Genomic DNA, 60,948 nt, shown 5'->3' with positions numbered 1-60,948 from the left:
CCAATAAACAAACCACGATACAAAGGCAGTAGTACCACTCTGCCTTCCGCTCTTTACTGGTCCGGGGCTGACCCAGAATCTCCACAATAGGGCCAATAGATTCACCTTCGTTTATCTGACTCCATTTTAGAATAATAATTTAGATTAGTTATCCACATTTAGTGGATGTCTTATTTATAATTTTGACTTGATCGCTATAGGAATCCTGTACTGAGAAGAACTTGCTGAACAATCCTCTGCTGGTACCACCGCATGTCACATCGCGCGTAATGTGCACGTCTCACAAACTGACTAGCTATCTGTAGTCATTACAGAGGTCGCAGGAATAGCTACTCTCGGGTATATCTGTTTACAGCCTAGGGACCCAAGCAGACCAACATAGCTACGGCTGTGCTCGACATGAATGAACTATCAAGCGGAGGCGAGGGATTTACCAACATAGGTCTACGGGTGCTATACGCCGTGATACAGTAAGTGGAAATAATCATCCTCCCTAGACCAGTTCGAGGGGGTAAACCACGCATTCCCTGTGTAACATTAAGTGTCAGTAAGAAAAATCAAACAGATCAAGTTTTAACACTTTTATTTTACCAGGCAGGTTACATACACGTAATTGCATACTAGTTCCAAATAAAAACATTACAATGCAAACCAAATTACGGAGTCTTAAAAGTCATACCTGGTAATAAAAGCTACATACGGGAGTCTGGCTACAGACACCCTGTACGTAGAAACTACGTGCACGGAGTGCACGGGAGGCTGATTGCATTCTCCCAGATTGCTTAGTTTGCTGTCCTTAAATCCAAATTCTGGCCTTTGATGTTAACCCTAGAAATGAGTCACCCATCTGTAATTTGGAGCCACGCCTCCCCAGGAAGCGCAGGGGGGTTGAGGCACATGGCTTTCACTGGGGCAGAGCTTCACACAGTTTATCCCTGGTTCCTGGTTGATTATGATGTCCAGGGTTTGCTGTTGCAGAAATAAAACCATTGCACCAGTCGCACTGAAACAATCAGAATAATACCAAACATGAATATTATCTAAACTGACTTTGTCATGAAACATCCAATGCTGTACACATCATTTAGTGACTGAGTAAAGAGGGAGAGAGCAATAAAGGGGGGTTCAGGAGAAGGTCAGGGCCTAGCAGGAAGTATTTCCTCCCAACCTCTCTGTGCCGTAAAGAATGTTGCCCCATCATAACGAGTTTCACGGCTGGAGGCCTGAGTCTTCCCCCACAGGCTCCTGCCCGTATGGGTGCGGAGATAGTGGGGGTTAATGGTGCATGCTCCTGGGTTAAATTACTTTACAGCCACATATTCCACAATACCAGAGGAAGCCAGCAAGCTGACCAGCCCTGAGTGATAATGCCAGAATAATAATTTAATAATTAATAATAATGAATAATTTCCGCCTTACACCATTATTTAACAATTGTGAACACAATGTAGGATTAACTGCAGTTCTGGAGGGCCGGTGTGTATGCAGGACTAACTGTAGTTCGGGAGGGCCGGTGTGTATGCAGGATTTCTTTCCCCAGTTTACACCACCAGTTACCAAGGCGCATCTTTCTCAATTGCTAATTCACCCTACGAACCAGAACCAGTTCACTCGTGAATTAGACCACAATAAAATGCTACTCAACAAAAACATGAATCAGCTGCTGTTTATATCATGAAAGGTGGCTATAAATGGCAGGCAGCTGGCGAGCCCCGCACTGGGCAAACACAAGCGTGAGTGTGTCCTGTTCTGCCCAGTCCACACTGAGGTAATTGGTGCTGTGCCTTCTCCTCTCCACAGTGCGGCCCTGTTCCCCTGACCGGAGGATACAGAACCCCACAGCGTTCGACCATGGCGGTTCCCGACGGCAGGAAAGAGGAGCATTCCCTGCCTGGGGATTCTTTGCTTAGATTTTCATTTTGGGATGTGGACCCAGGAGAGGGTCTGATTGTGAGGACAGAGAGGAGTGAGTGTGGAGCACGGGGGGTACTGACCAGTGTGGGGTAGTGGGTTGAGGTGCAGTGTGTGGTAGTGGGTTGGGGTGCAGTGTGTGGTAGTGGGTTGAGGTGCAGTGTGTGGTAGTGGGTTGAGGTGTAGTGTGTGGTAGTGGGTTGAGGTGCAGTGTGTGGTAGTCGGTTGAGGTGCAGTGTGTGGTGGTGGGTTGAGGTGCAGTGTGTGGTAGTGGGTTGAAGTGCAGTGTGTGGTAGTGGGTTGGGGTGCAGTGTGTAGTAGTGGGTTGAGGTGCTGTGTTTGGTAGTGGGTTGAGCAGTGTGGGCTGGTGGGTTGAGGTGCAGTATGTGGTGGTGGGTTAGGGTGCAGTGTGTGGTAATGGGTTGAGGTGCAGTGTGTGGTAGTGGGTTGAGGTGCAGTGTGGTAGTGGGTTGAGGTGCAGTGTGTGGGAGTGGGTTGAGGTGCAGTGTGTGGTAGTGGGTTGAGGTGCAGTGTGTGGTAGTGGGTTGAGGTGCAGTGTGTAGTAGTGGGTTGAGGTGCAGTGTGTGGTAGTGGGTTGAGGTGCAGTGTGTGGTAATGTGTGCATGTATGAACTGTTTTTATTAAAAATTGTCATAAAGACTCAGCTTACTTCATCCCTGTGTCCTGGTTGTTTGTGGTGGCTTGATTCTGGTACCTGAGGAGGGGGTGTGGGAGAAAAATATAATGTAGTACATTGACATAGGATATATGTATCCAGATATGTACAATGCATATAGTTAGAAAACTGCTTAAAAGAATAAATTGTGCTTGTGACAGATAACCAGCAAAAATGTAAGGCAGGGTGAGTGCTCGGCCACAGCTTCAGGAGATGAGGCAGAACACTCAGGTGCTTGTTATGATAGAAAAGAATGAGCAGAAAGCACACCCAAGGTCGGATCCTCCTTAACCAGCTTAAGGAGGAAAAACGGATGATAAATGTAAGCTTTGTAGTTACTGTCGCAGTGTGTCAATTGCAAAACAAATTTTACATGACTTAAAGAGCAGATGTGGGCCCAGGAGTACAACGCGTGATGGAAAAGTACTGAGACACTGTATGAAGATGATTGGCTTTCACCGTAATAAAGATGATTGGCTTTCACCGGAATGTATTCATGTGATAACTTAGGATGTGTCATGGTATAAGAATAGACACCATGTCTGCTAAAATCTAGAGTGTATTCTCACATTGGTGTGATGCATTCTCTGTGCTTTGTTATAGGGTTAATAAAGTTCGTATTATTGAAACTCTCCTTGCTGTGAAAGAACTGGGTCGTCTCTCCTGGAAATTTCCCCTACAACCTTGATAGCTGTGGAGTCTTTCTGGAATTCCATAATGGATGATGAATTGGTCCAATAGGCATTTGGCAACGGTCCGGGCCTTTTGGTTCGAGGTGGGAATGGCTACTGCATATTTCGTAAAGTGGTCTGTGATGACCAAGATGTCTTCGGTGTTGCTGGAGTCTGGCTCCAAGGTGAGGAAGTCCATGCACACAAGCTCGAGAGGTTGTGTGGCTGTGATGTTCACAAGTGGGGCAGCTTTCTCTGGTGGGACTTTACGTAGTATACAGCGGTTGTAGGTTTTGATTTTAGCCTCCACCTCAACTGACATTTTGGGCCAATAGAATCGCTTCCAAACAAGGTCAAGTGTTCGCTCCACACCCATGTGGCCCATGTCATCATGAAGACTCTTCAAGACTAAGGGTCTCAGGTCTTCAGGCAGCACAAGCCGGTAGTGAGTTTGTGCACCCTCTTGTCGCTTTCAAGACATCATCCAAGACTCTGAGAGATGGTGGAGGTTTTTCTCCTGACTACATATGTTTAAGTACTTCACGAATGCAGGTATCAGCTCTTTGCTTGTTTCTCATTTCAGCTGGCGTGAGTAGGGGAATGACAGGTAAGCCACCGAGCTGATCCTCCTCTTCAAAGCTTTCGGGGATAGCCTTTGGATGGTGGGCAAGTGACACAACCAAGGTGGCGCTGGGCGATGTTTCCCCGGAATGATTATTGATCAGTTCATGAACTAAGTGCTTCTCGCAGATGGCTTTGATGGTGCTTTCGTTCAGATCTGCATGTTTAGATTCCAACAAGTGTCTTTTTGTTAACTATTGTTAGCAGTGAGTTGAGTGGCTTCACAATCTTTGAAAAATCTGTGACGAAACTACGGTAATAACCTCAGAATCCCAAGAAGGCTCTTAGCTCTTTCAGTTTATTTGGTTTTGGCCAGATTTTTAGTGCTGCTATCTTTTCAGGATCTGTTTCAATGCCCTTCTCTGACACAATGTGGCCTAGATACTTTACAGAGGTCTGGAAGAACCTGCACTTTTCAGGTGACAGTTTCAGGCCGTATTCTTTCAATCGGTTGAGCACTCGCATCAACCTTTCCTCATGCTCTTCCAGTGTTGAGGAGAAGACAATGAGGTCATCCAGGAAAACAAGGGCCTGCTTCAAGGTCAGCTCTCCTACACAGCACTCCATGAGCCTCTGGAATGTGCTAGGGCCATTTGTTATCCTTTGAGGCATCCTGTTGAACTCAAAGAATCCTAATGGGCAGACGAATGCAGTTTTATGCTTGTCCTTTTCCTCCATTTCAATCTGGTAGAAACCAGATTTGAGATCTAGCACTGAGAACCATTTGGATCCAGTCAACACCGAAAAGGATTCTTCCAGATTGGGTAAGGCATATGAATCCTTCAACGTTTGGAGGTTCAATTTCCTGTAATGTGGTGTTTTATTTTATCAGTGCGACCAAAGTCAAGATCATGCTGTGCAAACACTTCTGGCATGGAGTTCAATTTTTCAGTTATCCTCTCTTTCCACTCACCGGGTACTGGAGAGTTCCCAAAGTCAAACTTGAGTTTCGATTTGTAGTCAGGTTTTGTTGAGGGGTCTGAGCCAAGAGATCTGAGGGACTGAACACTCTTGATGGCATGTATCTCTGCTATCAGCTTTTGGGGACAGAGTGATATCATAGTCTGACTCATTCTTAAGAATGACTGGAATGCGGAGAGGTAGCTTAGGTAGCAGACTTGCTTGGCCATCTGTGACCAGTATGCCACCTGGTAAGGAAGCTGACTTTGGTGACTCTACCGTCACCCACTTCCCAGTGTTTGTAGTTCTGCAGCTCACTGATCCTTCAAGGACTTTGATTTGACCAGCAGCAATAGTCTCAGAGTCTCTGCTGTGCAGTTTCACTTCTCCCATACTGGAATCAACAGACTGTCTTTGTCTGACTCCAAGGGTTTTTAAGACAACTTTGTAGCCGTAAGGCAGAAACTGGTAGTTCTGAGGTGCAACGTCTACATACTGCTCAAGAAGAACATCCAAAGCGTTGGTGCCTATCAACACTGATGACAGAGAGGAGCGCATATCAGGCACGATCAGGGCTAGTGTGGGCACCTCAATGTCTACCCCGAATGTGCTCATAGAGAACTTGATGGTAGCTTCAACATAGCCAAGGTAAGGGACATCCTGACCATTAGCTCCCTCCACTTCAAGCAGGTTGTTCAATGAGTGGATAGGTAGATGAGACAGGTTCTCTTGGTAGAAGGAATTGGGGATTGTTGTGTCTTGAGAGCCTGGATCTAATAAGCAGCTGCAACCTTTGTCACCTATGGTCACTTGTGCAGTGCACCTAGCTCCAACTAGTCCTTTTGGCAGGGTTACTGACTGCTCTTTGGTGTGAGAGGCTGAAAACATATGGGAGGTGTGCCACTTCTGTTTGGGACATTTTGTCTGTGTTCCAGTCCCTGCTTGCCCCTCAGCAGGAACTGACTCTAGTTTAAATAGTCAGGCTTTGAGGTGCCGTTTTCAGTATCCCATGCTTGCTGCTTTTCTCTTAGCAGCTTCCTTTTTGAAGCTACCAGAGAGGGGTTTGGTTCACTGTCACACTGGGGTTTGATATGTCCATCTTCTCCACATCTGAAGCAATACCAGGGTTTTGGTCTATTGCTTGTGTTGCTCTTTACATCTCGGCCACGAGACTGCAGCTTTTGTGATGTGTCAGCTGAAGACTCGCTGACTTGGGAGCTTCTAGTTTGGCAGCTGGTTTGGTTAGACTCTTTCTGCTGCCTTTCTGTGTGATTTGTGTGAGCTGGGATTGTAAATCAGCTATTTGTCTTTTTAGATTTTGGATTTCAGATATGGAATCAGGAGTCGATTGTGATGGGGTGCATTCTTCACACTGCACGCAAATGCCTTGATAATGGGATGACACTTTCGGCTTTGAGGCATGGAGATACTGCTTCATGCGGGATGCTTTGGAGGTCTGCTTGTCTTCTGCTGTGCGGAGTAACAGGAGAAATTCTGCAAAGGTAGGTGGGTTCTGTTTTCTTTGTTCTAGCAGCAGTTCAGATATTAAGGTGTTGTCCCAGCAACAAACTGTCTTAAAAGTTGCCGGCAAAGGTCGCTTGTAGCCACGCCTGCCCTCCTGAAGGTGGTGTTCAGCATCACTTGCAGCCGTTGAAGGTAAGCTGAGGGTTTCTCACCGTTATCCTGCATTGTGTTAAGGTATTTTGCAAAGAGGTCATCTCCAACTTCGACAGTACTAAAAGCAGAATCCAGGATCTCCAAATACACATTTGGAGGGGATTCAGGTGTCAGGTGCTTCACCATGTCAATAGCGGGAGACGAAAGGCTTTCAAGGAGTTTCCGTGACTTGTGTAGATCTGACTGTTTTGTGTCTTTAAGAAGAAGTTCCACATTAGAACGCCATGTCTCATAATCCACTTCATTGTTGGGTCAGGGGCAATGCCCAGAGAAGGGTCTGAGTCTAAGGGATGCATATACATGCATAGCAGAGTCTTCATTTCTTACTATGTGCTCGACTATTACTTTCTGTACTTCAGGTGGATTGACATCGAAAAGTTTTAGAGCAGGCTGTGTCTTCTCTTTGCAGGGTGCTGGTGGTGGAGACCAGTTACACTCTGGCTGAACATGTTGCTCTGGTATATCAGGTGAGTTCACTCCCATGTCTTTGTTTGGGGTTTCAGAGTTATCCAGGTCGACAGCTTCACTGACGGGGAGAGTTCTCCTTTGAGGACAGTTGCAAGGTCCTCACCAGTCTGTTTTGCTATCTCCCTTACCTCGAAGAGGTAAGTCTGTGTAGCCGTTTTGCTAGCTACAGGTACGTAGGCACTGGCTAAGGCCCTAATGTGGTAACCGGTGTCAGTTTGAGTCTGAGTGTAAAGCTTGTAGGGCAACAAAGGTGAGAGTGCCTGTACAGCTGTACCATATTCATACTCTACGATCATTTCTCTGTCTGGCTCAGAGGTGTCTCCTGGGATTGTTCTTTGAATGGTGCCGTATCGCTTAAGGAAGTCATATAGTTCCTCATCAGCTTCAGCGCCAATTATACCACTAACTATAACTGAGTTAGGGATTTTTACACTGCTCGTCTGAACTACTTCCGTCTCTAGACACCATTCAAGGTCTCTGGTCTATATTGATCTGAACCACTCTTGGCTGGCTCGCCAAATTTATGCAGCACTTGTGACACTGTATAGACAGCTATAAGCCTCTGGACCAGTTCTAGGCGCGAAGGAGTAGTTGAGTCAATAAAATAGTAGACCAGGGACTAGAGATTTGGAATGAACAAGCCGGCAGTTTACTAAACAACAGAACTGATAATACAATACACATATACAAACATTCACAATAAGGCAGGCAAGTGACCTTTTCACCCTCCTTGTTTATCCCTTTCCTTACTTAGAATAGGTTATTTTAGGTTTTGTTCTCAAATTAGTTTCTATCAACTAGATAGTTTCTTAAGACCGGTCTATATTTACTTTGGTTAATAGCCTACATTTAACAGGTTAAACCCATTTATTTGAGCTATTTTAACTCTTTTCTTGGTTTCAGGTGAACAGGTAAGTATCCTTTAAATACCCCTTTTTAGGTTAATTGACCATTTAAAGTATTACCTTCATGGGAGAAATACAATCAAAATTCACCATTCAACTCAAATACTAATCTAGTACAACATCGCTAATTTAACTCTTCAATGCAATGTCACACTGAAGAACGATAATCGTTTTAGTTCAAGTTCAGTTCAGTATCTCAGTTCTATTTGTCCCACTCTGAGAATGAGAAAAATCCACAATTCTACTGCAACAGTGATTAGCAGTAGCTGTAAAGGACTCCTATGAAAGTCTGAGTAAAGTAGCAACTTCCTGTGTACTTTTATTTTGAAGCCCTCATTAAGCGGAAGTAGGTATCGCACTTCTATAAGACCACTTGATGGTCGAAACCAGACAGGTATATCTCCGGTACACTGCTCTAAAACTAAGGCTGGAAAATGTATAATTAAAACCAACATTGCTCGACAATAGAAGGTGTATGGTGATATTGAAGCACCTAACTGGACTGGGAAGGTATTGTGTGATTCGACTAGTTTTCATTGATATGTTATATGTGATGTGGTCTATGCTATCAAGTCACGCTAATATTAGCTTTGTTTAGTTTTGAGGTTTGTTTAGATGTCTGTGGCGTCACGGCAATGTGATGTTTCCTAGCCTTTCATGTTCTCATGCCACATTATATGTTAGTAAACATTTAGATTATTGCCCATATGTATTGTCGAGGACCCGGCCCTAGGCCCCCCTGATGAGAGATTGACGGGGATGGGTTAGGAAGGAATGCATTGTTAACCCCTCGCACACGCCATCGAGGTGGTAGTAAGAATGCCCGTAAGAAGAAAAATATGTGGTTCAGAGATAATGAGCAGCCATACTTGTCAGTGGAGGAGTCTGAAGTCGGGGACTTAGATTTAGGGTTTTAAGGAGCAAGGTTAAAGTTCTGACTGAGAATACCCCAACCCTACAGGGGAGGGGCACAATGCCTGGCTAAAGAAAAAAAATAAGGAAAACGGAAGGGATGTCAATACCGAAAGAAGATTAAGAGGCTTCAAGGGCCTTCCTGATTATAGCACAAATAATTTATCGGATAGATTCAAAGGACTGACTATAGAAGAGTTGGAGGATGATTTACACTCAGCTATTGGCTGGATGTCCTTTGTAGATCCCTTAAGGCGCCGCGGAGAGGGGCACCTGAAGAGTGTGTTGAGATGGTGGAGGGCACTAACTTCTGGCTTGCGTAAGATCAAGGTGTGGAGGAAGTCAAGGAGAGACTATGAAATTGAAACAGACACCAGTGATGAATAGGATCCTTAAAAAAATACAAAAAAGCTAGTGTTTTTCCACTCGTATATTAAGATGGTGGAAATTCCCAACCGGAGGGGCACATGAGATAAAGTATTGGGGAAATTTCTTTTGAGGTATGAGAAAATGACAGTGGGAAAAACAGAAGTGATGAATATGGTCACTAAAAAACAAGTTGCATAAGAGATAAATGTCTTCCCGCTTGAAATATTGGGGACATTTCTTATCAAAAAGGTACACTTTTGTATGCAAAAAAGATATATAAGGAATAAGCTTTTAGACCTTAGGGTAGGATCTTAGAATTTTGCTTCAGAAGATATCTATGGGCTGTTGAAGAGAGAGCAACGCAAGACAGCTCCCTCTGCGCGCCACTCCAGGATATGGATATGGAGAGAGGAGTGACGTACGCGGTGCGGACTCAGCCCAAGAGTTGTGGCAGCGGGACTGATGTCGAAGAGGTGTTCACGCGCATCCCTCATCATACAGAAAAGCTGGTGAAAGAGTTAAAGGGCTTTTACGACATGCTTGGAGCCGTGAACTGCACCTGGAGGCCAACAGACGGGACGCGGGGTTCCTCCACGCTACAGAACACCTTCCTGCTGGACCCACACAAGAACCTGAAGTCTCCCCCCCTAACCTCAGTGTCAGTGAGGAGAGGCATATGCTGCGGCTGCACTGCAAAACCCCCGACATGTTCGAAGACATACCAGTGCACATCCTATACAACAGGCAGGAGAAGTACGAAGTGCAAAGTCACGTCTTTCGAAAGTCTGGGTCCTGATCCTGCCCCAGACTCCCAAACCAATACAGCTGTTCAAAGAGCTCATCAACAGCAAGGCGGAGGGATCAAATCCCGTGGAAAACAAGATGGCTATATTTAGGGCATGGGTGGTAATTATAATCTATATTACTTGTAGAAGTAGGAAAAGTAAGACATAGAATATGTAATACATTATAAGTTTCCTTTTATTTTAATGTATTTTATTTCTCATTAAGGTACTATATAAGGTAGAAAAATGTAGAGAAGTTATTATAGTTAGATAAATATAATCTAGGAATAGTTTCTTTTAAACGTCCAGAAGGGGGAGCTATAGGATAAGGCTAAGGCCAAAGAGGATGGGTATTTGAGGGGTGTACCTTGATTTTTAAACATCATGGTGGAAAGGTAAATTAGAAAGAGCTAAAGGGGTATATGTAACTTGCATGTGATGAGCAAACTGAAAAGATGATATTTACACTGTAATCTGTATAACTCTATTCTTTTGATTGATTATAATAAAGTATATCTTACTATAATCATATGTGATAAAGATTCTTTAGAGGAATACATTGAATACAGGACATCGAAAACCAGATTTGCATCACACCCTTCACTTCTAGACTGGGCTGGAAGTTCAGTAGAACTTACCAGGGCTCCAGGACGTTCGGAGTACTTGAGTTCGTCCCCGAGACACCTCATGGTGAGGTACTGCTTGTGGGAACGTGAGGTCTGAGCTCGGCAAGGGGTCCGTGGCTCACGACAGTATGGTTAATATGTATCAAGTTAATTGTATTTAGTAGAAAGGTATTTGCGTTCGTTTGTAAGAGCTCATTTTATACGATTTATCTGTCCTGTAACTCTTACGGTGTTTAAAGGAGAAAAGGTGTAAGGAAGGAAGAGCGATTTGTGTTCAAAATAAGGATCAAGGCTGAACATAAATAAAGACTCTTGAAAACATCAGTAAGCTTCACCATTTGTCTGGCTGGGGTTCGCTACAGTAGCCTATTTTGGTAGGTCAAACCGTATGCAGGTGATCCGGTCACTGAGATATCTTTTCAATCCTTGTAGGTAAGAATTCCTTGGGTGAGGCTCGCAATCTGGTGTCCTGTGAGTGCGTGTCTTCCACAGCCACACACTGAACGAATAATCTTAGAATCTAACTCCACGTTAAAGTTCAACTTCCTGGGAAACTCTCCCGGGGGAAAAACTAGTAGTCTGTTACAACGATCACCAACTTCGATTTTGTTGGGATAGACCCTCAATTTAAATTACATTACATTAATGGCATTTGGCAGACACTCTTATCCAGAGCGACGTACAACAAAGTGCATACCCATAACCAGGGATAAGTGCGCTGAAAGACCCTAGAGGGAAGTACAATTTCAACTGCTACCTGTACAACAACGATAAGGACCAGGGCCTATTTGAATTTTTTTTTTTTAAACAAACAAATAAACAAACAAACAATAAAGCAAAAGTGACCAAACTTAACTAGCCAAACACTGCTTACCTAGCCAACTAAAAATACCGATAGACAAAAAAGTAAATCACAGAAAGACAACAATTAAGGTTCACAGGGAGGTAGGGAGGGACGGGGAGAGGTGCTGCTTGAAGAGGTGCGTCTTCAGTTTGCGCTTGAAGGTGGGGAGAGATTCAACAGTTCTGACCTCAACGGGGAGTTAATTCCACCACCGTGGAGCCAGAACAGACAGTAGTCGTGAGCGTGATGTGGAAGTTCAGAGAGGGGGAGGTGCCAAGCGGCCTGTGGAGGCTGACCGAAGAGGTCTGGCAGGGGTGTAGGGTCTGATTATTTTTTGTAGGTAAGCTGGGGAAGTGCTTGGAAGGCTAGCACCAATGTTTTGAATTTGATGCGAGCCATGACAGGCAGCCAGTGGAGGGAAGTAAGCAGGTGGGTGATGTGAGTATTTGGGAAGGTTGAAGACCAGACAAGCTGCTGCATTCTGGATAAGTTGGAGGGGCTAATTAATAAGCTAACAATTTGCTTTGTTAGCTTATTAATTATCAATGTGAACATTCTGATTGTACGCACCAATATTTATCTGCTTTTTCTCTCGGTTGTTGCTTGTCTCGTTCCACTGTAAGCTAAGCTAGCTGCAGCTGGGAGACGCACTCGCGAACAATTCTTACGAATTTCTAGTTCGTATTGCGTAAATAACGCTTCCGTTCAACAACTGTTTCCTCGCAAGACAGTTCGTTATCAATCCGGCATGGAATCGTCATTTTCATCCCCGTTTCTATTACTTCCCACTCTATCCAACCGTACAAAACTTCCTGCTCTCTACTCAGCCAGCTTTTTCTTCAGACTCGCGATACCTTAAAGGGGAAGTCAAGTTCAATTAAAAAGGGATTGTCAAACCTTTCCTAACCTCACTTAAAACGTGCATGAACCCAATAGCATAAGATTTCGGCATGTTTGGGGTGTCTCGGTGGCGCAGCCTGCAGAGCACTGACCGCATGCTTATTGTGAGCCGCGACGTCATTCTGACAATTTGTCGCATGTCTTTCCCTCTCTCTCGCCCCCATTCTTCCTGTCTCTATATACTGTCCAATGAAGCTGAAAAAGACCTAAAAAAAAAAAAGATTTCGCCATGTTTTAAGAAAGATTATTTATTACTATGAAGTATTGTTATTTAATTCACGATGACTATTAATTATTCTATTTGAACCCTGGGTTACAGTTGCTTTATCTATAAGCCCTTCTACACACTGACCTGCAGGTGGTATTATATTACTGTGTATCGTTCAATAATTAGAATAATTATTTAAACTAGGGTTTCTATCACTTTCATAATAATTTTACAGTGCTAGACTTCTGCTACCTTACTTACATGTCAGACAATTTACTGCTTATTTTTGTTTTTTATTTTAAACATGATGCTATTATTTAACAATTGTGAACACAATGTAGGATTAACTGCAGTTGTGGAGGGCTGGTGTGTATGCAGGATTAACTGCAGTTCTGGAGGGTCGGTGTGTATGCAGGATTAACTGCAGTTCTGGAGGGCCAGTGTGTATGCAGGATTTTTTTACCCAGCAACACCACCAGTTACCCAGGCTCAGCTTGCTCAACAGCTAATTGGCCCTCCGAACCAGGACCAGTTCACTCGTAAATTAGGAGGAGCATTCCCTGCCTGGAGTTTCTTTCTGTTTAGTTTTTCATTTTGGGATGTTGACACGTGTGCCACCCTTATATTTTTGTTGTGTGCAGTGTGTGAGTGTGTGGACTCCCCTCTCCCCGGTGCGTTGATCCCCCTGGGGTGGTGGAGTGTGGACAGGCTCAGGAGAGGGTCTGATTGTGAGCACAGAGTGGAGTGAGTGTGGAGCACGGGTGGGTACTTACCAGTGTGGGGTGGTGGGTTGAGGTGCAGTGTGTGGTAGGGGGTTGAGGTGCAGTGTGTGGTAGTGGGTTGAGGTGCAGTGTGTGGTAGTGGGTTGAGGTGCAGTGTGGGGTATTGGGTTGAGGTGCAGTGTGTGGTAGTGGGTTGAGGCGCAGTGTGTGGTAGTGTGTGCATGTATGAACCGTTTTTATTTAAAATTGTGAGAAAGACTCCGCTTACTTTATCCCTGTGTCCTGGTTGTTTGTGGGGGCTTGATTCTGGTCCCTGTGGAGGGGGGTAGCAGGGGAAGCTAGCGTGACTCCTGACCCCCCGACATACAGTACTGTGCAGAAGTCTTAGGCACCCTAGACCTTATTATGTATATCCTTATTTCTTATTTTTTGTGTGTGTTAGTATAAAATAACACATTTGAGATTTCCAAATATTCATTTTCCAAAAGATTTAATTTTACAGAGACAACTGTTTTCCAACATGCTTGGAACAACCTCCCTGCTGATTGTCTTAGCCAGCGCTGTCCTGCAGTTCTATATCTCAGAGAAGTGATGCAGTTTCCACGCCAAAGGGTGGTCACAAAAAATATTGATTTGATTCCGCTTTTAACTTGTTATGTTCCTGTGTTCCGTCCTGTGTTAGTTTATCATTGTTTATTATCATTTTATTATTTTTCATATTCATGTCTGATGTTCTTTTCATATTCATTAGTCTTTGCACTCGTCTTCCACTGTGATGTCTGAGTCTGAATGTTTACTAGCCAAGTCACTCACTTGTCTGCGTGCCCCACTATTCGGGTATTTACGGTAGTTCTGGGGTTCAATCTTCCTTCCAATCTTGCATTCCTTACTTCCTGCTTTCTCTCCATTTCATGTTTGTACATAGCACTAATAAACAAATCCCAATTAACATAAAATTTGTACAGTACTAATTATACTAACACACTAATATGTTTAACAAACTAACATTCACTAGTTTTGGGTATTTGTAATTTAAATCACTTAACTAACTTACTAATGCATCTCTAGTTTCAATTCTGTTCTGTAACTCCGCCTCCCTATTTTATCACTGATTACTTGCTTAGTTTCATCAAAGTATTCGCACCTGTCTCTCCGTATCTCTGCATCTCCTGATTCTCTGCAAATTGTCTACTCCCTAGTCCGGAGCCGATTGTATTACATATGTGTCTTTGTGAATCCAGTCCAGTCTGTTTATTTGTTAGACCGCCCTCACTCCCATGCCCCGCCTAGTTTGTCTCATTCCCCTGTGTATTTATACCTGTCCTTTTCAGTTGCACGCTGCTAGTTCATCTTGTCCTGTTTTCTTGTCCTGAGCCCTTTAGTCCTTCCCCCAGTTCTAGGCTCCTTGTTCCCTTGCCCTTGCCCTTGCCCTTGCCCATCTGGATTTCCGGTTTTGACCCCTGCCTGCTTCCCTGGACTCTTCTTTGGTTGTTGTGTATATCGGTACCTCTGCCTTGTTGGACTGACCCCCTGGTTTTTGACATTGGCCTGTTTTTTTACTCCGCTCTGTCTGCTCCTCCATTTGTAATTAAACCTGCCATTTTTTCTGCACCCCTGTCTGCTTTTGGTTCTTCTGTTCCCCCTGGCATAACATAGTACGTTCATTTAGGACCTTTCATTGAATTCTTTTTTTAAATAATCTAAACTGTACAGTGCAGTGGGTAGCACTGCCGCCTCACAGCAAGGAGGTCCTGGGTTCGAATCCCCGTCGGCCGGGGCCTCTCTGTGCGGAGTTTGCATGTTCTCCCCGTGTCTGCGTGGGTTTCCTCCGGATACTCCGGTTTCCTCCCACAGTCCAAAGACATGCACGTTAGGCTGATTGGAGAGTCTAAATTGCCCGTAGGTATGAGTGTGTGAGTGAATGGTGTGTGTGCCCTGAGATAGACTGGCGACCTGTCCAGGGTGTATTCCTGCCTTTCGCCCAATGTATGCTGGGATAGGCTCCAGCCCCCCTGCGACCCTGATCAGGATAAGCGGGTTCAGATAATGGATGGATGGATGGATAAACTGTACAGAATATTATATAGGTGCCTACGACTTTTGCACAGTACTGTAAATTATTGGGCTAATTAAGTAATGAGGAGCCGAAGTTGGTCTAAAATCCAGAAACAGATACGGGCCACCTTGTCCATCCCTGCATTAGACTAAAAGCTGAACAACATTTCATGGACTATGACTTGGAAAATGCCCATATAACTCAGCTGTGGATAAATTGCTTGGTCAGTGACCAAACACTCATCACCCTGTCGCATGCAGGCCTGTGTTTGTGTGATATTTATGAGTAAATCTCTACTCTGCTCTTGCTCTTCAGCCTGGCCTCCGTCCAGCTCCACACCTCCTGCAACTGTGAGCAGAACCAGGAAGTTACTCCCACTCTCTCTGTTACGCAATTTAGGACAAACAAAACTAAAGTGTCAGTCAGTGTGAGCAGTGAAATGGCTGAAGGTGGAATTTTACTGGATCATGACCAGTTCAGCTGTGCGATCTGTCTGGATCTGCTGAAGGATCCAGTGACGATTCCCTGTGGACACAGTTACTGTAGGGGCTGTATTAAGGGCTGCTGGAATCAAGATGATCATACTGGTGTCTACAGCTGTCCCCAGTGCAGAACGACCTTCACTCCGAGGCCTGTTCTTGGCAGAAACACTATGCTGGCTGACGTCGTGGAGAAACTGAAGAAAACAGGTCTCCAAGCTGCTCCTTCTGCTCTCTGTTACGCTGGACCTGGAGACGTGGCGTGTGATGTCTGCACTGGGAGAAAGCGCAAAGCCGTCAAGTCCTGTCTGGTTTGTCTGGCATCTTACTGTGAAACTCACCTGAAACTTCACAATGAACTCAACCCAGGAAACACACATAATATTGTCAATGCTATTGGACATCTGCAGGACAATATTTGCCCTCAACATAAAAAACTGTTGGAGATTTACTGTCGTACCGATCAGCAGTGCATCTGTCTGCTGTGTGTATTCGACGAACACAGAGGCCATGATAGTGTCTCAGTTGCAGTAGAAAGGACTGAGCAACAGGTAAGAACTGGATATAATGGCAGAGGTACTGAGTTAATTTGGAACAGTGGGATTGTTGTATATAAAAAGTTTAAAGTTAACGTTTATATCATGTAACAAAAGCAAAGTGCACAAGATGTAATGTCTCTGTATTTGTCCTGTATGTATTCATGTTTATTCTTGTGTGGTGCCTGGGGGTAAATCCTGAGGCCGTGGGTGGGCCCAGCTGAAATCCAAGACACAGGAGTCAGTAATCCAGAAAAAATTAGTCTTTTTATTTTTTCTGTTTTCTTTTTTTTTTTCGTTGGGGTATTGCTGATAGCGCCCCCCCTCAGGGCAAGGGTAGTAAAACGAGAGAAAATAAAAGGGCCGTTGAGGCAAAACTAAATTAGGTTCTTCCCAGACCGGGGTATTCTTCAGGGCCTCCTTCCTTCTTCCCTCCGGGGCCGCCGGGGCTGGGGGAAGCACACAGAGATAGGGTTAGGTAAGGGTGCTCAATTATCCTCACGTGTCCGTTGGTAATGGTGGGGCCTCCTTTTAGGTTTAATCCTCCAGGTCAGTACGGCAGAGGCTCTTTCCTCTGCTCTTCCTTCCTCAGCATAGGCGCCGACCGACTGTTTGCAGCCTCGACCACGCCTTAAATATCTTCCCCTGCTCATTAGGGAAAAGGGCTGCAGCTGAGTCAGTAGTTTTCCACCATGCTTACGTGCGCTGTCCGGGGTCCTGGACTGCAGGTAGAGGGTTCTCTCTCCATGGTGCTGATCTCTCCATCACTTCCCTAGGAAAATAGACCCCTTCGCATACCTCTCCCAATGCGTAACGGTTGCAGGGCTGCGTTGTGCGGGCCCTTCTGGGGTTCTCTACCCACGTGGCGCAACATGCAGGAGCAGGGGCGCCACACTTGTTAATTATTCATTTTTCATAGATCATTGGTTAGTGTTTTCCATTACAGTTCTCATTTGTCTTCCCCTGTTATGTCTGCGCCTGAATGTTTACCAGCCGAGTCACTCCCCTGTCTGCGTGCCCCACTATTCGGGTGTTTACGGTATTTTCAGGTTTTCAAGAAATATCTTCCCAACTTGCGATTCTTACTTCCTGCTTTTTCTTGGTAGTTAAATGTTGTAAAGCACGATTCTTACTAACTACTACTAATCTAGGTTTTGTACAGTACTTATCCGATTAATACACTTACTGTCTGTCTAACTAACTAACTAACAATCACTTTTATTGGGTAGTTTTGAAATATTCACGTAACTAACTCACTAACGCAATCTCTTAGTATTTCTGCACTGTTCTGTAACTCCGCCTCCCTATGCTATCCCTGATTACTTGTTTAGTTTCAGCGAAGTGTTCGCACCTGTCTCTAATTATCACTACGTCTTCAAGCTATGCAAATGTCTACTCCCTAACCCGGAGCCGTATGTTTTACATGTTGGTTACATGCATCCAGTCCTTGTTTTCGTCTCTCCTCTTTGATTATCTTACTACCCCATTATGTTTCCCCATCTGTTGTCTATTTGTTTAGCCCACCTTTTCCCCAGCCCCGCCTAGATTGTTACCTTCCCTCATGTATTTAAACCTCAGTCTCTGCATTGTTCCTTGTCAGAATGTTGTTCAGTCTTAGTTCCGAATAGGTCGTAAGCCGATTTCCGAGCCTGCCCTGCCTTGCCCTGCCTTGTTTTGTTTGCCTTTCTGCTTTTCTGGTTTTTTGACATTCTGCTTTGTTTTCTGATTTCGATTTTTTGCCTTCGCCCTTCTGGATTTTTGACCCCCTTGCCTGTTTTCGACTATTCTTTTGCCTTTCATTTTTGTCATGTTGTCAGTTGTCCCAAACTGCCATGTTTGCTAATGTTAGCAATATCTTAAAATTAGCAGGACACTATCTAAAGTGGAACAAGACACACTATTCTCTGTTCTAACAAGTGTTAACATTTTTAACTAGAAGAAGATTATTACAAAACATCAAGTTGATATGTTTTACTTTTCAATGTGAAAAATGGGAAATATGTGCTCACCTCACTTTACAGTGTGCTCTGGTTTTCCCAGAGAGGATATGGCCTCAGACCATATAGAGGCACAAAACTAGTATTACAATTTTAAGTAGCGCCCTCTGGTTGTGAAGATATTAACAGTGTGACAACTTACCCATGTGACAACAAGCCCCGGTCTCCCCTACAGTTACAGTGCAGTCCGCAAGTATCTGGACACTCGTACAATTCTTATTTGAATAGTTGTTACTTATTTGAATCTAGTTGTACATTTTGATAGAGGTTGATTGAAAAGGGTTGCTGTGCCTAGCAATTAATTAATGTCAACTTCAGCACCATCAGCATTGAACGTACAGGCATCAACAGTTAAAAGATTTCACTATAAATGTAAAATATATTTAGTGGATTTAATGTGATAATTATTTAAAAGGTATCATATATCAATTCAACCACTTCAACAAAAGTATTTTGCCTGTTAGAACTGCTGGATTGAGGAATCTCACATATTTCACATAGTTCTCATTTCCTCAACAAAGTCGACAATGATAAACTGGAAATTAAGGCAAGTCAGCTCTCTGTGACAGCTCTGTTCACACCCCACAGCCCCCTATTTTCTCCCTGAATGGGAATCAACATGTTTGGAGCCGCGACTTCACACAGTTGCTTTATCTATAAGCCCTTCTACACACTGACCTGCAGGTGGCATTATATTACTGCATATCATTCAAGATCACATAAATATTGAAACTATGCTTTCAATCACTTTCATTATTATTTTACAGTGAAAAACTTCTTCCAACTAACTTGCATGTCAAACAATTTCGTGCCTATTCTTTGTTTTTTGTTTTAAACATGATGCCATTATTTAACAGTTGTGAACGCAATATACAATGATGTGAGAAATCAATCTATCCACAGAAGCAGCTGGGGGCGACACAGAGTCAATTCCAGCAGAGACTCCAGGAGAGAGAGAAGGAGCTGCAGGATCTGAGACAGGCTGTGCAGTCACTCAAGGTGGGTACAGACCAGAGGAGAAGACAACAGCTGGCTGCTGGAAGAGCCATTTCAGGGCTCAGTCAGGGCTCTCCTCCAGTCAGCCAGTGAGGAGCCCAGTGTTGGGCCACTTTCCAGCCCTGTGGGGCTCAATCCCACTGAGCCACACTGTAGGAAACAGGCTGTCTGGAGTCCCAGAAAGTGAAGCTGAGTGAAAGGGCTTGTTAAAATGTACAGCCCTCCTCTCTCTGTGTCTCCTAACAGCACTCTGCACAGACAGTAGTGGAGGACAATGAGAGGATCTTTACTGAGATGATCCGCTCCATTGAGAGAAGGTGCTCTGAGATGAAAGAGCTGATCAGAGATCAGGAGAAGGCTGAAGTGAGTCGGGCTGAAGGACTCCTGGAGCGACTGGAGCAGGAGATTGCTGAGCTGAGGAGGAGAGACGCTGAGCTGGAGCAGCTTTCACACACAGAGGATCACATCCATTTCCTCCAGGTACCATCACTGGCTCTCTGACAGTCTGCACTGTGTACCCTGTGCACACATGGTGATGTGTGTTCTTACCTTACAAAGATCTGGTCCAGGCATCGACAGAGGAATCTGTATGAACTCTTTTCTCTGTGTGTATGTCTATTCCACAGAGCTGTCAGTCTTTCTGTGTCCCTCCTGAACTTGGAGACTTACCCAGCATCACTGTCAGTCCACACGTCTCTTTTGAGGCTGTGAGGAAATCTGTCTCTGGACTGAAAGATCGACTTGAGGACGTCTGCAAGGTGGAACTGGCCAACATTTCTGAATCAGGTTGTTAAATATTTTAAGGAGAATAATCTTTTTTTTCAGTTTGTATTCCACACAACAGCAATTTTCATTCACGCTGTCAGCACTTGGTAATATTTGAAATCCATCTAAGTCTAAACATAATCCTCCATCCTCTTTATCATTCTTCATTTCTGTGCTTTTCTCCCACTCTGTCTCTGCAGTGAAAGTAGCCCATACTGTAGAGTCCAGGACCAGAGAGGATTTCTTACAGTGTGAGTGCTCACTCTCAGCTGAGACACACATTCTCACACACACGCTCACTCACCCACACATTCTCACACTCACTCACACACACACACACACACACACACTCACACACAGACTCACACACACACACACACACACACACACAAGCACATACGAACACACACAGACACACACACTCACTCACACACACACACACACACACTCACACAAGCACATATGAACACACACACAGACACACACACTGGCTCATGCAAGCACACACACACACAGGCACACATGTACATGCACAGATTCTCTTTAGAAAGAAAGATTCTATTTTCATATTCCTCTCAAATATAAATACAAAAATAGAAAATTCCAAAAATATCGTTAAGGTTTCCTACTCAATGATTTTGTGTCTGTTTCCGTGGAAACAGTCAAAAACACGCATGCAAACAAACATATGGAAAAACTTAAATCACGCCGTATAATGTTGTAGAATGAATTACACCCAGACCTAAGATGGACTTTTCCTCATATTAAATCTTATCCGTCTCCTCCATCAGATTCCTGTCAGCTCACACTGGACCCCAACACAGCGAATAAATACCTCCATCTGTCTGAGGGGAACAGAGAGGTGACCCGTGTGAAAGAGAGCCAGTCATATCCTAATCATCCAGAGAGATTTGAGGGAAAAGCCCAAGTGCTGTGCAGAGAGGGTGTGTCTGGATGCAGTTACTGGGAGGCTGAGTGGAGTGGGGGTAATACAGTGTCAATAGCAGTGTCATATAAACACATCAGCAGGAAAGGAAATGATAATGACTGTATACTGGGAGGTAATGACAAGTCCTGGACACTGGCCTGCTTTCCCTCCGGGTACTCTTTCTGGCACAATAACAAGGACACTGAAATCCCTGTTCCACCCTCCTCCAGAATCGGAGTGTACCTGGATCACAGGGCAGGAACTCTGTCCTTCTACAGTGTCTCTGACACCATGACCCTCCTGCACAGATTCCAGACCACATTCACTCAGCCTCTCTATCCTGGGTTTGGGTTTTCTCCTGGAACCTCTTTAAAACTGTGTGATCTGGCATGAGGGGGAGAAATTCATATTCAGCAGTCATCAAATCAAAAAGGGAAATTCATACCAATACCATAAAAATAATGTAACAGAAATGTAATTTTATCATTCAAATTCATGAACTAAATAAAATGTAAGATCTTATATTCTTTCAGAAACATTAATTCTTTATCACAATGTAAAAAACAGAAGCAGACATTCTTAGGAGTTTGTAACGTGAAGAATTGATTAATTCCATTAATTTTGTCTCTTTTTTCTGTGAATTTCTTTGATTGTAGTTAGAATAGCACTGACTGGAGTTTTCCTTTATTTCTTTGATGTTTGCTGTGGAATGATGAATTGTTGGGTACAAAACATAACATTGCATTGAATTGAAAACTGTTTTTTAATCTGCTTCAACAGAACCATTGTAGGATTGTACTAAAATGTGATTGACTCTATTTAACTCAAACTGTGCAGTTGTGCATTACATTCATTCATGAAATAAAAATCAGTGGCATGCTCTAAAATGGATGGTTATGCTCTCAGACATGTGAAGAGAAAATGATTGATAATTCCTGAAGTATAAAGGCTAGATGAGCAACACACACACAATGCGGGAGTGTGCCTTCTACTAAAAGCACATGCTCCATGCACTTGTTTTTGACTTCAATCCTTTTTGTATGATTTGTCCTCCTGAATAACTGACAAATATTTTTGGTTTTTTATTTTAAACATGATGCTATTATTTTACAATTGTGAACACAATGTAGGATTAACTGCAGTTGTGGAGGGCTGGTGTGTATGCAGGATTAACTGCAGTTCTGGAGGGTCGGTGTGTAGGTAGGATTAAATGGTAAATGCTTGGCATTTATATAGCGCCTTTATCCAAGGTGCTTTACAGTGAGTGTGTCCTGTTCTGCCCAGTCCACACTGGGGTAATTGGTGCTGTGCCTTCTCCTCTCCACAGTGCGGCCCTGTTACCCTGACCGGGGGATACAGAACCCCACAGCGTTCAACCATGGTGGTTCCAGACGGCAGGAAAGAGGAGCATTCCCTGCCTGGGGTTTCTTTCTGTTTAGATTTTCTTTTTGGGATGTGAACCCGTGTGCCACCCTTGTATTTTTGTTTGTGTGCACGTGTGTGAGTGTGTGGACTCCTCTCTCCCCAGTGCGTTGATCCCCCAGGGGTGGTGGAGTGTGGGCAGGCTTAGGAGAGGGTCTGATTGTGAGGACAGAGAGGAGTGAGTGTGGAGCACGGGGGGGACTTACCAGTGTGTGGTAGTGGGTTGAGGTGCAGTGTGTGGTGGTGGGTTGAGGTGCAGTGTGTGGTAGTGGGTTGAGGTGCAGTGTGTGGTAGTGGGTTGAGGTGTAGTGTGTGGTAGTGGGTTGAGGTGCAGTGTGGGGTAGTGGGTTGAGGTTCAGTGTGTGGTAGTGGGTTGAGGTTCAGTGTGTGGTAGTGGGTTGAGGTGTAGTGTGTGGTAGTGGGTTGAGGTGCAGTGTGGGGTGGTGGGTTGAGGTGCAGTGTGTTGTGGTGGGTTGAGGTACAGTGTGTGGTAGTGGGTTGAGGTGCAGTGTGTTGTGGTGGGTTGGGGTGCAGTGTGTGGTAGTGGGTTGAGATGCAGTGTGTGGTAGTGGGTTGAGGTGCACTGTGTGGTAATGTGTGCATGTATGAACCGTTTTTATTTAAAATTGTGAGAAAGACTCAGCTTACTTTATCCCTGTGTCCTGGTTGTTTGTGGTGGCTTGATTCTGGTCCCTGTGGAGGGGGATAGCAGGGGAAGCTAGCGTGACTCCTGACCCCCCAACTTACAGTACTGTGCAGAAGTCTTAGGCACCCTAGACTTCATTATGTATCTTCTTTTTTTTTTTTTTGTGTGTTAGTATAGACGAGTTTACTCGCCCAAACCTAGGGCGCTGCCATGTTTGTTTTTTGTGTGGGAGGTGGGTATTTAACTTCCGGTTCCCATCACTTTGTTGATAAAAAGCCAACCAAAGAAAACCCATTCCCTGAACTGTGGTTGGGATACGACCGCCCTCCCCAGAGAAAGAGACGCAAACTGGAGCGAACCACCGGCTGCCAGATTGAGCTTGAATCAGAGGGTAAATTAAATTGAGCTAGCTGGCTAGATTTGTGGTTAAGTCATGTTAGTTTTGTGTTGAGCTAGCTGGCTAGATTTGTGGTTAAGTCATGTTAGTCATGTTATTTTTGTGTTGAGCTAGCTGGCTAGATTTGTGGTTAAGTCATGTTAGTTTTGTCATGTTAGTTTTGTGTTGAGCTAGCTGGCTAGTTTGGTGGTTAAGTCATGTTAGTCATGTTAGTTTTGTAACGTTGCCTGGTTTAATGCTGGTTACCTAGACAGTAGCTTCAACAGAGATGTTGTCTCTACTATCGTTACTACTAGCTACTATCGTTAGCCCAGCTGGCTGGCTATTGCCAGAAACCCTAGAGAATCAGGAACAACTCCAATGCCAGATAGCCTACTCGGAATTTGCTGTGGTCAGTTGGTGCATAACACTGCTGAATAGACAACTTGTCTATCCAGCAGTGTTATGCACCAACTGACCACAGCAAATTCCCAGTACGTGTAAAAACCTTCCTGCCAATTAACTTGATTCTGATATTCTGATTATGACCAACCTCATTGTGGCAGGCAGAGGGCGTTGTTAGCTGACTTAGATTAGACTGAGTGGGAATGAAGAAGTGGATATATGTTGCATGGCTGACGTGTCTCTTTGCTTCTGACTGACAGTAACTGACGGGCGGGAGCCGACGCGCGTCAGTGGACGGGGAGAACCGGGAAAGCAGCAGGAGAGGCAGGCAGAGAAACGGAGCGATCTGACTGAGACTGAAAAGCCCCGGGACTGTCTGCACGTTCAAAGACTCTTGTACTTAAATAAAATCTCCCATCAGTGTCTGACCAGAGCTGTCTGTGCCTTCTTCGGGGCTAATAATCCCCCTGTCACCCACACTTATACTAATCAATAACAGTATAGCCTAACGGTAGATAATTTGATTGTTAGCTACAGAAGTTGTAAAAATAAATAAATAAGACATAGCTAACTACCTTCCACAGGATCGCAGCTGCGTGGCTACATGATCGCCCTGGTCCAGCTACACAACTGCAGCCCGCAGTCTCCACGTCTCCTGCCTCCGTTACCACTACCCACGCATTGTGCCAGGAATTGTTGAGACACTGGCTGGGTTCGACATTTGCCTTCAAATACACAAAGCTGTCGTGTTTGTATGTTAGTACACAACCAACTTTGTTGCTGTGGAGATATTGGTAGGCTTCTGAGCTTTTTAGATTTTCCATAGCGTTGCCGTCTACCGCCATTGAGTCCACGGAGTAGGAACAAATCTTGCTGTATGTGATGTTGGGCCATTTAGACATATTATTCTCCCAAGTGTGTACTGTATACGGGTGTGGGATAGACACAGTCCCTTCCCTTGATAGAGAAGTAGGTGAATGTTCCCATTTCACTTGCATTTTAGTTATACAAACACCCAGGGAACCTCGTTTTTAAATTTTCTGATGATACCGCCATCCTCAGTCTACTGCACAAAGATTCCAGTACCTCAGCCTATTTTTCTGAAATAGAAAACTTTGTGCAATGGTGTGATGCTCACCACCTCACTCTGCATGTTAACAAAACAAAAGAGTTGGTCTTAGACCCGAGATCAGTAGGGGATCATAGCCCTGTCGTTATACACGACTCACCCATTGAGCAGGTCAGCTCTTATAAGTACCTTGGAGTTCACTTAGATGACACTTTTAGTTGGTATGTGCATGTTGATATCTTGTGTTCTCGTCTACAGCAGAGACTGTATTTTCTACGCAGACTGAGAGTATATGGGGTGGACAAAAGCATCATGTTTTTATTTTACCAGGCAGTGCTGGAAAGTTTAATCAGATATGGGATGTCATCCTGGTGTCGAGGATTGACGGGGGATGGGTTAGGAAGGAATGCATTGTTAACCCCTCGCACACGCCATCGAGGTGGTAGCAAGAACGCCCGTAAGAGGAAAAATATGTGGTTCAGAGATAATGAGCAGCCATACTTGTCAGTAGAGGAGTCTGAAGTCAGAGGACTTAGATTTAGGGTTTTAGAGAGCAAGGCTAAAGGTCTGACTGAGGCCATGCGTAGAATGTGTTCTAGCATGACCGTAGAAGATGCTCAACATGCTGAACGGGAAATTGGTTACCCAGGGAGTTTGGCGTTCAAGGAAACGGTAGATGTGATAACATACTTAGTTGACACATGTGGGCTTGCTCCTACAGGGGAGGAGCACAAGGCCTGGTTAAAGCAACAGGATGAGGAAAACAATTAAGATAATTGGGAGATCAAAGAGTATGAGGAGATGGAAAAATGTAGGAGAGATAAGGAAAACGGAAGGGACGTCAATACCGAAAGAATATTAAGAGGCTTTAAGGGCCTTCCTGATTATACCACAAATCATTTATCGGATAGATTCAAAGGACTAACAGTGGAGGAGTTAAATGATGAATTACACTCAGCTATTAGCTGGATTTCTTTTGTAGATCCCTTAAGGCGCCACAAAAAGGGGCACCTGAAGAGTGTATTGAGATGGTGGCCGGCACTAACTTCTGGCTTGCATGAGGTCAAGGTGTGGAGGAAGTCAAGGAGAGACTATGAAATTGAAACAGACACCAGTGATGAATGGGTTAATTAAAAAATTACATAAGAGCTAGTGTTTTTCCACTCGTATATTGAGATGGTGGAAACTCCCAACCGGAGGGGCACATGAGATAAAGTATTGGGGAAATTTCTTTTGAGGTATGAGAAAATGACAGTGGACAAACAGAAGTGATGAATATGGTCATTAAAAAGTTGCATAAGAGATAAATGCCTTCCCACTCGATATATTGGGGACATTTCTTATCAAAAAAAGGTACACTTTTATACGGAAAAAGGATATATAAGGAATAAGCTTTTAGACCTTAGGATAGCATCTTAGAATCTTGCTTCAGAAGATATCTATGGGCTGTTGAAGAGAGAGCAACGCAGGACAGCTGTAGTCAAGCTGGAGTGGCGCGCTCCCTCTGCGCGCCACTCCAGGATATGGATATGGAGAGAGGAGTGACGTACGCGGTGCGGACTGAGCCCAAGAGTTGTGGCAGCGGGACTGATGTCGAAGAGGTGTTCATGCGCATCCCTCATCATACAGAAAAGCTGGTGAAAGAGTTAAAGGGCTTTTACGACATGCTTGGAGCCGTAAACTGCACCTGGAGGCCAACAGACGGGACGCGGGGTTCCTCCACGCTACAGAACACCTTCCTGCTGGACCCACGCAAGAACCTGAAGCCTCCCCCCCTAACCTCAGTGTCAGTGAGGAGAGGCATATGCTGAGGCTGCACTGCAAAACCCCCGACGTGTTCGAAGACATACCAGCGCACATCCCATACAACAGGCAGGAGAAGTACGAAGTGCAAAGTCACGTCTTTCGAAAGTCTGGGTCCTGATCCTGCCCCAGATTCCCAAACCAATGCAGCTGTTCAAAGAGCTCATCAACAGCAAGGCGGAGGGATCGAATCCCGCAGAAAACGAGATGGCTATATTTAGGGCATGGGTGGTAATTATAATCTATATTACTTGTAAAAGTAGGAAAAGTAGTACATAGAAGCTCAACGTTATAAGTTTCCTTTCATTTTTATGTCTTTTATTTTTTAGTAAGATACTATATACAATATAAATAAGTAGTAGACTTTAGTGTGAAGGGGGAGCCATAAGATAAGGTAAAGGCCAAAGAGGATGATGGGTATTTGAGGGGTGTACCTTGACTTTTAAACATCATGGTGGAAAGGTAAATTAGAAAGAGCTAAAGGGGTATATGTAACTTGCATGTGATCAGCAAACTGAAAGATGATATATATCCTGTAATCTGTATAACTCTATTCTTTTGATTGATTATAATAAAGTATATCTTACTATAATCATATGTGATAAAGATTCTTTTAGAGGAATACATTGAATACAGGACATCGTATACCAGATTTGCATCACACCCTTCACTTCGAGACTGGGCTGGAAGTTCCAGAACTTTGGAGTACTTGAGTTCTTCCCCGAGACACCTCATGGTGAGGTACTGCTTGTGGGAACGTGAGGTCTGAGCTCGGCAAGGGGTCCGTGGCTCACGACACTGGTATGGCAACCTCACAGCAAAACTAAAAACTAAACTCGCTCGTCTGGTGCACACGGCCATGAAGGTCATTGGAAAAAGCAGCTACCAGACCTTGCAGTCTATTTATGAACAAACTGTTCTTAGGCAAGCCCAGAGAATAGTAAATGACCCTTCTCACATTCTCCATTCAGAGTATGACCTCCTACCCTCGGGGAGGCGATAAAGAGTCCCTCACTGCAAAACCCTCAACTGTTTTAAGAACTCATTTGTTCCAACTTCTATTCAATTTCTTAACAATGCTGCTTGAGGCTGAAGTTTATGTAATAATTTTTATAGTGCCTTTATTACGGTGATCTTTTAGAATGTATTATTATGAGGTGTATGTATGTGTTATGTTATGGGATATGTGCAATACTGTTATGTAATTGTTGATGCTGTTATGGCTGAGGATGTATTGTTTGTTGTCATTGTGACTGTCAAGGCATTCATGACACATCGCAGAGTCCAAGACAAATTTCCCTGAGCGGGACAATAAAGTTCATCATATCGTATACGTGCATAGCAGAGTCTTTATTTCTTACTATGTCCTCGACTATTACTTTCTGTACTTCAGGTGGATTGACATCGAAAAGTTTCAGAGCAGGCTGTGTCTTCTCTTTGCAGGGTGCTGGTGGTGGAGACCAGTTACACTCTGGCTGAACATGTTGCTCTGGTATATGAGGTGAGTTCACTCCCATGTCTTCGTTTGGGGTTTCAGAGTTATCCAGGTCGACAGCTTCACTGATGGCGGAGAGTTCTCCTTTGAGGACAGTTGCAAGGTCCCCACCAGTCTCCCTTAACTCGAAGAGGTAAGTCTGTGTAGCCGTTTTGCTAGCTTCAGGTATGTAGGCACTGCCTAAGGCCCTAATGTGGTAACCGGTGTCAGTTTGAGTCTTAGTGTAAAGCCTGTATGGCAACAAAGGTGAGAGTGCCATTTAAAGTATTACCTTCACAGGAGAAATACAATCAAAATTCACCATTCAACTCAAATATCAATATAGTACAACATTGCTAATTTAAATCTCCAATGTAAATGCAATGTCACACTCAAGAACGATAATCCTTTTAGTTCAAGTTCAGTTCAGTATCTCAGTTCCATTTGTCCCACTCTGAGAATGAGAAAAATCCACAATTCTACTGCAACAGTGATTAGCAGTAGCCTATTTTGGTAGGTCAAACCGTATGCAGGTGATCCGGTCACTGAGATATCTTTTCAATCCTTGTAGGTAAGAATTCCTTGGGTGAGGTTCGCCACCTGGTGTCCTCGGCCACACACTGAACGAATAATCTTAGAATCTAACTCCACGTTAAAGTTCAACTTCCTGGGAAACTCTCCCAGGGGAAAGTAGTCTGTTTCAACGATCACCAACTTCGGTTTTGTTGGGATAGACCCTCAATTTACATTACATTACATTAATGGCATTTGGCAGAAGCTCTTATCCAGAGCGACGTACAACAAAGTGCATACCTATAACCAGGGATAAGTGCGCTGAACGACCCTTGAGCAGGGGTGTCAAACTGAATCCCCAGGGGGCCGCAGTGTCTGCGGGTTTTTGCGGTTTCCTTTCAATCAGCTGCCAATTAAGGCCAATTAAGGCCTTGAGAACAAGGCGTGTGGATACTTTAACCAATCAGTGACTTGAATGAACCCAGAACACCCCTACGGCCCTACGGCACTACGGCCCTCCAGGACTGGAGTTTGACACCTGTGCCCTAGAGGGAAGTACAATTTCAACTACTACCTGTACAACAACGATAAGGACCAGGGCCTATTTGAAATATATTTTTTTTTGAAACAAACAAATAAACAAACAAACAACAAAGCAAAAGTGACCAAACTTAACTAGCCAAACACTGCTTACCTAGCCAACTAAAAATACCGATACACAAAAAAGTAAATCACAGAAAGACAACAATTAAGGTTCACAGGGAGGTAGGGAGGGACGGGGAGAGGTGCTGATTGAAGAGGCGCGTGTTCAGTTTGCGCTTGAAGGTGCGGAGAGATTCTACAGTTCTGACCTCAACGGGGAGTTCATTCCACCACCGTGGAGACAGAACAAACAGTAGTCGTGAGTGTGAGGTGGAAGTTCGGAGAGGGGGAGGTGCCAAGCGGCCTGTGGAGGCTGACCGAAGAGGTCTGGCAGGGGTGTAGGGTCTGATGATTTTTTGTAGGTCAGCTGGGGAAGACCCCTTAACTGCTTGGAAGGCTAGCACCAATGTTTTGAATTTGATGCGAGCCATGACAGGCAGCCAGTGGAGGGAAGTAAGCAGGGGGGTGACATGTTAGTATTTGGGAAGGTTGAAGACCAGACGAGCTGCTGCATTCTGGATAAGTTGGAGGGGCTAATTAATAAGCTAACAATTTGCTTTGTTAGCTTATTAATTATCAATGTGAACATTCTGATTGTACGCACTAATATTTATCTGCTTTTTCTCTCGGTTGTTGCTAGTCTCGTTCCACTCTAAGCTAAGCTAGCTGCAGCTGGGAGACGCACTCGCGAACAATTCTTCCGAATTTCTAGTTCGTATTGCGTAAATGACGCTTCCGCTCAACAACCGTTTCCTCACAAGACAGTTCGTTATCAATCCGGCAGGGAATCATCATTTTCATCCCCGTTTCTATTACTTCCCACTCTATCCAACCGTACAAAACTTCCTGCTCTCTACTCAGCCAGCTTTTTCTTTAGACTCGCGATACCTTAAAGGGGAAGTCAAGTTCAATTAAAAGGGGATTGTCAAACCTTTCCTAACCTCACTTAAAACGTGCATGAACCCAATAGCATAAGATTTCGGCATGTTTTAAGAAAGATTATTTATTACTAAGAAGTATTGTTATTTAATTCACGGTGACTATTAATTATTCTATTTGAACCCTGGGTTACAGTTGCTTTATCTATAAGCCCTTCTACACACTGACCTGCAGGTGGCAGTATATTACTATGTATCGTTCAGTAATTAGAATAATTATTTAAACTAGGGTTTCTATCACTTTCATAATAATTTTACAGTGCTAGACTTCTGCTACCTTACATGTCAGATAATTTACTGCTTTTTTTATTTTTTATTTTAAACATGATGCTATTATTTAACAATTGTGAACACAATGTAGGATTAACTAACGAAACAAAAACATTAATCAGCTGCTGTTTATATCATGAAAGGTGGCGATGAATGGCAGGCAGCTGGCGAGCCCCTGCTGGGCAAACACAAGCGTGAGTGTGTCCTGTTCTGCCCAGTCCACACTGGGGTAATTGGTGCTGTGCCTTCTCCTCTCCATATTGCGGCCCTGTTCCCCTGACCGGAGGATACAGAACCCCACAGCATTCGACCGCGGCGGTTCCAGACGGCAGGAAAGAGGAGCATTCCCTGCCTGGGGTTTCTTTCTGATTAGTTTTTCATTTTGGGACGTAAACTCGTGTGCCACGCCTATATTTTTGTTTGTATGCACGTGCGTGAGTGTGTGGACTCCCCTCTCCCCGGTGCGTTGATCCCCCTGGGGTGGTGGAGTGTGGGCAGGCTCAGGAGAGGGTCTGATTGTGAGCACAGAGAGGAGTGAGTGTGGAGCACGGGGGGTACTGACCAGTGTGTAGTCGTGGGTTGAGGTGCAGTGTGGGGTAGTGTGTTGAGGTGCAGTGTGTGGTAGTGGGTTGAGATGCAGTGTGTGGTAGTGGGTTGAGGTGCACTGTGTGGTAGTGTGTGCTTGTATGAACTGTTTTTATTTAAAATTGTGATAAAGACTCCGCTTACTTTATCCCTGTGTCCTGGTTGTTTGTGGGGGCTTGATTCTGGTCCCTGTGGAGGGGGGTAGCAGGGGAAGTTAGCGTGACTCCTGACCCCCCGACATACAGTACTGTGCAGAAGTCTTAGGCACCCTAGACCTTATTATGTATATCTTTATTTCTTATTTTTTTGTGTGTGTTAGTATAAAAGAACACATTTGAGATCTACAAATATTCATTTTCCAAAATATTTAATTCTACACAGACATTTTTGTATTTAATTTTTAAAAGTAGCATATTACTGTCAGCAATTTACTACTTTTTACATTAAAACTTGATCAAGGCTGTCTGAGATCAGAAGGAATGTCAGAACCAGAAGAACTGTGACAAGTTATCCAACATGCTTAGAACAACCTCCCTGCTGATTGTCTTAGCCAACGCTGTCCTGCAGTTCTATATCTCAGAGAAGTGATGTAGTTTTAACGGCGAAGGCTGGTCACAAAAAATATTGATTTAATTCAGTTTTTAACTATTCTGCCAAATTATAAAAATTTTATGAGTAATGTATGGTACATTCATTTAGGACCTTTCATTGAATTCTTTTTGAAATAATCTTATCTCTACAGAATGTTATAAAAGTGCCAAAGACTTTTGCACAGAACTATAAATTATTGGGCTTTTTAAGTAATGAGGAGCCGAAGTTGGTCTAAAATCCAGAAACAGATATCACCCTGTCGCATGCAGGCCTGTGTTTGTGTGATATTTATGAGTAAATCTCTACTCTGCTCTTGCTCTTCAGCCTGGCCTCCATCCTGCTCCACACCTGCTGCAGCTATGAGCAGAACGAGGAAGTTACTCCCACTCTCTCTGTTACGCAATTTATGAGAAACAAAACAAAAGTGTCAGTCAGTGTGAGCGTCAGTCAGTGTGAGCAGTGAAATGGCTGAAGGTGGAATTTTACTGGATCATGAACAGTTCAGCTGTGTGATCTGTCTGGATTTGCTGAAAGATCCGGTGACTATTCCCTGTGGACACAGTTACTGTCGGGGCTGTATTAAGGGCTGCTGGAATCAAGATGATCATACTGGTGTCTACAGCTGTCCCCAGTGCAGAACGACCTTCACTCCCAGGCCTGTTCTGAGCAGAAACACTCTGCTGGCTGAAGTTGTTGAGAAACTGAAGAAGACAGGTCTCCAAGCTGCTCCTTCTGCTCTCTGTTACGCTGGACCTGGAGATGTGGTGTGTGATGTCTGCACTGGGAGAAAGCGCAAAGCCGTCAAGTCCTGTCTGGTTTGTTTAGCATCTTACTGTGAAACTCACCTCAAACTTCACAATGAGCTCAACCCAGGAAACACACATAATATCATCAATGCTACTGGACATCTGCAGGACAATATTTGCCCTCAACATAAAAAACTGTTGGAGATTTACTGTCGTACCGATCAGCAGTGCATCTGTCTGCTGTGTGTGATCGATGAACACAGAGGCCATGATAGTGTCTCAGCTGCAGTAGAAAGGACTGAGAAACAGGTAAGAACTGGATCTCTTATGGCAGCTCTGGTACTGGATATAATGGGAGAGGTACTGTGTTAATTGGGAACAGTGGGATTGTTACTGAAGTAACATTTATATTATGTAACAAAAACAAAGTGCACTGTATTATCTGCAATTTCTGTTTCATAAGATTTATTTGGTTAAATCTAACATACAGCACAGTTACAGTGCAGTCGGCAAGTATCTGGACACTCGTACAATTCATATTTTAATAGTTGTAACTTGATAGTTGTAATTTGAATCTAGATGTACATTTTGATAGAGATTGATTGAAAAGGGTTGCTCTGCCTAGCAATGAATTAAGTGGTTGAATTGATATTTGATACCTTTGTAAATAATTATCACATTAAATCCACTAAATATATTTTACATTGATAGTGAAATCTTTTAACTGTTCATGCATTTGTGTTCAGTATTCAGAGTGCTGAAGTTGAACATTAAACCAAGGTCTCATTTCCTCAACAAAGTCCACAATGATAAAGTAGGAAATTAAGTCAAGTCAGCTCTCTCTGACAGCTCTGTTCACACCCCTCAGCTCAATCAACATGTTTGGAGCCGCGACTTCACACAGTTCCTTTATCTATAAGCCCTTCTACACGTTGACCCGCAGGTGGCATTATATTACTGCATATCATTCAAGATCTCATAAATATTGAAACTATGCTTTCAATCACTTTCATTATTATTTTACCGTGAAAAACTTATTCTACCTTACTTCCATGTCAAACAATTCAGTGCCTATTCTTTGTTTTTTGTTTTAAACATGATGCCATTATTTAACAGTTGTGAACGTAATATACAATGATGGGAGAAATCAATCTATCCACAGAAGCAGCTGGGGGCGACACAGAGTCAATTCCAGCAGAGACTCCAGGAGAGAGAGAAGGAGCTGCAGGATCTGAGACAGGCTGTGCAGTCACTCAAGGTGGGTACTGACAGGGTACTGAGGAGAAGACAACTGCTGGAAGAGCAATTTCACGGCTCAGTCAGGGCTCTCCTCCAGTCAGCCAGTGAGGAGCCCAGTGTTGGGCCACTTTCCAGCCTTGTGGGGCTCAATCCCACAGAGCCACACTGTGGGAAACAGGCTGTCTGGAGACCCACTAAGAGCTGAGTGAAAGGCCTAATTAAAATGTACAGCCCTCCTCTCTCTGTGTCTCCTAACAGCACTCTGCACAGACAGCAGTGGAGGACAGCGAGAGGATCTTTACTGAGATGATCCGTTCCATTGAGAGAAGGTGCTCTGAGATGAAAGAGCTGATCAGAGATCAGGAGAAGGCTGAAGTGAGTCGGGCTGAAGGACTCCTGGAGCGACTGGAGCAGGAGATTGCTGAGCTGAGGAGGAGAGACGCTGAGCTGGAGCAGCTTTCACACACAGAGGATCACATCCATTTCCTCCAGGTAACATCACTGGCTCTCTGACAGTCTGCACTGTGTACCCTGTGCACACATGGTGATGTGTGTTCCTTTCAAAGATCTGTTCCAGGCATCGACAGAGGAATCTGTATGAACTCTTTTCTCTGTGTGTATGTCTATGTAATACCCCACGCTAACCCAACGACGGAATTTAGCGAGGGCTGAAGGTATCAGCGTGCTCGTCCTTCTGGTGTTGCTGAAAGAATACTAATAGGGTTAAAAATTAGTGGCCCCTATGCAGAGAGTCTAGATCAGCCAATAAATAAACCACGATACAAAGGCAGTAGTACCACTCTGCCTTCCGCTCTTTACTGGTCCGGGCTGACCGAGAATCTCCACAATAGGGCCAATAGATTCACCTTCGTTTATCTGACTCCATTTTAGAATAATAATTTAGATTAGTTGTCCACATTTAGTGGATGTCGTATTTATAATTTTGACTTGATCGCTATAGGAATCCTGTACTGAGACTTACTCTCCGAACAGTCCTCTGCTGGTACCGCCGCATGTCACATCGCGCGTAATGTGCACGTCTCACGAACTGACTAGCTATCTGTAGTCATCAGAGGTCGCAGGAATAGCTACTCTTGGGTATATCTGTTTACAGCCTAGGGACCCAAGCAGACCAACCTAGCTACGGCTGTGCTCGACATGAATGAACTACCATATGGAGGCGAGGGATTTACCAACATAGGTCTACGGGTGCTATACGCCGTGATACATTAAGTGGAAATAATCATCCTCCCTAGACCAGTTCGAGGGGGTAAACCAAGCATTCCCTGTATAACTTTGAGTGTCAGTAAGCAAAACCACACAGATCAAGTTTTAACAATTTATTTTACCAGGCAGGTTACATACGTGATTACACACTAGTTCCAAATCAAAAAACATCACAACGGAAACCAAATTACGGAGTCTTAAAAGTCATACCTGGTAATAAAAGCTACATACGGGAGTCTGGCTACAGACACCCTGTACGTAGAAATTACGTGCACGGAGTGCATGGGAGGCTGATTGCATTCTCCCAGATTGCTTCGTTTGCTGTCCTTAAATCCAAAATCTGGCCTTTGATGTTAACCCTAAAAATGGGTCACCCATCTGTAATTTGGAGCCACGCCTCCCCAGGAAGCGCAGGGGGGTTGAGGCACATGGCTTTCACTGGGGCAGAGCTCCACACAGTTTCTCCTGGTTGGTTATGATGTCCAGGGTTTGCTGTTGCAGAAATAAAACCATTGCACCAGTCGCACTGAAACAATCAGAATAATACCAAACATGAATATTATCTAAACTGACTTTGTCATGAAACATCCAATGCTGTACACATCATTTAGTGACTGAGTAAAGAGGGAGAGAGCAATGAAGGGGGGTTCAGGAGAAGGTCAGGGCCTAACAGGCCGTGCCCTCTGAAACCTTCCTGTGCCGTAAAGGATGTTGCCCCGTCGTAACGAGTTTTACGGCCGGAGGCCTGAGTCTTCCCCTACAGGCTCCTGCCCGTATGGGTGCGGAGATAGTGGGGGTTAATGGTGCATGCTCCTTAAATTACTTTACAGCCACATTTTGCCACAATACCAGAGGAAGCCAGCAAGCTGACCAGCCCTGAGTGATAATGCCAGACATTAATAATTTAATACTCTTACATCTATTCCACAGAGCTGTCAGTCTTTCTGTGTCCCTCCTGAACTTGGAGACTTACCCAGCATCACTGGCAGTCCACACGTCTCTTTTGAGGCTGTGAGGAAATCTGTCTCTGGACTGAAAGATCGACTTGAGGACGTCTGCAAGGTGGAACTGGCCAACATTTCTGAATCAGGTTGTTAAATATTTAAGGAGAATAATCTTTTTTTTCAGTTTGTGTTCCACACAACAGCAATTTTCATTCACGCTGTCAGCACTTGGTGATATTTGAAATCCATCTCAGTCTAAACATAATCCTCCATCCTCTTTATCATTCTTCATTTCTGTGCTTTTCTCCCACTCTGTCTCTGCAGTGAAAGTAGCCCATACTGTAGAGTCCAGGACCAGAGAGGATTTCTTACAGTGTGAGTGCTCACTCTCAGCTGAGACACACATTCTCACACACACGCTCACTCACCCACACATTCTCACACTCACTCACACACACATACACACACACACTCACACACACACACACTCACACAAGCGCATATGAACACACACACAGACACACACACATGCTCACTCTTAGCTGAGACCCACACACACACACACACACACACACAAAACATACACTCACACACACACCTATGAACACACACACACACACACATACTCTCACACACGCACATATGAACACACACACGTATACTCACATACACACTCAGACACACTCACATACACACACACACACACATGCACACATGTGCACACACACACACACACACACACACACACACTGGCTCATGCAAGCACACACACACACAGGCACACATGTACATGCACACATTCTCTTTAGAAAGAAAGATTGTATTTTCATATTCCTCTCAAATATAAATACAAAAATAGAAAATTCCAAAAATATTGTTAAGGTTTCCTACTCAATGATTTTGTGTCTGTTTCCGTGAAAACAGTCAAAAACATGCATGCAAACAAACATATGGAAAAACTTAAATCACGTCGTATCGTGTTGTAGAATGAATTACACCCAGACCATAGATGGACTTGTCCTCATATTAAATCTTATCCGTCTCCTCCATCAGATTCCTGTCAGCTCACACTGGACCCAAACACAGCAAATAAATACCTCCATCTGTCTGAGGGGAACAGAGAGGTGACCCGTGTGAAAGAGAGCCAGTCATATCCTAATCATCCAGAGAGATTTGCGGGAAAAGCCCAAGTGCTGTGCAGAGAGGGTGTGTCTGGATGCTGTTACTGGGAGGCTGAGTGGAGTGGGGGTAATACAGTGTCAATAGCAGTGTCATATAAACACATCAGCAGGAAAGGAAAGGGTGTGGACTGTATACTGGGAGGTAATGACAAGTCCTGGACACTGGCCTGCTTTCCCTCCGGGTACTCTTTCTGGCACAATAACAAGCGCACTGAAATCCCTGTTCCACCCTCCTCCAGAATCGGAGTGTACCTGGATCACAGGGAAGGAACTCTGTCCTTCTACAGTGTCTCTGACACCATGACCCTCCTGCACAGATTCCAGACCACATTCACTCAGCCCCTCTATCCTGGGTTTGGGTTTTCTCCTGGAACCTCTTTAAAACTGTGTGATCTGGCATGAGGGGGAGAAATTCAGCGGTCATCAAATCCAAAAGGGGAATTCATACCAATACCATAAAAATAATGTAACAGAAATGTAATTTTATCATTCAAATTCATGAACTAAATAAAATGTAAGATCTTATATTCTTTCAGAAACATTAATTCTTTATCACAATGTTAAAAACAGAAGCAGACATTCTTAGGAGTTTTCATGACCTGAATTTGTAACATGAAGAATTGATTAATTCCATTAATTTTGTCTCTTTTTTCTGTGAATTTCTTTGTTATTAGTTAGAATGGCACTGACTGGAGTTTTCCTTTATTTCTTTGATGTTTGCTGTGGAATGATGAATTGTTGGATACATAACATAACATTGCATTGAATTGAAAACTGTTTTTTAATCCGCTTCCACATAACCATTTCTTCTTCGATCAGGATTGTACAAAAAAGTGATTGACTGTTTAACTCAAACTGTGCAGTTGTGCATTACATTAATTTATGAAATAAAAATCTTACAATCAGTGGCATGCTCTAAGATGGATGGTTATGTTCTCAGACATGTGAAGATAAAATGATTGATAATCCCTGAAATATAAAGGCTACATGAACAACACACACACAATGCCAGGAGTGTGCCTTCTACTAAAAGCACATGCTCCATGCACTCAGTTGTTTTTGACTTCAGTCCTTTACATATTCCTGCAAGCACACCTTTTGAGATATCGGTGGTGTGCTGGTGTGTTATGGATGTTGTTTCTTGGTTGTCCAGAAAACCTCCAGTCCTAGAGGGCGGGTGTGTATGCAGGATTAACTCCAGTCCTGGAGGGCGGTGTGTTCCATGTTGTTGTTATGTTGTTGCAGGTGGATACACATCCTTACTCCTGCTCTTACCACAATGTAAAATCAATCATCAGTCATTTGACCACCAGCTCAAACATGCGTGTCAAAAAAGGTTGAAAATCCCTGTGACAAAAGATGGTGATGCAATATTACATTCAATGATAATGTGGTAAAATCCTGTTCCAATAATTGGTGTCAATCAATTTATTTATCCTTAAACATTCATGATCTAAACATGGAATGTTGTGACAAGTAATCTGTTTCCATAAAACTATGCTTTAGGAGTAATGTTACAGTTACGTATCATTTTGAGTAGTTGGATACATTGGTAGTTAGATGCATTGTAATGAATGAAAAGACAGTATTTTCAATTGTAAAGTGTATTTCATTTTGAAATGCTAATACTTTGAATGTTAAGTTGTGTCATTGTGAACAAGTGATTTGGTTCAGTGATCAAATCATTTTTGTGTGATTCGTGTGAGCTGGGATTGTAAATCAGCTATTTGTCTTTTTAGATCTTGGATTTCAGATTTGGAATCAGGAGTCGATTGTGATGGGGTGCATTCTTCACACTGCACGCAAATGCCTTGATAATGGGATGACACTTTCGGCTTTGAGGCATGGAGATACTGCTTCATGCGGGATGCTTTGGAGGTCTGCTTGTCTTCTGCTGTGCAGGAGAAATTCTGCAAAGGTAGGTGGGTTCTGTTTTCTTTGTTCTAGCTGCAATTCAGATATTAAGGTGTTGTCCCAGCAACAAACTGTCTTAAAAGTTGCCGGCAAAGGTCGCTTGCAGCCACGCCTCCCCTCCTGAAGGTGGTGTTCAGCATCACTTGCAGCCGTTGAAGGTAAGCTGAGGGTTTCTCACCATTATCCTGCATTGTGTTAAGGTACTTTGCAAAGAGGTCATCTCCATCTTCGACAGTACTAAAAGCGGAATCCAGGATATCCAAATACACATTTGGAGGGGATTCAGGTGTCAGGTGCTTCACCATGTCAATAGCGGGAGACGAAAGGCTTTCAAGGAGTTTCCATGACTTGTGTAGATCTGACTGTTTTGTGTCTTTAAGAAGAAGTTCCACATTAGAACGCCATGTCTCATAATCCACTTCATTGTTGGGTCAGGGGCAATGCCCAGAGAAGGGTCTGAGTCTAAGGGATGCATATACATGCATAGCAGAGTCTTCATTTCTTACTATGTGCTCGACTATTACTTTCTGTACTTCAGGTGGATTGACATCGAAAAGTTTCAGAGCAGGCTGTGTCTTCTCTTTGCAGGGTGCTGGTGGTGGAGACCAGTTACACTGTAGCTGAACATGTTGCTCTGGTATATCAGGTGAGTTCACTCCCATGTGTTTGTTTGGGGTTTCAGAGTTATCCAGGTCGACAGCTTCACTACTGACGGCGGAGAGTTCTCCTTTGAGGACAGTTGCAAGGTCCTCACCAGTCTGTTTTGCTATCTCCCTTACCTCGAAGAGGTAAGTCTGTGTAGCCGTTTTGCTAGCTACAGGTACGTAGGCACTGGCTAAGGCCCTAATGTGGTAACCGGTGTCAGTTTGAGTCCGAGTGTGAAGCTTGTATGGCAACAAAGGTGAGAGTGCCTGTACAGCTGTACCATATTCATACTCTACGATCATTTCTCTGTCTGGCTCAGAGGTGTCTCCTGGGATTGTTCTTTGAATGGCGCCGTATCGCTTAAGGAAGTCATATAGTTCCTCATCAGCTTCAGCGCCAATTATACCACTAACTATAACTGAGTTAGGGATTTTTACACTGCTCGTCTGAACTACTTCCATCTCTAGACACCATTCAAGGTCTCTGGTCTATATTGATCTGAACCACTCCTGGCTGGCTCGCCAAATTTATGCAGCACTTGTGACACTGTATAGACAGCTATAAGCCACTGGACCAGTTCTAGGCTCGAAGGAGTAGTTCAGTCAATAAAATAGTAGACCAGGGACTAGAGATTTGGAATGAACAAGCCGGCAGTTTACTAAACAACAGAACTGATAATACAATACACATATACAAAATATTCACAATAAGGCAGGCAAGTGACCCTTTCACCCTCCTTGCTTATCCCTTTCCTTACTTAGAATAGGTTATTTTAGGTTTTGTTCTCAAATTAGTTTCTATCAACTAGATAGTTTCTTAAGACATTTACTTTGGTTAATAGCCTACATTTAACAGGTTAAACCCATTTACTTTAGCTATTTTCCCTTTCTGAGTTAACTCTTTTCTTGGTTTCAGGTGAACAGGTAAGTATCCTTTAAATGCCCCTTTTTAGGTTAATTGACCATTTAAAGTATTACCTTCATGGGAAAAATACAATCAAAATTCACCATTCAACTCAAATATCAATATCGTACAACATTGCTAATTTAACTCTCCAATATAAATGCAGTGTCACACAGTTCCATTTGTCCCACTCTGAGAATGAGAAAAATCCACAATTCTACTGCAACAGTGATTAGCAGTAGCCTATTTTGGTAGGTCAAACCGTATGCAGGTGATCCGGTCGCTGATATATCTTTTCAATCCTTGTAGGTAAGAATTCCTTGGGTGAGGCTCGCCATCTGGTGTCCTGTGTGTGCGCGTCTTCCACGGCCACACACTGAACGAATAATCTTAGAATCTAACTCCACGTTAAAGTTCAACTTCCTGGGAAACTCTCCCGGGGGAAAAACTAGTCGTCTGTTTCAACGATCACCAACTTTGATTCGACACTGTGTCAAAGTGTCCCTGAGCAAGACACCTAACCCCCAAATGCTCCTGACGAGCTGGTCGGGGCCTTGCATGGCAGCCAATCACCGTTGGTGTGTGAGTGTGTGTATGAATGGGTGAATGGAGAAGCATCAATTGTACAGCACTTTATATAAATGCCTGCCATTTACAAGTACAATTTGCCTGTTTTCACACGCACATGCAAATGCGCGTGTCTCACGCCGAAAGCGTGAGAGTTGGCAGCTATGCTGTGGAGGCTGACCGAAGAGGTCTGGCAGGGGTGTAGGGTCTGATGATTTTTTGTAGGTAAGCTGGGGAAGACCCCTTAACTGCTTGGAAGGCTAGCACCAATGTTTTGAATTTGATGCGAGCCATCACAGGCAGCCAGTGGAGGGAAGTAAGCAGGGGGGTGACGTGAGTATTTGGGAAGGTTGAAGACCAGACAAGCTACTGCATTCTGGATAATGGAGGGGCTAATTAATAAGCTAACAATTTGCTTTGTTAGCTTATTAATTATCAATGTGAACATTCTGATTGTACGCACCAATATTTATCTGCTTTTTCTCTCTGTTGTTGCTAGTCTCGTTCCTCTCTAAGTTAAGCTAGCTGCAGCTGGGAGACGCACTCGCGAACAATTCTTCCGAATTTCTAGTTCGTATTCCGTAAATAACGCTTCCGCTCAACAACCGTTTCCTCAGAAGACAGTTCGTTATCAATCCGGCAGGGAATCATCATTTTGATCCTTGTTTCTATTACTTCCCACTCTATCCAACCGTACAAAACTTCCTGCTCTCTACTCAGCCAGGTTTTTCTTTAGACTCGTGATACCTTAAAGGGGAAGTCAAGTTCAATTAACAAGGGATTGTCAAACCTTTCCTAACCTCACTTAAAACGTGCATGAACCCAATAGCATAAGATTTCGGCATGTTTTAAGAAAGATTATTTATTACTATGAAGTATTGTTATTTAATTCACGATGACTATTAATTATTCTATTTGAACCCTGGGTTACAGTTACTTTATCTATAAGCCCTTCTACACACTGACCTGCAGGTGGCATTATATTACAATGTATCGTTCAGTAATTAGAATAATTATTTAAACTAGGGTTTCTATCACTTTCATAATACTTTTACAGTGCTAGACTTCTGCTACCTTACTTACATGTCAGATAATTTACTGCTTATTTTTTTTTTTTTTTTTTTAAACATGCTATTATTTAACAATTGTGAACACAATGTAGGATTAACTGCAGTTGTGGAGGGCTGGTGTGTATACAGGATTAACTGCAGTTCTGGAGGGTCGGTGTGTATGCAGGATTAACTGCAGTTCTGGAGGGCTAGTGTGTATGCAGGATTTTTTTACCCAGCAACACCACCAGTTACCCAGGCTCAGCTTGCTCAACAGCTAATTGGCCCTCCGAACCAGGACCAGTTCACTCGTAAATTAGACCACAATAAAATGCTACAAAACAAAAACATTCATCAGCTGCTGTTTACATCATGAAAGGTGGCTATAAATGGCAGGCAGCTGGCGAGCCCCGCTGGGCAAACACAAGCGTGAGTGTGTCCTGTTCTGCCCAGTCCACACTGGGGTAATTGGTGCTATGCCTTCTCCTCTCCACAGTGCGGCCCTGTTCCCCTGACCGGAGGATACAGAACCCCACAGCGTTCGACCACGGCAGTTCCAGATGGCAGGAAAGAGGAGCATTCCCTGCCTGGGGTTTCTTTCTGTTTAGATTTTCTTTTTGGGATGTGGACCTGTGTGCCACCCTTGTATTTTTGTTTGTGTGCACGTTTGTGAGTGTGTGGACTCCCCTCTCCCAGGTGCGTTGATCCCCCTGGGATGGTGGAGTGTGGGCAGGCTCAGGAGAGGGTCTGATTGTGAGCACAGAGTGGAGTGAGTGTGGAGCACGGGGGGTACTTACCAGTGTGTGGTAGTGGGTTGAGGTGCAGTGTGTGGTGGTGGGTTGGGGTGCAGTGTGGGGTGGTGGGTTGAGGTGCAGTGTGTGGTGGTGGGTTGAGGTGCAGTGTGTGGTGGGGGGTTGAGGTGCAGTGTGTGGTAGTGGGTTGAGGTGCAGTGTGTGGTAGTGGGTTGAGGTGCAGTGTGTGGTAGTGGGTTGAGGTGCAGTGTGTGGTAGTGGGTTGAGGTGCACTGTGTGGTAGTGTCTGCTTGTATGAACTGTTTTTATTTATAATTGTGATAAAGACTCAGCTTTATCCCTGTGTCCTGGTTGTTTGTGGGGGCTTGATTCTGGTCCCTGTGGAGGGGGATAGCAGGGGAAGCTAGCGTGACTCCTGACCCCCCAACATAGAGTACTGTGCAGAAGTCTTAGGCACCCTAGACTTTATTTCATATTTTTTGTTTGTGTTAGGCTGTCTGGGGTCCCAGTAAGAGCTGAGTGAAAGGCCTAGTTAAAATACACTGCCCTCCTCTCTCTGTGTCTCCTAACAGCGCTCTGCACAGACAGCAGTGGAGGACAGCGAGAGGATCTTTACTGAGATGATCCGCTCCATTGAGAGAAGGTGCTCTGATGTGAAAGAGCTGATCAGAGATCAGGAGAAGGCTGAAGTGAGTCGGGCTGAAGGACTCCTGGAGCGACTGGAGCAGGAGATTGTTGAGCTGAGGAGGAGAGATGCTGAGCTGGAGTAGCTTTCACACACAGAGGATCACATCCATTTCCTCCAGGTACCATCACTGGCTCTCTGACAGTCTGCACTGTGTAACCTGTGCACACATGGTGATGTGTGTTCCTACTTTACAAAGATCTGTTCCAGGCATCGACAGAGGAATCTGTATGAACTCTTTTCTCTGTGTGTATGTCTGTCTGTCTGTCTGTATGTCTATTCCACAGAGCTGTCAGTCTCTCTGTGTCCCTCCTGAACTTGGAGACTTACCCAGCATCACTGTCAGTCCACACGTCTCTTTTGAGTCTGTGAGGAAATCTGTCCCTGGACTGAAAGATCGACTTGAGGACGTCTGCAAGGTGGAACTGGCCAACATTTCTGAATCAGGTTGTTAAACATTTAAGGAGAAAATTTTTTTTTTCCAGTTTGTATTCCATGCAAAAGTAACAGTCAGTTACACCGTTAGCACTCGGTAATATTTGAAATCCATCTCAGTCTAAACATTATCCTCCATCCTCTTCATTATTCTTCATTTCTGTGCTTTTCTCCCACTCTGTCTCTGCAGTGAAAGAAGCCCATACTGTTGAGCCCAGGACCAGAGAGGATTTCTTACAGTGTGAGTGCTCACTTTCAGCTGAGACACACTCACACACCAACACACACACACACACAAACACACACACACACACACACACATGCATGCACATGTAAAAATAATAATACAAAAATAGAAATTTCGAAAAATATTGTCACGGTCTCCTACTTGTGTTTCCATGGAAACATTCAAAAACACGCCTGCAAACAAACATATGGAAAAACTTAAATCACGTCGTATAGTGTTGTAGAATGAATTACACCCAGACATTAGATGGACTTGTCCTCATATTAAATCTTAACCTTCCCCTCCATCAGATTCCTGTCAGCTCACATTGGACCCCAACACAGTGAATAAATGCCTCCATCTGTCTGAGGGGAACAGAGAGGTGACCCGTGTGAAAGAGAGCCACTCATATCCTGATCATCCAGAGAGATTTGAGGGAAAAGCCCAAGTGCTGTGCAGAGAGGGTGTGTCTGGACGCTGTTATTGGGAGGCTGAGTGGGGGTAAAACAGTGTCAATAGCAGTGTCATATAAACACATCAGCAGGAAAGGGTAATGAATGCAAACTGGGATTTAATGACAAGTCCTGGATACTGGCCTGCTCTCCGTCCAGGTACTCTTTCTGGCACAATAACAAGGGCACTGAAATCCCTGCTCCCTCCTCCTCCAGAATCGGAGTGTACCTTGATCACAGGGCAGGGACTCTTTCCTTCTACAGTGTCTCTGACACCATGACCCTCCTGTGCAGAGTCCAGACCACATTCACTCAGCCCCTCTATCCTGGGTTTTGGTTTTCTCCTGGAACCTCTGTAAAACTGTGTGATCTGGCATGAGGGGGAGAAATTCATATTCAGCAGTCATCAAATCAAAAAGGGAAACTCATACCAATACCATGAAAATAATGTAACAGAAATGTAATTTTATCTTTCAAATTCATGAACTAAATAAAATTTAAGGTCTTATATTCTTTCAGAAACATTAATTCTTTTTCACAATGTTAAAAACAGAAGCAAACATTCTTAGGAGTTTTCATGACCTGAATTTGTAACATGAAGAATTGATTAATTCCATTAATTTTGCCTCTTTTTTCTGTGAATTTCTTTGATAGTAGTTAGAATAGCACTGACTGGAGTTTTGCTTTATTTCTTTGATGTTTGCTGTGGAATGATGAATTGTTGGGTACAGAACATAACATTGCATTGAATTGAAAACTGTTTTTTAATCCGCTTCAACATAACCATTTCTTTTTTGATCAGGATTGTACTAAAATGTGATTGACTCTATTTAAATCAAACTGCGCAGTTCTGCATTACATTCATTGATGAAATAAAAATCTTACAATCAGTGGCATGCTCTAAGATGGATGGTTATGTTCTCAGACATCCATCCATCCATCCATCCATTATCTGAACCCGCTTATCCTGATCAGGGTCGCTGGAGCCTATCCCAGCATACATTGGGCGAAAGGCAGGAATACACCCTGGACAGGTCGCCAGTCTATCGCAGGGCACACACACCATTCACTCACACACTCATACCTACGGGCAATTTAGACTCTCCAATCAGCCTAACGTGCATGTCTTTGGACTGTGGGAGGAAACCGGAGTACCCGGAGGAAACCCACGCAGACACGAGGAGAACATGCAAACTCTGCACAGAGAGGCCCCGGCCGACGGGGATTCGAACCCAGGACCTCCTTGCTGTGAGGCGGCAGTGCTACCCACTGCACCAGCCGTGCCGCCACGTTCTCAGACATGTGAAGATAAAATGATTGATAATCACTGAAATATAAAGGCTACATGAGTAACACACACACAATGTGGGATTGTGCCTTCCACTAAAAGCACATGCTCCAAGCACTCAGTTGTTTTTGACTTCAGTCCTTTACATATTTCCTGCAAGCACACCTTTTGAGATATCGGTGGTGTGCTGGTGTGTTTTAGATGTTGTTTCTTGGTTGTACAGAAAACCACCAGTCCTAGAGGGCGGGTGTGTATACAGGATGAACTCCAGTCCTGGTGGGCCGGTGTGTTCCATGTTGTTGTTATGTTGTTGCAGGTGGATACACATCCTTACTCTTGCTCTTACCACTATGTAAAATCAATCATCAGTCATATTACCACCAGCTCAAACGTGCATGTCAAAAAAGGTTGAAAATCCCTGTGACAAAAGATGGTGATGTAATATTACATTCAATGATAATGTGGTAAAATCCCGTTCCAATAATTGGTGTCAATCGATTTATTTATCCTAAAACATTCATGATCTAAACATGGAATGTTGTGACAAGTAATCTGTTTCCATAAAACTTTGCTTTAGGAGTAATGTTACAGTTACTTATCATTTTGAGTAGTTGGATACATTGGTAGTTAGATGCATTGTAATGAATAAAAAGACAGTATTTTCAATTGTAAAGTGTGTATTTCATTTTGAAATGCTAATACTTTGAATGTTGTGTCATTGTGAACAAGTGATTTGGTTCAGTGATCAAATCATTTTTGGTTTAGGTATATTGTATCCATGCAACAGAAAAAAGTGTTTAGAGTTTTGAAGAATGTTCTGAAATTAGCGAAATCTTTTAACTGTTCATGTATTTGTGTTCAGTATTCAGAGTGCTGAAGTTGAACATTAAACAATGGTGTTTTAGCTGTTAGGACTGCTTGATTCGGGAATATAACATATTTTACATAGTTCTCATTTCCTCAACAAAGTCCACAATGATAAAGTAAGAAATTAAGGCAAGTCAGCTCTCTCTGACAGCTCTGTTCACACCCCTCAGCCCCCTATTTTCTTCCTGAATGGGAATCAACATGTTTGGAGCCGCGACTTCACACAGTTCCTTTATCTATAAACCCTTCTACACACTGACCTGCAGGTGGAATTATATGACTGCACATCATTCAAGATCGCTTAAATATTGAAACTATGCTTTCAATCACTTTCATTATTATTTTACAGTGAAAAACTTCTTCCACCTTACTTGCATGGCAAACAATTTAGTGCCTATTTTTTGTTTTTTGTTTTAAACCTAATACCATTATTTAACAATTGTGAACACAATGTAGGATTAACTGCAGTTCTGGAGGGCCGGTGTGTATGCAGGATTAACTGCAGTTCTGGAGGGCCAGTGTGTATGCAGGATTTTATTACCCAGTTTACACCACCAGTTACCAAGGCTCATCTTTCTCAATAGCTAATTCGCCCTACGAACCGGAACCAGTTCACTCGTAAATTAGACCACAATGAAATGCTACAAAACAAAAACATTCATCAGCTGCTGTTTATATCACGAAACGTGGCTATAAATGGCAGGCAGCTGGCGTGCCCCGCGCTGGGCAAACGCAAGCGTGAGTGTGTCCTGTTCTTCCCAGTCCACACTGGGGTAATTGGTGCTGTGCCTTCTCCTCTCCATAGTGCGGCCCTGTTCCCCTGACCGGAGGATACAGAACCCCACAGCCTTCAACCATGGCGGTTCCAGACGGCAGGAAAGAGGAGCATTCCCTGCCTGGGGTTTCTTTCTGTTTAGATTTTCTTTTTGGGATGTGAACCCGTGTGCCACCCTCGTATTTTTGTTTGTGTGCACGTGTGTGAGTGTGTGGACTCCTCTCTCCTCAGTGTGTTGATCCCCCTGGGGTGGTGGAGTGTGGGCAGGCTCAGGAGAGGGTCTGATTGTGAGCACAGAGTGGAGTGATTGTGGAGCACGGGGGGTACTGAGTAGTGGGTTGAGGTGCAGTGTGTGGTAGTGAGTTGAAGTTCAGTGTGTGGTAGTGGGTTGAGGTGCAGTGTGTGGTAGTGGGTTGAGGTTCAGTGTGTGGTAGTGGGTTGAGGTGCAGTGTGTGGTAGTGGGTTGAAGTTCAGTGTGTGGTAGTGGGTTGAGGTTCAGTGTGTGGCAGTGGGTTGAGGTTCAGTGTGTGTTAGTGGGTTGAGGTTCAGTGTGTGGTAGTGGGTTGAGGTTCAGTGTGGGGTGGTGGGTTGAGGTGCAGTGTGTGGTAGTGGGTTGAGGTGCAGTGTGGGGTGGTGGGTTGAGGTGCAGTGTGTTGTGGTGGGTTGGGGTGCAGTGTGTGGTAGTGGGTTGAGATGCAGTGTGTGGTAGTGGGTTGAGGTGCACTGTGTGGTAATGTGTGCATGTATGAACTGTTTTCATTAAAAATGGCCATAAAGACTCAGCTTACTTTATCCCTGTGTCCTGGTTGTTTGTGCTGGCTTGATTCCGGTACCTGAGGAGGGGGTGTGGGAGAAAAATATAATGTAGTACAATGCAACCTAGGATATATGTATCCAGATATGTACAATGAATATAGTTAGAAAACTGCTTAAAAGGATAAATTGTGCTTGTGACAGATGACCAGCAAAAATGTAAGGGGGGGTGAGTGCTCGGCCACAGCTTCAGGAGATAAGGCAGAACACTCTCCCATTGTTGGGTGCGCTCAGGTGCTTGTTATGATAGAAAAGAATGAGGAGAAAGCAAACCCAAGGTCGGTTCCTCCTTAACCAGCGTAGGAGGAAAAACAGATGATAAATGTAAGCTTCGTAGTTACTGTAGCAGTGTGTTAATTACAAACAAATGTTATATGACTTAAGGAGCAGATGTGGGCCCAGGAGTACAACGTGTGATGGAAAAGTACTGAAACTGTCACGTTTCAGGTCTGTCTCGCCATGTTTTATGTTTATTCATTTTGTATTAGTCTTGTATTGTCTTATCATGTATTATGTTAGTCTAGGTTCGTAATGTTGTTTAGTTATGTTTCGTTACGATTTATTTTCTTGTCATGTTTAGTTATGTCTCGTTACGATTAATTTTCTTGTCATGTCTAGTTATGTTTTCGTACGATTATATTACCTGGTTATGTTGAGTGGTTATCGTCCTTGTTTCGCTTTGTGTTATGTTTTGATGCATGTTTATTGTTACGTTAACTGGTCACGGTTTATGCATACACTTTTACATGTTTTTCCGCAAACCTTGCGTTCCGCCTTTTCTCTCTCTCTCTCTCTTTCTGTCATTCACTCCCTAATTGTTTCCATTTGTCTATTTACTAAAACTACTAACGCTAGATCAGGATTGGGTAGAAACTAACAAACTAATCATGTGTTCATGTTACCTTACGTTTCTCGTGCATGTCATTTACTAATTTACTAATGCTAGGGCAGGATAGGTTTATTACTAATGATTACTAATCTCCTTGTTAAACTTGTCATCCATCGCACCTGTTTTCCATTTCCTTGCTACGCTCTAACTAATTGTCTACACCTGTCTACACCCGCATTTATAGCCCAGTCGCGCTACTGTTCACTGCGAAATTGTCTGCCTCTGTTTACCACGCAACTCTTGAGCATTTACCACTATTGATTACACGTTACGATCCACGCCTGTTTACCGACCTTTTTTTATTGATTTCTGTTTTGTGACCATCGTTTGTTTTTTGACTACGTCCTCGCCTACCGTTTTTGGACTTTTGCTTCGCTGATTGTTTTATGGTTTCGACTTCCGCATCGCCCTCGACTACGACTCTGCCTGCCGTCCGCCTGTACATCTGCCCCGCTGACAGCTCTCCTGCTACCGGACCTCCCTGCACGTTTACCGACTACGAGTTTGCCTCTTCCCTCGGCACCGTGCTTTTTGTTTGTTTAGCGTTTGTTTTGCTGGATCTACGTGTATGGACTTTGCTTGTTCTGACTACGCTCCTGGGATTCGTCCCAAATAAAGCCCTAAGGAGACTTTATTCCATTATTGTTTCTGAGTCGTGCATTTTGGGTCCAACCCCCACGCACCCGTCTCAGAAACACTGTATGAAGATGAATGGCTTTCACCGTAATGTATTCATGTGATAACTTGTGTAATGGTATAAGGATAGACACCCTGTCTGCTAAAATCTAGAGTGTATTCTCACATTGGTGTGATGCATTCTCTGTGCTTTGTTATAGGGTTAATAAAGTTTGTATTATTGAAACTCTCCTTGCTGTGAAAGAACTGGGTTCTTTTAAACGGGAAAGGTTGTTTGCAAAACATCGTCTCTCCTGGGAATTTCCCCTACAACCTTGATCGCTGTGGAGTCTTTCTGGAATTCCATAATGGATGATGAATTGGTCCCATAGGCATTTGGCAACGGTCCGGGCCTTTTGGTTCGAGGTGGGAATGGCTACTGCATATTTTGTAAAGTGGACTGTGATGACCAAGATGTCTTTGGTGTTGCTGGAGTCTGGCTCCAAGGTGAGGAAGTCCATGCACACAAGCTTGAAAGGTTGTGTGGCTGTGATGTTCACAAGTGGTGCAGCTTCCTCTGGTGGGACTTTACGTAGTATACAGCGGTTGCAGGTTTTTAGCCTCTACCTCAACTGACATATAGATAGAATCGCTTCCGAACAAGGTCAAGTGTTCGATCCACACCCATGTGGCCCATGTCATCATGAAGACTCTTCAAGACTAAGGGTCTCAGGTCTTCAGGCAGCACAAGCTGGAAGTGAGTTTGTGCACCCTCTTGTCGCTTTCAAGACATCATCCAAGACTCTGAGAGATGGTGGAGGTTTTTCTCCTGACTACATATGTTCAAGTACTTCACAAATGCAGGTATCAGCTCTTTGCTTGTTTCTCATTTCAGCTGGCGTGAGTAGGGGAATGACAGGTAAGCCACCAAGCTGATCCTCCTCTTCAAAGCTTTCGGGGATAGCCTTTGGATGGTGGGCAAGTGACACAACCAAGGTGGCGCTGGGCGATGTTTCCCCGGAATGATTATTGATCAGTTCATGAACTAAGTGCTTCTTGCAGATGGCTTTGATGGTGCTTTCGTTCAGATCTGCATGTTCAGATTCCAAGAAGTGTCTTTGTGTTAACTGTTGTTAGCAGTGAGTGCGTTGAGTGGCTTCACAATCTTTGAAAAATCTTTGACGAATCTACGGTAATAACCGCAGAATCCCAAGAAGGCTCTTAGCTCTTTCAGTTTATTTGGTTTTGGCCAGGTTTTTAGTGCTGCTATCTTTTCAGGATCTGTTTCAATGCCCTTCTCAGACACAATGTGGCCTAGATACTTTACAGAGGTCTGGAAGAACCTGCACTTTTCAGGTGACAGTTTCAGGCCGTATTCTTTCAATCGGTTGAGCACTCGCATCAACCTTTCCTCATGCTCTTCCAGTGTTGAGGAGAAGACAATGAGCTCATCCAAGAAAACAAGGGCCTGCTTCAAGGTCAGCTCTCCTACACAGCGCTCCATGAGCCTCTGGAATGTGCTAGGGGCATTTGTTATCCCTTGAGGCATCCTGTTGAACTCAAAGAATCCTAATGGGCAGACGAATGCAGTTTTATGCTTGTCCTTTTCCTCCATTTCAATCTGGTAGAAACCAGATTTGAGATCTAGCACTGAGAACCATTTGGATCCAGTCAACACCGAAAAGGATTCTTCCAGATTTGGTAAGGCATATGAATCCTTCAACGTTTGGAGGTTCAATTTCCTGTAATGTGGTGTTTTATTTTATCAGTGCGACCAAAGTCAAGATCATGCTGTGCAAACACTTCTGGCATGGAGTTCAATTTTTCAGTTATCCTCTCTTTCCACTCACCGGGTACTGGAGAGTTCCCAAAGTCAAACTTGAGTTTCGATTTGTAGTCAGGTTTTGTTGAGGGGTCTGAGCCAAGAGATCTGAGGGACTGAACACTCTTGATGGCATGTATCTCTGCTATCAGCTTTTGGGGACAGAGTGATATCATAGTCTGACTCGTTCTTAAGAATGACTGGAATGCGGAGAGGTAGCTTAGGTAGCAGACTTGCTTGGCCATCTGTGACCAGTATGCCACCTGGTAAGGAAGCTGACTTTGGTGACTCTACCGTCACCCATTTCCCAGTGTTTGTAGTTCTGCAGCTCACTGATCCTTCAAGGACTTTGATTTGACCAACAGCAATAGTCTCAGAGTCTCTGCTGTGCAGTTTCACTTCTCCCATACTGGAATCAACAGACTGTCTTTGTCTGACTCCAAGGGTTTTTAAGACAACTTTGTAGCCGTAAGGCAGTAACTGGTAGTTCTGAGGTGCAACGTCTACATACTGCTCATAAAGAACATCCAAAGCGTTGGTGCCTATCAACACTGATGACAGAGAGGAGCGCATATCAGGCACGATCAGGGCTTGTGTGGGCACCTCAATGTCTACCCCGAATGTGCTCATAGAGAACTTGATGGTAGCTTCAACATAGCCAAGGTAAGTGACATCCTGACCATTAGCTCCCTCCACTTCAAGCAGGTTGTTCAATGAGTGGATAGGTAGATGAGACAGGTTCTCTTGGTAGAAGGAATTGGGGATTGTTGTGTCTTGAGAGCCTGTATCTAATAAGCAGCTGCAACCTTTGTCACCTATGGTCACTTGTGGAGTGCACCTAGCTCCAACTAGTCCTTTTGGCAGGGTTACTGACTGATCTTTGGTGTGAGAGGCTGAAAACATATGGGAGGTGTGCCACTTCTGTTTGGGACATTTTGTCTGTGTTCCAGTCCCTGCTTGCCCCTCAGCAGGAACTGACTCTAGTTTAAATAGTCAGGCTTTGAGGTGCCGTTTTCAGTATCCCATGCTTGCTGCTTTTCTCTTAGCAGCTTCCTTTTTGAAGCTACCAGAGAGGGGTTTGGTTCACTGTCACACTGGGGTTTGATATGTCCATCCTCTCCACATCTGAAGCAATACCAGGGTTTTGGTCTATTGCTTGTGTTGCTCTTTACATCTCGGCCACGAGACTGCAGCTTTTGTGATGTGTCAGCTGAAGACTCGCTGACTTGGGAGCTTCTAGTTTGGCAGCTGGTTTGGACTCTTTCTGCTGCCTTTCTGTGTGATTCGTGTGAGCTGGGATTGTAAATCAGCTATTTGTCTTTTTAGATTTTGGATTTCAGATTTGGAATCAGGAGTCGATTGTGATGGGGTGCATTCTTCACACTGCACGCAAATGCCTTGATAATGGGATGACACTTTCGGCTTTGAGGCATGGAGATACTGCTTCATGCGGGATGCTTCGGAGGTCTGCTTGTCTTCTGCTGTGCGGAGTAACAGGAGAAATTCTGCAAAGGTAGGTGGGTTCTGTTTTCTTTGTTCTAGCAGCAGTTCAGATATTAAGGTGTTGTCCCAGCAACAAACTGTCTTAAAAGTTGCCGGCAAAGGTCGCTTGTAGCCACGCCTGCCCTCCTGAAGGTGGTGTTCAGCATCACTTGCAGCCGTTGAAGGTAAGCTGAGGGTTTCTCACCATTATCCTGCATTGTGTTAAGGTATTTTGCAAAGAGGTCATCTCCAACTTCGACAGTACTAAAAGCAGAATCCAGGATCTCCAAATACACATTTGGAGGGGATTCAGGTGTCAGGTGCTTCACCATGTCAGGTGCTTCACCATGTCAATAGCGGGAGACGAAAGGCTTTCAAGGAGTTTCCGTGACTTGTGTAGATCTGACTGTTTTGTGTCTTTAAGAAGAAGTTCCACATTAGAACGCCATGTCTCATAATCCACTTCATTGTTGGGTCAGGGGCAATGCCCAGAGAAGGGTCTGAGTCTAAGGGATGCATATACATGCATAGCAGAGTCTTCATTTCTTACTATGTGCTCGACTATTACTTTCTGTACTTCAGGTGGATTGACATCGAAAAGTTTTAGAGCAGGCTGTGTCTTCTCTTTGCAGGGTGCTGGTGGTGGAGACCAGTTACACTCTGGCTGAACATGTTGCTCTGGTATATCAGGTGAGTTCACTCCCATGTCTTTGTTTGGGGTTTCAGAGTTATCCAGGTCGACAGCTTCACTGACGGGGAGAGTTCTCCTTTGAGGACAGTTGCAAGGTCCTCACCAGTCTGTTTTGCTATCTCCCTTACCTCGAAGAGGTAAGTCTGTGTAGCCGTTTTGCTAGCTACAGGTACGTAGGCACTGGCTAAGGCCCTAATGTGGTAACCGGTGTCAGTTTGAGTCTGAGTGTAAAGCTTGTAGGGCAACAAAGGTGAGAGTGCCTGTACAGCTGTACCATATTCATACTCTACGATCATTTCTCTGTCTGGCTCAGAGGTGTCTCCTGGGATTGTTCTTTGAATGGTGCCGTATCGCTTAAGGAAGTCATATAGTTCCTCATCAGCTTCAGCGCCAATTATACCACTAACTATAACTGAGTTAGGGATTTTTACACTGCTCGTCTGAACTACTTCCGTCTCTAGACACCATTCAAGGTCTCTGGTCTATATTGATCTGAACCACTCTTGGCTGGCTCGCCAAATTTATGCAGCACTTGTGACACTGTATAGACAGCTATAAGCCTCTGGACCAGTTCTAGGCGCGAAGGAGTAGTTGAGTCAATAAAATAGTAGACCAGGGACTAGAGATTTGGAATGAACAAGCCGGCAGTTTACTAAACAACAGAACTGATAATACAATACACATATACAAACATTCACAATAAGGCAGGCAAGTGACCTTTTCACCCTCCTTGTTTATCCCTTTCCTTACTTAGAATAGGTTATTTTAGGTTTTGTTCTCAAATTAGTTTCTATCAACTAGATAGTTTCTTAAGACCGGTCTATATTTACTTTGGTTAATAGCCTACATTTAACAGGTTAAACCCATTTATTTGAGCTATTTTAACTCTTTTCTTGGTTTCAGGTGAACAGGTAAGTATCCTTTAAATACCCCTTTTTAGGTTAATTGACCATTTAAAGTATTACCTTCATGGGAGAAATACAATCAAAATTCACCATTCAACTCAAATACTAATCTAGTACAACATCGCTAATTTAACTCTCCAATGCAATGTCACACTGAAGAACGATAATCGTTTTAGTTCAAGTTCAGTTCAGTATCTCAGTTCTATTTGTCCCACTCTGAGAATGAGAAAAATCCACAATTCTACTGCAACAGTGATTAGCAGTAGCTGTAAAGGACTCCTATGAAAGTCTGAGTAAAGTAGCAACTTCCTGTGTACTTTTATTTTGAAGCCCTCATTAAGCGGAAGTAGGTATCGCACTTCTATAAGACCACTTGATGGTCGAAACCAGACAGGTATATCTCCGGTACACTGCTCTAAAACTAAGGCTGGAAAAGGTATAATTAAAACCAACATTGCTCGACAATAGAAGGTGTATGGTGATATTGAAGCACCTAACTGGACTGGGAAGGTATTGTGTGATTCGACTAGTTTTCATTGATATGTTATATGTGATGTGGTCTATGCTATCAAGTCACGCTAATATTAGCTTTGTTTAGTTTTGAGGTTTGTTTAGATGTCTGTGGCGTCACGGCAATGTGATGTTTCCTAGCCTTTCATGTTCTCATGCCACATTATATGTTAGTAAACATTTAGATTATTGCCCATATGTATTGTCGAGGACCCGGCCCTAGGCCCCCCTGATGAGAGATTGACGGGGATGGGTTAGGAAGGAATGCATTGTTAACCCCTCGCACACGCCATCGAGGTGGTAGTAAGAATGCCCGTAAGAAGAAAAATATGTGGTTCAGAGATAATGAGCAGCCATACTTGTCAGTGGAGGAGTCTGAAGTCGGGGACTTAGATTTAGGGTTTTAAGGAGCAAGGTTAAAGTTCTGACTGAGAATACCCCAACCCTACAGGGGAGGGGCACAATGCCTGGCTAAAGAAAAAAAATAAGGAAAACGGAAGGGATGTCAATACCGAAAGAAGATTAAGAGGCTTCAAGGGCCTTCCTGATTATAGCACAAATAATTTATCGGATAGATTCAAAGGACTGACTATAGAAGAGTTGGAGGATGATTTACACTCAGCTATTGGCTGGATGTCCTTTGTAGATCCCTTAAGGCGCCGCGGAGAGGGGCACCTGAAGAGTGTGTTGAGATGGTGGAGGGCACTAACTTCTGGCTTGCGTAAGATCAAGGTGTGGAGGAAGTCAAGGAGAGACTATGAAATTGAAACAGACACCAGTGATGAATAGGATCCTTAAAAAAATACAAAAAAGCTAGTGTTTTTCCACTCGTATATTAAGATGGTGGAAATTCCCAACCGGAGGGGCACATGAGATAAAGTATTGGGGAAATTTCTTTTGAGGTATGAGAAAATGACAGTGGGAAAAACAGAAGTGATGAATATGGTCACTAAAAAACAAGTTGCATAAGAGATAAATGTCTTCCCGCTTGAAATATTGGGGACATTTCTTATCAAAAAGGTACACTTTTGTATGCAAAAAAGATATATAAGGAATAAGCTTTTAGACCTTAGGGTAGGATCTTAGAATTTTGCTTCAGAAGATATCTATGGGCTGTTGAAGAGAGAGCAACGCAAGACAGCTCCCTCTGCGCGCCACTCCAGGATATGGATATGGAGAGAGGAGTGACGTACGCGGTGCGGACTCAGCCCAAGAGTTGTGGCAGCGGGACTGATGTCGAAGAGGTGTTCACGCGCATCCCTCATCATACAGAAAAGCTGGTGAAAGAGTTAAAGGGCTTTTACGACATGCTTGGAGCCGTGAACTGCACCTGGAGGCCAACAGACGGGACGCGGGGTTCCTCCACGCTACAGAACACCTTCCTGCTGGACCCACACAAGAACCTGAAGTCTCCCCCCCTAACCTCAGTGTCAGTGAGGAGAGGCATATGCTGCGGCTGCACTGCAAAACCCCCGACATGTTCGAAGACATACCAGTGCACATCCTATACAACAGGCAGGAGAAGTACGAAGTGCAAAGTCACGTCTTTCGAAAGTCTGGGTCCTGATCCTGCCCCAGACTCCCAAACCAATACAGCTGTTCAAAGAGCTCATCAACAGCAAGGCGGAGGGATCAAATCCCGTGGAAAACAAGATGGCTATATTTAGGGCATGGGTGGTAATTATAATCTATATTACTTGTAGAAGTAGGAAAAGTAAGACATAGAATATGTAATACATTATAAGTTTCCTTTTATTTTAATGTATTTTATTTCTCATTAAGGTACTATATAAGGTAGAAAAATGTAGAGAAGTTATTATAGTTAGATAAATATAATATTCTAGGAATAGTTTCTTTTAAACGTCCAGAAGGGGGAGCTATAGGATAAGGCTAAGGCCAAAGAGGATGGGTATTTGAGGGGTGTACCTTGATTTTTAAACATCATGGTGGAAAGGTAAATTAGAAAGAGCTAAAGGGGTATATGTAACTTGCATGTGATGAGCAAACTGAAAAGATGATATTTACACTGTAATCTGTATAACTCTATTCTTTTGATTGATTATAATAAAGTATATCTTACTATAATCATATGTGATAAAGATTCTTTAGAGGAATACATTGAATACAGGACATCGAAAACCAGATTTGCATCACACCCTTCACTTCTAGACTGGGCTGGAAGTTCAGTAGAACTTACCAGGGCTCCAGGACGTTCGGAGTACTTGAGTTCGTCCCCGAGACACCTCATGGTGAGGTACTGCTTGTGGGAACGTGAGGTCTGAGCTCGGCAAGGGGTCCGTGGCTCACGACAGTATGGTTAATATGTATCAAGTTAATTGTATTTAGTAGAAAGGTATTTGCGTTCGTTTGTAAGAGCTCATTTTATACGATTTATCTGTCCTGTAACTCTTACGGTGTTTAAAGGAGAAAAGGTGTAAGGAAGGAAGAGCGATTTGTGTTCAAAATAAGGATCAAGGCTGAACATAAATAAAGACTCTTGAAAACATCAGTAAGCTTCACCATTTGTCTGGCTGGGGTTCGCTACAGTAGCCTATTTTGGTAGGTCAAACCGTATGCAGGTGATCCGGTCACTGAGATATCTTTTCAATCCTTGTAGGTAAGAATTCCTTGGGTGAGGCTCGCAATCTGGTGTCCTGTGAGTGCGTGTCTTCCACAGCCACACACTGAACGAATAATCTTAGAATCTAACTCCACGTTAAAGTTCAACTTCCTGGGAAACTCTCCCGGGGGAAAAACTAGTAGTCTGTTACAACGATCACCAACTTCGATTTTGTTGGGATAGACCCTCAATTTAAATTACATTACATTAATGGCATTTGGCAGACACTCTTATCCAGAGCGACGTACAACAAAGTGCATACCCATAACCAGGGATAAGTGCGCTGAAAGACCCTAGAGGGAAGTACAATTTCAACTGCTACCTGTACAACAACGATAAGGACCAGGGCCTATTTGAATTTTTTTTTTTTAAACAAACAAATAAACAAACAAACAATAAAGCAAAAGTGACCAAACTTAACTAGCCAAACACTGCTTACCTAGCCAACTAAAAATACCGATAGACAAAAAAGTAAATCACAGAAAGACAACAATTAAGGTTCACAGGGAGGTAGGGAGGGACGGGGAGAGGTGCTGCTTGAAGAGGTGCGTCTTCAGTTTGCGCTTGAAGGTGGGGAGAGATTCAACAGTTCTGACCTCAACGGGGAGTTAATTCCACCACCGTGGAGCCAGAACAGACAGTAGTCGTGAGCGTGATGTGGAAGTTCAGAGAGGGGGAGGTGCCAAGCGGCCTGTGGAGGCTGACCGAAGAGGTCTGGCAGGGGTGTAGGGTCTGATTATTTTTTGTAGGTAAGCTGGGGAAGTGCTTGGAAGGCTAGCACCAATGTTTTGAATTTGATGCGAGCCATGACAGGCAGCCAGTGGAGGGAAGTAAGCAGGTGGGTGATGTGAGTATTTGGGAAGGTTGAAGACCAGACAAGCTGCTGCATTCTGGATAAGTTGGAGGGGCTAATTAATAAGCTAACAATTTGCTTTGTTAGCTTATTAATTATCAATGTGAACATTCTGATTGTACGCACCAATATTTATCTGCTTTTTCTCTCGGTTGTTGCTTGTCTCGTTCCACTGTAAGCTAAGCTAGCTGCAGCTGGGAGACGCACTCGCGAACAATTCTTACGAATTTCTAGTTCGTATTGCGTAAATAACGCTTCCGTTCAACAACTGTTTCCTCGCAAGACAGTTCGTTATCAATCCGGCATGGAATCGTCATTTTCATCCCCGTTTCTATTACTTCCCACTCTATCCAACCGTACAAAACTTCCTGCTCTCTACTCAGCCAGCTTTTTCTTCAGACTCGCGATACCTTAAAGGGGAAGTCAAGTTCAATTAAAAAGGGATTGTCAAACCTTTCCTAACCTCACTTAAAACGTGCATGAACCCAATAGCATAAGATTTCGGCATGTTTGGGGTGTCTCGGTGGCGCAGCCTGCAGAGCACTGACCGCATGCTTATTGTGAGCCGCGACGTCATTCTGACAATTTGTCGCATGTCTTTCCCTCTCTCTCGCCCCCATTCTTCCTGTCTCTATATACTGTCCAATGAAGCTGAAAAAGACCTAAAAAAAAAAAAGATTTCGCCATGTTTTAAGAAAGATTATTTATTACTATGAAGTATTGTTATTTAATTCACGATGACTATTAATTATTCTATTTGAACCCTGGGTTACAGTTGCTTTATCTATAAGCCCTTCTACACACTGACCTGCAGGTGGTATTATATTACTGTGTATCGTTCAATAATTAGAATAATTATTTAAACTAGGGTTTCTATCACTTTCATAATAATTTTACAGTGCTAGACTTCTGCTACCTTACTTACATGTCAGACAATTTACTGCTTATTTTTGTTTTTTATTTTAAACATGATGCTATTATTTAACAATTGTGAACACAATGTAGGATTAACTGCAGTTGTGGAGGGCTGGTGTGTATGCAGGATTAACTGCAGTTCTGGAGGGTCGGTGTGTATGCAGGATTAACTGCAGTTCTGGAGGGCCAGTGTGTATGCAGGATTTTTTTACCCAGCAACACCACCAGTTACCCAGGCTCAGCTTGCTCAACAGCTAATTGGCCCTCCGAACCAGGACCAGTTCACTCGTAAATTAGGAGGAGCATTCCCTGCCTGGAGTTTCTTTCTGTTTAGTTTTTCATTTTGGGATGTTGACACGTGTGCCACCCTTATATTTTTGTTGTGTGCAGTGTGTGAGTGTGTGGACTCCCCTCTCCCCGGTGCGTTGATCCCCCTGGGGTGGTGGAGTGTGGACAGGCTCAGGAGAGGGTCTGATTGTGAGCACAGAGTGGAGTGAGTGTGGAGCACGGGTGGGTACTTACCAGTGTGGGGTGGTGGGTTGAGGTGCAGTGTGTGGTAGGGGGTTGAGGTGCAGTGTGTGGTAGTGGGTTGAGGTGCAGTGTGTGGTAGTGGGTTGAGGTGCAGTGTGGGGTATTGGGTTGAGGTGCAGTGTGTGGTAGTGGGTTGAGGCGCAGTGTGTGGTAGTGTGTGCATGTATGAACCGTTTTTATTTAAAATTGTGAGAAAGACTCCGCTTACTTTATCCCTGTGTCCTGGTTGTTTGTGGGGGCTTGATTCTGGTCCCTGTGGAGGGGGGTAGCAGGGGAAGCTAGCGTGACTCCTGACCCCCCGACATACAGTACTGTGCAGAAGTCTTAGGCACCCTAGACCTTATTATGTATATCCTTATTTCTTATTTTTTGTGTGTGTTAGTATAAAATAACACATTTGAGATTTCCAAATATTCATTTTCCAAAAGATTTAATTTTACAGAGACAACTGTTTTCCAACATGCTTGGAACAACCTCCCTGCTGATTGTCTTAGCCAGCGCTGTCCTGCAGTTCTATATCTCAGAGAAGTGATGCAGTTTCCACGCCAAAGGGTGGTCACAAAAAATATTGATTTGATTCCGCTTTTAACTTGTTATGTTCCTGTGTTCCGTCCTGTGTTAGTTTATCATTGTTTATTATCATTTTATTATTTTTCATATTCATGTCTGATGTTCTTTTCATATTCATTAGTCTTTGCACTCGTCTTCCACTGTGATGTCT

The 60,948-nt window shown here is 43.8% G+C and overlaps 2 protein-coding genes and 1 long non-coding RNA gene across 3 annotated transcripts; all 3 read left to right on the top strand.

Annotated features, from left to right (window-relative positions):
* The first annotated feature begins 15,684 nt into the window (after window positions 1-15,684).
* Window positions 15,685-21,345, top strand: LOC133107581 (tripartite motif-containing protein 16-like). The gene is made up of 6 exons (XM_061216569.1): window positions 15,685-16,281; window positions 19,167-19,262; window positions 19,506-19,739; window positions 19,886-20,048; window positions 20,225-20,275; window positions 20,816-21,345. Exons 1-6 carry the CDS (start codon window positions 15,691-15,693, stop codon window positions 21,343-21,345), a joined length of 1,665 nt encoding a protein of 554 aa, XP_061072553.1. The 5' UTR covers window positions 15,685-15,690.
* Window positions 21,346-23,260: 1,915 nt separating this feature from the next.
* LOC133107607 (uncharacterized) lies at window positions 23,261-24,226 on the top strand. Its single transcript, XR_009704593.1, has 2 exons — window positions 23,261-23,411; window positions 24,062-24,226. It is a non-coding gene; the product is annotated as an uncharacterized LOC133107607 (long non-coding RNA).
* A 7,918-nt stretch (window positions 24,227-32,144) lies between these two features.
* LOC133108159 (tripartite motif-containing protein 16-like) lies at window positions 32,145-37,928 on the top strand. Its single transcript, XM_061217596.1, has 6 exons — window positions 32,145-32,741; window positions 33,595-33,690; window positions 33,930-34,163; window positions 35,829-35,988; window positions 36,167-36,217; window positions 36,896-37,928. The coding sequence occupies exons 1-6, from the start codon at window positions 32,151-32,153 to the stop codon at window positions 37,423-37,425; spliced, it is 1,662 nt and encodes a 553-aa protein (XP_061073580.1). The 5' UTR covers window positions 32,145-32,150; the 3' UTR covers window positions 37,426-37,928.
* Window positions 37,929-60,948: the final 23,020 nt, after the last annotated feature.

Source organism: Conger conger, chromosome 13 (assembly GCF_963514075.1).
Source record: "Conger conger chromosome 13, fConCon1.1, whole genome shotgun sequence".
Taxonomy (NCBI): domain Eukaryota; kingdom Metazoa; phylum Chordata; class Actinopteri; order Anguilliformes; family Congridae; genus Conger; species Conger conger.
This window is presented reverse-complemented; position numbering and strand designations above follow the sequence as displayed.

Excerpts from the sequence above, each read along its gene's own strand:
- LOC133107581 (XM_061216569.1), top strand. The coding sequence starts at position 15,691 with ATGGCTGAAGGTGGAATTTTACTGGATCATGACCAGTTCAGCTGTGCG. Across the intron at positions 20,049-20,224 it reads CAACATTTCTGAATCAGGTT|TGAAAGTAGCCCATACTGTA; the intron begins GTTAAATATTTT and ends CTGTCTCTGCAG. Across the intron at positions 20,276-20,815 it reads CAGAGAGGATTTCTTACAGT|ATTCCTGTCAGCTCACACTG; the intron begins GTGAGTGCTCAC and ends CTCCTCCATCAG.
- LOC133108159 (XM_061217596.1), top strand. The coding sequence starts at position 32,151 with ATGGCTGAAGGTGGAATTTTACTGGATCATGAACAGTTCAGCTGTGTG. Across the intron at positions 32,742-33,594 it reads TAGAAAGGACTGAGAAACAG|AAGCAGCTGGGGGCGACACA; the intron begins GTAAGAACTGGA and ends ATCTATCCACAG. Across the intron at positions 33,691-33,929 it reads AGGCTGTGCAGTCACTCAAG|CACTCTGCACAGACAGCAGT; the intron begins GTGGGTACTGAC and ends GTCTCCTAACAG.